Genomic DNA, 72,089 nt, shown 5'->3' with positions numbered 1-72,089 from the left:
GATAGGTTATCAGCATTTATTGAGCATGACACGTGTCAATCTCTAAGTGGCCGTTGTATAGGATCGAAGCGTCGCTTCGTCTTCCGTGCATCTCCTATATATATATAAGGCGCCTTACTACCATTTTCACAATTTTTACCCTGAAAACGACTGTCAAAGCGAAACCGTCAACCTTGTCAGAGCACCCCGTCGTGGTCGAGAATCTACCGATTATAACAACCGTCACCCCTAATCCGCCAAGTGTGGTAAGTACTTCAATACATTATCAAGTACATTTCCGTCCATGCATTGTTGTTAGGCTTATTATACCCGTCAGTGATTACAAACCCGTCAGTCTTAGGTTTTATCGTCAATTGTAGGAAATGTCTAGTGCGTCAAGTAACCAGTCGGTGGTTCGTGACGGGACGGAATACGAGAGTGTATACCCGTCTGGTCATAAGGACCAAGAGAGTCCCGGCGAAGATAGGAGTCCGTCCGCCTCCTCTTCGTCCTCTACAGATGAGGATGTGGAGATAGTTGAAGTAGATGGTTCTGATGACGACGGGAATCAGGCACTGGAGTCCGTTGTAGGTGCTGATGGACTGAGGAAGTTCATCATGTTGCCAGAGTGGACAGTGCATAAGTTCACATCCGTCATCAGGGAGAAACATTTCAGCACTTTTAGAATTAACTTCCAAATACCGGACTACGTTTCCATCCGTCTGCCCCATGTGTCGGAGAAGTGTTACTATGAAGGGGTAGAGAGTGTCGGGATATACGAGCAGGCGTTGAAGGCAGGACTTCGGTTCCCGCTCTCTACACTTCATAGGGAACTTTTACATTACCTAGGGCTGTCCGTCACACAGATATCCCCTAACGCCTGGAGAGTCTTCATAGCCATGGAGATTCTCTATGGTGCATGGTCGAACGGAGAGAGGAGACTGACGGTACGTGAATTTCTTCACAACTACCGTCCAGATGAGATCTCTGGGTCAAGGAGGATGTATAGCTTTGCTAGTCGGAGCCCCTTGTTGAAGGTGATCTTTGAGACCCCAGACTCAAATAGAGACTGGAAGAGTCGTTACTTCTTCCTGGAGGGTAGCAGATGGATGAACCATCCAGGGGAGACGGAGTACCTGCCCGTTGACACAACCTGGGCAGTGATAAACCAATTGCGTATGCACCCGTCTTAGTTTTGTTCTGCTTTTCATATCCGTCCATTTTTATGTGTATATTCTGATCGTCTTTCTTTGTAGGTAGACGGCGCCCGCAAGTTAGCCTTGAGGAGTTCAGTTTCCTTGAAGAGATTTGCAGAAAAACTAAGCCGGAAGAAAGGACCTGGGCCAAGTTAGTGAATCCAAAAACAATACATTGGTATTGTGACGGTCCAGAACCTACTCGCGAGGCCATTGCATACGACGAAAGAATACACAAACGTGAGTCTGTCAACTTTCACTCTTGAACTTAGCTTTTAATGAGTAAAAATCTTAATCCGTCCTGTATTTGCAGAAATGGACGACGCCAAGAGAAGGGCGATGATAAAATCACTAGCCGTCGAGCAAAAGAAGACGGGTGAAGTTGTTGTTCCTAAGATGCCGGGGTCGTCGGCTAAGAGGAAGCAGCCGCCAAAGTCTGACCGTCCATACAAGCAGCCAAAGGTTTCCTTGGAACCTGTTGTGGGCTTGATGGCTGAAGGTGTTAAGACCGTCACCCAAGCCAAACATGGAACCGGTAAGGGCTTAATGCATGCCCCACCCGTCAACGAGGAGAAGCCCCCTTCCCTTCTCCGTGACGACTCGAAATATGCCTTGGAGAAACTTTCGTCGATAATTTCCGCAGAGGATTATGAGGATCTGGGGAATCATTCGACGGAGGCAATGGGGGAGACGGGTTTATTCGCTGTTGGACAGGTAACTGTTTTTTCTTACCAGTTTACATCCGTCATTGTATGCCCGTCCACTCTTTGCTCTCAATCTAACACTTTGACTTTGCCTATTTCAGTCCTTAGTTATGATGAAGGGTTTGATGGATCGCTGCCTCAACCGTGAAGCGGCTCTGGAGCGTGTACGGACAAAGGCTGGGCAGACGGAGGAGGAGCTTAGCCAACTGTACAAGTGGAAGTCCAAAATGGAGCAGAAGTTTGAACTGTCTGAGAAGACCAGGCAAGAGTTCGAACAGAGGACGGAAGAAGCTGAGAAGGCCTTGAGGGGAAAGGAAGATGAAGTGAAGGACCTGAAGAAGAAGCTCTGTCAGGCCAAGGAAGATGCCGTCAACGAGTATCGCGACTCAGAGGCATTGTTGAAGGAGCTTGGGGGATCATTCCTTCAAGACTTCGACGATGCACTCCGTCAGATAAAGAAGGCCTACCCAGAGCTGGACGTCTCCATGATATCCGTCAGCGACCAAGATCAGACATCTGCTTTGCTCGTCGCTTCAGACAACACGGAGGACCTCTTTGGAGACGAAGCAGCTCAGGGTGACGGAGAGTCCGCTATGCCGAAGGAGGTTCCTGTTGCCGACGCCAAGAAAGTTGATTAAACCCTTGTAACTGTTGAGGAGGATCCGTCCCCTTTTTAAATATTTTTAGTACTTTGTAAACGGTTTGTTTTAAGTTTGCTATTGTATTGAACAATGTTTTTCTTTCATAATATGCTTCTTCATTATTTGTATCCGTTTAGGGATTTTCTCTCCGTCTCCTTGCATATTAAGGGTTAATTTGGACAAACTGTTCTGTTTATCCGTCCACTCAAAAAGTTTTCCTCAACTTTAATCGGACCCGTCTATGACGTATACGATATACTATCCGTCCATTTTTATGGATAGTTTTTTATCAAGTCGATGGTCCGTTCACCTTGTGGTGGTTATACCGTCCACTTTATGGACTTATTAAATTATTCACCGTTTAGGTGATCCGTCCACTTTGTGGAGGCTATACCGTCCACCTTATGGACTTGTATAATTCTCTCCGTTTTGGTGATCCGTCCACTTTGTGGAGGCAATACCGTCCACATTATGAACTTGTAGAATTACTCACCGTTTTGGTGATCCGTCCACTTTGTGGAGGCTATACCGTCCACTTTATGAACTTGTAGAATTACTCACCGTTTTGGTGATCCGTACACTTTGTGGAGGCTATACCTTCCACTTTATGGACTTGTATAATTCTCACCGTTTTGGTGATCCGTCCACTTTGTGGAGGCTATACCGTCCACTTTATGAACTTGTAGAATTACTCACCGTTTTGGTGATCCGTCCACTTTGTGGAGGCTATACCGTCCACTTTATGAACTTGTAGAATTACTCACCGTTTTGGTGATCCGTTCACTTTGTGGAGGCTATACCGTCCACTTTATGGACTTGTATAATTCTCACCGTTTTGGTGATCCGTCGGACATTCATCTTTTGAATTTCAAGTTATTATCTATGTAGGATGGCGACATCCGTGTAAGGTGGTCCGTCCATCTTGTGGGCTTTATTTTGTGTCCGTCCATCTTGTGGACTTTTAACTAGCATTCGTTAACTTTGAGGACAATTGTAATGACATCCAAATAGAAGAAGATCATAATTATATCTAATTATAGAGATGCGTAAAGGAAAAGTGCCTGCCCCCTTGGGCTTAAAAAAGGCACGACAAGATTGTAGCAAGAGAAGCACAGTTTAAAGAAAAAAAAAACTTATAAATAGTTAATAAAGGCCAAATGGAAAATTGGTTGTCGTTCGCCGTGTTACTGTCACTGGTAGTATCTCCTCAAATGCTCAGCATTCCATGGATGCGGTAGCTTCTCCCCCTCTGTAGTCTCCAGGTGGTATGTTCCTTTCCTTTTCCATGCCGTGACTCTGTAAGGTCCTTCCCAGTTGGGGCCGAGTTTTCCCTGTACAAGGTCTCTAGCTGCACCCATGACCCTCCTGAGTACCAGGTCTCCTACTTGGAAGTCTCTGTGTCGGACCCGGGAGTTGTAATGTCTGGCCATGCGATCCTGGTATCTTGCGATCCTTTGCTCCGCCGCCGACCTTACCTCATCTATCAGGTCCAGCTGTAGCCTCATAGATTCGTCATTCCTGCCTTCGTCATGGTTGTGAACCCTGTAACTTGTGAGGCCAACCTCTGCGGGGATGACCGCCTCACTCCCGTATGTCAGTCTGAATGGCGTCTCTCCTGTCGGAGTCCTCGCCGTTGTCCTGTATGCCCATAGTATGCTCGGTAATTCTTCGGGCCATATTCCTTTTGCCCCCTCGAGCCGAGTCTTGATAATCTTTAGCAGGGATCGGTTCGTGACTTCAACCTGGCCATTGGCCTGAGGATGGGCGGGCGATGAGTAGTGGTTTTTTATTCCTAGTTGTGTGCAGAAATCCCGGAAGTGGCCGTTGTCGAACTGCCTCCCGTTATCCAAGACAAGGACTCTAGGAATACCAAACCTGCATACGATGCACCGCCAAACAAAACTTCTAATGTTCTTTTCTGTAATGGTGGCCAAGGCTTCCGCTTCTACCCATTTTGTGAAGTAGTCAATACCCACTACCAAAAACTTTAGCTGCCTTACCGCCGTTGGGAAAGGTCCCATGATATCCAGTCCCCACTGAGCGAACGGCCATGGAGCCGTCATAGGGGTCAGCTCCTCGGCTGGCTGTTCGATAAAATTGCTGAACCTCTGGCATTTGTCGCAGCTTTTAACGTAAGACTCGGCATCCTTCTGCATGGTTGGCCAGTAATACCCAGCCCGTACCAGTTTGTGCACCAACGATTGCGATCCAGAGTGGTTCCCGCATATTCCTTCGTGTACTTCCCTCATTACGTAGTCTGCCTCCTCAACCCCGAGGCACCTTAGGTAAGGGCGGGAGAAACCTCTCTTGTAAAGAATGTCTTTTATCAGGACGAATCTTGCCGCTTGGACTTTCAGCTTCCTCGCTGCCTCCTTCTCTTGTGGCAGTAACCCGTCCCTCAAGTATGAAGTTATCTGGGTGGTCCAGTTTCTTTCAGAGCGAATCTCCTGCACATCATCGGGGTCTATTAGTGGAGAGAGTTGAACAAAAGAAAGTACATTACCCGGTGTCGTCACATGTTCTGCTGAGGCGGCTTTGGCTAGCCGGTCGGCGAGCTCATTTTCTCCCCTGGGGATTTAGACGACCGTCGCTTTTAGCCCGTTGACTCTTGTCCTCACTTGATCAAGATATCTCTTCAACCTTTCCCCCTTGCATTCGTAGTCTCCGTTTACTTGATTGGTCACGACCTAAGAGTCGCAATGGACGGCCACACTTTCCGCTCCGGCAGCCTTGGCTAGGTCTAGTCCTGCCGCCACTGCTTCGTATTCTGCTTCATTGTTGGTGATGGGGAAGTCTAGACGGACCATACATTCGATCTTGTCTCCTTCGGGTGACCGCAACACTATGCTGGCCCCTTCAATTCGCCGATTGGATGACCCGTCGGTGTAGATGCTCCACTTGGGGGGTTCTTCTGCCCCATTGTTCTCGTCACGCGTAAACTCTGCTATGAAGTCGGCTACAGCTTGTCCTTTAATGGCCACACGCGGACGGTACTTGATATCAAACTCACTCAATTCTATTGCCCACAGCGTCAGTCGACCTGCGGCTTCAGGATTACTCAGTGCCCTTCGCAAGGGCTTGTCGGTCATTACGTTCACGGTATGGGCTTGAAAGTAAAGTTTGAGCTTGCGAGCCGCCATGACCAATGCGAAAGCGAGTTTCTCCATAGGTTGGTATCTTTCTTCGGCACCGCGGAGTGCCCGGCTGGTGTAGTATATAGGCTTCTGTGCATTACCCTCTTCTCTAATCAAGGCCGCGCTGACGGCGACAGGGGAGACAGCCAAGTAGAGGAAAAGTTCTTCACCGGGTTGCGAGGGGCTCAATAGTGGTGGTGAAGATAGGTATGTCTTTAATTCCTCGAACGCTCGCTGACACTCCTCCGTCCACTCGAAGGATTTCTTTAATGTGCGAAAGAATGGCAAGCACTTGTTCGTGGCTCTCGACACGAATCTATTTAACGCCGCTATCTTGCCATTAAGGCTTTGTATCTCCTTCACATTTCTCGGGGGGGCCATCTCTACTATGGCTCGGATTTTGTCCGGGTTAGCCTCAATCCCTCTTTGGGATACCATGAACCCTAGGAATTTACCTGCCGTTACGCTGAATGCGCACTTTCCCGGATTGAGTTTCATGTTGTAGGATCGAAGCGTACCGAACGTTTCCTTTAGATCTTCCAGGTGGTCTTCCTCCTTCCGGCTCTTTACCAGCATATCGTCGACATAGACTTGAACATTCCTCCCGATTTGCTGCGCGAACATCTTGTTCATTAGCCTTTGGTATGTTGCCCCTGCATTCTTCAGGCCGAATGGCATTACTTTGTAACAGAATAGTCCTTGGCTGGTCACAAACGAAGTCTTTTCCTGATCGGCCTCGTGTATGCGGATCTGGTTATAACCCGAGTAAGCGTCCATGAAGCTTAATAATTGGTGTTGAGCCGTCGAGTCTACCAGGACGTCGACTTTTGGAAGGGGATAGCTGTCTTTAGGGCACGCTTTGTTGAGATCGGTGAAATCCACGCACATCCGCCACTTGCCGCTCGCTTTCTTCACCATTACCACATTCGCCAGCCAATCGGGATAGTAGACTTCCCTGATGAAGCTTGCCTCTTGGAGTTTGCGGACCTCTTCCGCTATTGCTTGGTCCCGTTCCGGTGCGAACACTCTCTTCTTTTGTCGGACGGGTGGAAATGTGGGCAATACATTTAATTTGTGTACCATGACCGAGGGATCGATTCCTGGCATATCGTCATGGCTCCAGGCGAACACATCCTTATTGCTCCTCAAGAAAGCTACGAGTTCTTGACGAATTGCGGGTTTGGCATGCATTCCGATCTTGGTTGTTCTGTCCGGATTGGAACTGTCAAGAGTTATCTCCTCCAGCTTCTCTGTGGGTTCCGCCACCGTTCGGTGCTCTTCTATGTTCAAAGCCTGGATTTGGTCTTGCATCTCCATCATAGCTACGTAGCATTCTCGTGCGGCAACTTGACTTCCGCGTAGCTCTCCTACCCCATATTCCGTTGGGAACCTGATCATTAGGTGGTAAGTTGACGTTGCCGCCTTCCACGAGTTGAGCGTAGGCCGTCCAAGAATAGCATTGTAAGCGGACGAGCAATCGACCACCAAGAATGTCACGTTCCTGGTTATCTGTTGGGGGTAATCTCCTACTGTCAGCGGTAATGTTACCGAGCCCAAAGGGAATACCCTACTCCCTCCAAAACCAACGAGCGGGGCGTCTGTCGGTATTAGCAGCTCCCTGTCAATCCTCATTTGCTGGAATGCTGGATAGTACAAGATGTCGGCCGAGCTTCCGTTGTCGATCAGCACTCGGTGCACGTTGTAGTCTCCTGTCCGCATGCTGACGACGAGGGCATCGTCGTGTGGATGATGTAGGCGCCGTGCATCATCTTCCGTGAACCCGACAATAGGGACTTCTCTGTCTGCTATCCTTGGCACTCTGCCCGTCAACTGGATATTTTGTACCATCCGAAGGTATGTTTTGCGAGCCTTCTTTGACGATCCGATTGCAGTAGTCCCTCCGATTATCATTCTTATGTCTCCTATTGGGGGTCTTGGTCGCTCGTTTTCTCGGCGGAGTTGTTGTTCCTGCGGGGGTTGATCCGTTCTTCGCTTGTTGACGAACTTCTGTAGCTTTCCTTGTCGGATAAGGGCTTCGATTTGTTGCTTCAAGTCGTAGCAATCGGCCGTGTTGTGGCTGTGGTCACGATGAAAGCGGCAATATTTGTCTCTGGACCTTTTGCTGGGGTCACTCTTCAGCTTTCCTGGGAACGTCAGGGACCCTTCGTCCTTAATCTGCATTAGGACTTGGTCAATCGGTGCGTTTAGCGGACGAGCAATCGACCACCAAGAATGTCACGTTCCTGGTTATCTGTTGGGGGTAATCTCCTACTGTCAGCGGTAATGTTACCGAGCCCAAAGGGAATACCCTACTCCCTCCAAAACCAACGAGCGGGGCGTCTGTCGGTATTAGCAGCTCCCTGTCAATCCTCATTTGCTGGAATGCTGGATAGTACAAGATGTCGGCCGAGCTTCCGTTGTCGATCAGCACTCGGTGCACGTTGTAGTCTCCTGTCCGCATGCTGACGACGAGGGCATCGTCGTGTGGATGATGTAGGCGCCGTGCATCATCTTCCGTGAACCCGACAATAGGGACTTCTCTGTCTGCTATCCTTGGCACTCTGCTCGTCAACTGGATATTTTGTACCATCCGAAGGTATGTTTTGCGAGCCTTCTTTGACGATCCGGTTGCAGTAGTCCCTCCGATTATCATTCTTATGTCTCCTATTGGGGGTCTTGGTCGCTCGTTTTCTCGGCGGAGTTGTTGTTCCTGCGGGGGTTGATCCGTTCTTCGCTTGTTGACGAACTTCTGTAGCTTTCCTTGTCGGATAAGGGCTTCGATTTGTTGCTTCAAGTCGTAGCAATCGGCCGTGTTGTGGCTGTGGTCACGATGAAAGCGGTAATATTTGTCTCTGGACCTTTTGCTGGGGTCACTCTTCAGCTTTCCTGGGAACGTCAGGGACCCTTCGTCCTTAATCTGCATTAGGACTTGGTCAATCGGTGCGTTTAGCGGGGTGAAACTTGCGAACCTTCCGCCCATGGGTTTTGGACGTCTGTCCTCCCTTCGGTCTCCCATCCTTCCTTTCTTCCGCCCCTGGTCCTGTTGAGAATCCTCCTGTCTGTCTCTTTTCTTGGGTCTATCTTCTATCGATAATAGTGCGTCCTCAGCGTTCATATATTTGGTGGCCCGGTAAAGCACCTCCGACATGGTCTTGGGGTCGTTTTTGTATAGGGAGAACAAAAACTTACCCCCTTTCAGCCCATTCGTGAATGCTGCTACCAATATCTTGTCGTCGGCTTCGTCGATCGAGAGCGCTTCCTTATTGAAGCGTGATATGTAGGCCCGCAGCGTCTCCTCCTCTCGCTGCTTTTGATGTTCATTAAACAAGCCGTGGATTTTCTATACCGATGTCCTCCGATGAAGTGCGTAGTAAATTGAGCACTTAGTTCCTTGAAGGTGCTGATGGTGTTGGGTGCTAGTCGGCTGAACCAAATCCTTGCTGCGCCCTTTAGGGTTGTAGGGAAGGCCCTGCACATAATCGCGTCTGCCACTCCCTGAAGGTGCATCAGGGTCTTGAAGGTCTCTAGGTGATCTAGGGGGTCCTTGACTCCGTCATAACTGTCCATACTCGGCATGCGGAACTTATTCGGCAGGGGGAAGGAGTTGACGGCTGTAGTGAAGGGCGAGTCAGTCCTGTTGACAAGGTCGTCAAGATCACTTGACACTCGACCCTTGAGAGCGTTCATCATTACATCCATCTGTTTCTTAATCGCCTGCATCTCCACGATGATGGATTGGGGAGTCGTATCCGTCGGGGTAGGGATGTTAACGTCCCGTCGCACTGGTCTGCTCGGGGCGTTACTCTCCTGTTGTCCGTCCTGATCTCTCCTTTCAGCGCTGGTCCCCTCCTGATCCGCTCCTTGGTTATTGACCGCCGCAGTCTTTTGGTTCAGTTGCTCTTCTAGGTCGTGGTTTTGTTTGGTTAGGCGCTCCACTGCTGCGGCGAGCGTCCTGACTTGTTTCTCAAGGGCAGTCGTAGGGGTTTCTTCTTGGACGTCATGCGTGGTTGCCATTGAGCGCGTGAGTACCATGTAACTCTTTTGTCTAGGAAGCGATGAAGTGCCACACCGATTTCCCACAGACGGCGCCAACTGATGATGTTGAAAATTTGTCACCAATGGGTCACACCGTGCTCGCGACTCAAAATCGAACCTGCACGACAAAAGCGATCGAGAGAAAACCTTTAGAGAGCACCGGTATGGGGCCGGCCTAACACTCTCCGAAGGTCAAGTCAGAATTCGTCCTTCCACTTTCTAAAGCGTTAGGGAGGGGTCAATTCATCTTACCTCGATTTGTGAGAATGTCGGCCCTTTTATAGTGGTGGAGAGGTGGCTCTTTACCTCCAGATCTTTCCAATGTGGGACTATAGTGGTGGAGAGTAGGCTTTTCTTCTAGAACTCCATATCTTTCCAATGTGGGACTCTGATACCAATCTTTTCAGGGCTTTACTTGGTCATTTCGGATTATGGGCCCTCAGCGATGGGCCTCCAAGGCGCGCAGGATCACCTCTACATAGGCCCAACAGTTTATATCCATCAGGCCCATTAAGGTAGGCCCGTCAGGACTCATATTTCATCATCTTCAATAATATAATTAAAGGAAATGTCAAAGAATGTCCTATGCATATTAGTTTAATGAACTACTTTTATTATAAAAATATTATGAGATTTTATTAACTTCGTAAAAGAACTCAATTCTAATTCCATACTTAAAAATGTATTGGGAAATGAAAAATTAAATTGGACGGCAGAATTCACCCGAGAGGATGCATCCTGCATGTGTCCAAGTTAGTCAGTTATGCCGCCAAATATCCATAACAACTGGTTTGACATAAACAAATGAAACATCCCCTTTGTTTCTAATACTTTTCGGAACAATAAATTTGCTGTTGCCTGCTGAGCTGGCTAAAAATGTTAAACATGTTCAAATCGACAGGCCTATTTCACAGTAAAATCATGGGTCCCCATAGTTTTGGAAACAAGAGCGAAATTGCGTTCCTTTCATGTCAACGAAGTAAAAAACATTATTTCACCCTCTCTTTTCCCTCTGACCATTCTTTTGTTTTTAATAGAAAAGGCAATTTTTTTGAAGATAAAGAACAAGACAAGATTACAGAACGTGTAAGTTAGAGCTTAGGGGCCACCAACGATCTCAAAAGCTGAAGATGCTCCTCAAACCAAACATTTTGTAAAATACTTACTGGTTTATTTGAACAATTCAGTCCAAGATTAACACTCCAGCCACTGAAGCCCACCAACGCTACCTTTATATATATAGCGTCAATCAAGTGACCCCCAAGAAGAGAGTAAAGGCCGGGGTTGGAGAAAGAAATTACTTCAAAGGGCAATGGTCTCAGAGACAATGGCTCCAAACCCTTGAGAGCCAGCTCACAACCAAAGAGAGCTACACAGGGTACCAACTCTATGGCTTCTCTCTGCTCATCACTATCATCAGATATGTTCTTTTGCTTTGACCAACACTGCATAACTCGCTTCAACTGAACTATTATGTTACACTTTTATTAGGCATCTCTGGTTCCAAGTAGCACGGGTTGTTACAAAGTATGCTCTGTTTGCTATTTCATTTAATTACTTCTTTTTTTGTTGTGCATCATTATTTTCATTGCACAAGGTAATAATTAAAGAATCGCTTTGGTTGGTTCTCGAATCTGCTTCAGAATACAAAAGTAATTCTGGTGATTTGTGGAATTCTTGAAAAGCTCTAGGACTTTACTCTTTAGGAATTGTGAATTTTCTTTTCAGTGACACTCGGCTTTTGTGAGATGTCAACTAACCAACTTCATCTTCATTTTATTTACTGCCACCCGTTCATCATCTCCGGTGAATTTTCAACAGCTAACATAGCGGCACAGCCACTTGTGAATTACAAATTATATACGCAAACACATGGCCTCTTAATTTGTAGTTCTCATATTTTTCTTAAATTCTTTAAACTGTTATAGTGTATGGACATTTGTAAAAATATCCGCTAGTTGTTCATTTACATTGAAGAATTCCAATTGTATTTCACCTTCTTACACCAATTTTCCGATGAATGATGATGAAGTTTAATTTGCTTTGTTCTACTGTGAAATACTGAATTTTTAGTTATGGCAAGGTCTGACGCATTATCATAGTATATTATAACTAAAAATAACTTGAGCTTTCTCAACATACTTTTAATCTACGGTCACTAAAAGCCATTGGTAGAAGCCCTAATTTTCTGCGGTTGTACTCAACCGTGGAGTAAAAGCAAGGAAAATAGTATACTTAAACGGTTGGGATAATTGTTAAGATAAGTGTTAAAAATAAAGGTGCCCTCCATTTCCGGGTGTTTTTCCCTGCTAAGATTTTGGTTTTAACTTTGGCTTGATCACCATTAGATGGACCAAAAGTTTGGTGGGCCGAGGCCTTAGTGTTGGGATTGATGATTTGGTTGTTCCAATCAATGCCTTTGTAAGGTTGATATAAAGCCATGGTTGTTCTCTAAGGGTCCATTTGGTTGGGAGGATGGAAAAGTGGGAGGATAGAAAATTGTGGGAGGATGGAAAAGTGGAAGGATAGAAAATATTTAGTTTTCTCTCATTTGTGTTTGGTTGGAAGGGTGAAAAAGTGGAGGGATAGAAAACTTTTTTATTTAGTTGAGATAAAAAATGAGAGGATGAAAAATGAAGTTGATATAAATTTACCATTATATCCTTACTAAATATATAAACAAAAAGTAACACATTTATTATTAAAAAAAAATTGTATGGACACTTTAATTTTATTTATTTATTTATAAAATAAGCAAATGCTAAAAGGATATTTAAAAAAAAAAAGATAAAAACAAACAAAAAGAACCAACGTCTATTGTGCAAAATTTTATCCACCAAAAAAAAAAAACCAAAACCAAAACCAAAACCAACGTGAACGTACTGTGCAAACCTGAAGAGATTTTATCTAGGCCAAAAAAAAAAAAAAACGATGGAAAGACAAAAAGTTGGCATGGGATAGAGAAAGGCAATTTTGTCCAATACACTCTTCCTCCTTTTCTCCCCCATTTTCTCTCCATTTTGGAGAGATTGAATTGTGGTGGGCCCAGAGAGAAAATAGCTAGGCCCCACCACTTTTCTCTCCCCCTCCCCCTCTCATCCAAACACCATTCCCACCCATTTTCTCTCCTATTTTTCACTCTTTTTTTTCCATCCTCCCTAAAATCCATCCATCCAAACATAGTGTAAAAGTAAAGGGTCTAAGAATTTAAAAGTGGATTCTAGTAAAATTGAGATTTACTGGACTTAACTAATGCTAAATTTGGTTCTGGGCTAGAGCCAGTGGAGGGATTATTTAGCTGTTGCATTTTATCAAGAAATAGTTTTACTTCTAAGAGGGAACATATGTTTGGGAGGAGGTTTTATAGGGCAAAAACTAAATTTTGTGATAAGGGGCAAATGCATTATGTCACAATTGAGCGCGACATACTGACACTGTTGGGCTTAGTGATCCGCAGATAGTGATGCCAGGTCAAGAGGTTGAAGTGGAAGTTTAGGGGCAACCACGCCATTGTAGTGGATGGTCTTCCAGTTGAAGTGCTTTGGGATGTTCACTATGGGCAATGCAGTTTTCATGTTCCAAACTTGCCTCTCAGCTGAGAAGTTATGGTCCAGCCATTCTATTTTTGATCCTTCGGTATTAACTTGGTCATACTATTAGCAATTTAGAGATTCCCAATCACAAGGTCTTGGTTTCTCACTGATTTTGTTTACTTGGAAGAATGAATAGAAATGTATTTTTCACTTTTGAGTGTGAACAAATACTTTTAGCTGCGGTTTGATTATAAAAAAAAAAAAAATGTGAATTATGGTTCTCCATTATTCCTTCTCATTTTACTTCTCAAGTAATTCATAAGTTAAATAGCATAGAACTGTTAATGGTACTCTTGCTTGCTTTTAATAGTTCAACTAAGAATTCTTGTTTTGAACTAGAATTTGAGGCTCCTCTTAAGAATTTGTGGTAATTGTTGGAAAATTTCAACTCAGAAATAACCTTTAGGTGTTCATTGGAAATATTGTTTTAATGGATATTCAAAATGTTAATGTTGAACTATGATTAATGCCATACATTTATGTCTCCTAAATTCTTTGTGTACTATATTACCCATTAGATAGCCTACAATCTAATTAATATATGTACTATTATATATCTATAGGTATTAAGTCACAAATTGAACTTGATATTGAATCAGTGTGATCTCTCCACACTTCAAAATCCAAATGAACCAGAATTGTTCTTTTTCTTGTGATTTCTTTGCATCTATTGCAGGCTACATATAACCAGAATTCTTTAATTTACTGTGAAACAAAGAGCGGTGGAACTAGTTTCCTAAGCCACATGTTACGTTAAAGCTTGACTTGTTCGTTCAATAGTTGCGAATTGGTGCAAACTTGCTGGCCTTGTTCTACATAGGTAAGGAATTATATCTCTCTGACCCTTGTTAAAGTATTTGGTCAAAAAGGAATTTAATTAATTTGTCTTGACAATTTGAAATTTGTGAAACGTTCTTTGTCTTGCTGCACACAGTAGTTGGTATCTTAAATACTACATTTTTTCTTTAAAATTTATTATAAATAGATTGTCTAATTATAGATTCTTTCCTTTTTTTATTGCAGGCATACAAGTATTCACCTGTATCTGCTATGGATTCAGCTTCTATTGATAATAATGTCATAGCTCTTTGTTTCTTTGATGAACAAGAAAATGGTTTTGTGTTGGAAAATATGGCTAAATAAACAAGATTTGATTTAACAATATAAACCCTAAAAAATTAGCAATACCAAAAAATAAATAGATAGAGTTAGAAAGATTTCACAAATTAACTATAGAATTACACAAATTACGTTGTTCTTAAAGGTTGATTCGTACCACTCAGAGTAAAACTCGGTACGAATGGCTTTCTTGGCCGAACAATCCCCTAGGATTAGAGTATAGCAATTTCTTCAAGTTGGACGCACACCCAAGCAAGAAGAACCAAGAACAACCTTATTTGCCTTTTCTTAAAACCAAAATTAGATGCTGAAATTTCTATGGTGAAGAGCAGAACAGAGGGAGAGAAGCTGTGGAGTGCGGCTAGAAAAAGAAAAGGATGATTAAAAGAAAATGAGGGCTAAAGGGTTTTATAAGCCAAAGGTAAAGAAGGAATAGTGGGCTGGCTCCAATGGTCATTGTGCATGCCCAATGGGCAACTTATTAAATGTCTAACAGGCTTCTTAGGTAGAGACCAATGGGCTAAGCTAAAATGGCTAGAAGGAAAAGAAATTTCAATGGTGAAGAGTGGAGAAATAAGAGCAAAACAGAGGGAGAGAAGCTGTGGAATGCAGCTAGAAAAAGAAAAGGATGATTAAAAGAAAATGAGGGCTGAAGGGTTTTATAAGCTAAAGGAAAAGAAAGAATAGTGGGTTGACTCTAAAGGTCACTGTGCATGCCCAACAGGTAGCTTATTAAATGCCCAACGAGTTGCTTGGGTAGAGACCAACGGGGCTGAAGGGTTTTATAAGCCAAAAGTAAAAAAGGAATAGTGGACTAGCTCCAACGGTCACTATGCATGCCCAATGGGCTAAGCCTAAATGGCTAGAAGGAAAAGAAAGGAGAAAGGATATAGCCCAAGGGTTTTATAAGCCAAAAGTAAAGAAGGAATAATGGGCTGCTCCAATGGTCACTGTGCATGCCCAATGAAGAAATAGAAACAAGCCCAAACCCAACTCTAACATCTAAGGTGGATGATGGCTTATAAACACATAACATGGTTCACTTCTAACTAATGTGGGACACAAAGCACAATGCTAAGTGTTTGAAACACAACCCACTCCAACATTTTGTACCTAGATCAAAAAAGTAGTTAAAAGTACTCTTACAATCAACAATTGAGCCTGCCCAATCATTATCTGTATATCCCACAAGCTTGGTGTCTTTTTCTTTCACATACCTGATATCAAATTTCTTTGTACGTTGTAGACACTGTAGAGTTTGTTTTGCTATTGTGAAGTGGAACTTGCTTGATTCATTCATAAATCTGGAGATGAGATTGACTGGATATACAATATCTAGACTTGCACTTTTCAATTAAATTAATTAAACTTCCAATCAAACTTCGATAGTTTCTTGCATCCACTTTTTCTATGCCATCATTTGAGTGTAGCTTCTCGTTCAATGCCATTAGGGTGGACACAGACAGTGGTTTACTATCGTTCATATGGAACCTTTTGAGTAGGTCTTCTAGAGCTCCAATGTGTTGTTCCTCCCAATGGATGCGAATATGTGATTTCTTCATTCATGACTTTAATCCAAATTGCTTCTTTTGCAACTTCTTCAAAATAAAAAACGTTGCTTGTTTTTACTTTTTCAAGCTATTTTCATATGCACTTCTTGCATGTTAAAAAGGCCATTTTCGTGCTCTCATTAACCGCTTATGTTTCACTATTACCTTTTCTTACATAATCTCAATCAACATTTACTTTCTACACATGCCGGACCTAGCATTTTGGGACCTTTGACGAGAATTAAAATGGGGCATTCTCCAACTCCACTTAAAATGAATAGTGCAATATCCTACTAATCCATTTCTTGAATAGTGCACTTTTATGACACTAGACTAAAATAAAGGGAAAAAAAAAACCTCATTGCACATGCAAAGTGCAAATGATGAGGCTAGTATATATATGTTAGAGAAATTAATATAACTTTTTACTATAATAGATAAATTATATAGATTAATGAATATAATATTTTAATTGTATATTAAAAAAATAGCGTTTTAAAATAAGTGGTCAGATTTTTTTTTTTTTTTTAAAGAACAAATTTGGTTATTAAGTAAATAAAACTGCCTTCCTAGTTCCTAGAACCTTCCTTTCAAATAATTTTTTCCATTCCCAAGCTCCCATCCACGTGGCCACCTTTGCTTCTCAAATTTCCCATTGTATCTATTCTCTCATATATTTATTTATTACTTCTTTACCATTTAGTATGTTTATAATACATACTTCTTTCTTCTCAGTTCTTCAGACTCTCAACTTTTTCTTCGTCCTCTTTCTTCTCAATTCTTCTTTCTTTAGGGGTTAAGGATGATATTTTTGGGACAACTGATTTTATTTAGACCAAAGAATTTTTTAGGTACCAATATTTACGAGGATGTTCCAGATTTTTTGTTCTTTAATCACAAGAATGTATTAGATTTTTTGGAGTTTCATCTGAAATTATATTTTCACGGAAAAAAAAAGTTTCACTTGATGAGGAAAGAGTATATTTTGCTCTCAATAAGTTCATCTGTAGCTTGAGTTCCTGATAACTTGTGTGAAATGCTGAAGCAAGGATGGGTGGTTCCAAAGCTCCCTAAAAAGTCCAAGGTTATGATTGAGGTCAAATGCAATGTTTGCTATTGACTGTGAGAAGCTTCTCTGTGAAAATAACACTGAGCTTTTTGTTGTAGTTCGCAATTTACAGGTACTCATTAATTTGGCTTGAGTTCAGTCTCTTCTTCGTAGTTCATACAATAGTAATTCCATTGTTCCACCTCTCTATTCCCTGAGTAATGCTAGGATCACAAAAAGTTGTATAACTTAATGTGGTCCTAGCATTTCTCCTATTCCCTGGGGAAGAGAATGCTTCTCTCTTTGGTCAGCTGCATTTGTCAAGATAATGTAGCAGCAAGATCAACAAGATCAGAAGATCAAAACGACCTGTAACTTAGGGCACGTTTGGTAGACTGTAATAGACACTGTAATGTAACAGTTATTCCTATGATTTAGCTATTCAATAGTTTGGTTATGTTTTTATTACAGGGAATGGTAATTCCTTATGAATAGCTATTCTTTAAAATGAGGAATAACTATTCTTCTCTAAAATGGTTGTAATAGCTATTCCTTAGTAAATATAATAATTTATAACATTAATATATTTCCAAATAAATAAACTTTCTATATCCACCTAACAATTATGGAAATAAAAAATCATCAAAAAATAACTCATCTCTCTAAAATTTAAAAAATATATATATATATATATATATTTTCTAGGAAATATAATTCTATGAATGAGATATTTCCTAAAATAGATCATAAGTTTTATTCTAATGTTACAACTCACAACCAAACTAATGAATATGTTTAGTTATTCAATTACAACATATTTTATTCCCGGTAATAAAGATTACCATTCCTGTTGTAATCCACATTTAATGTACCAAACTTACCCTTAGTGTTGAGACCTGACACGACTTGTAGCTCAAAATATCAATTGGTGATAGAGTTCGTAATTCATTAGCCTAGGGGGACACGCGTAACTAACCTATTGGACCATTGGAAATTCTGTTATAGGCAGAGAGGATTGGCACCATTCTGTTGGAGTTTGTTATAGCCTAATCTTGTATAAATATCCTAAATCCCTTGTAATCTATTCAGTTAGTAAATACACAGCAATTCTTCTACTAGATTCTCATATATTCTCTCTAGAACTTTCTCTAGAAATTCCTTTCTTTTCATTATGTACTTGTGAAATGTCAAAGAGACGGATATAAATTTATACAAAATTTAAGATCCTGATTCTTAATATCTATTCTTGGCCCCCTTCACAAAAGTTTTACAAATTGACCCATGAAAACCAAAAAAAAAATCTGACCATTCCTCATGCCTAGTTGCTCCAAGAACACCAAGATAAACCTTTAGATAAACCAAAATACCTGCGAACAATTTACAAATCTAGATAATAACGAAAACTTTTAGACAAACCCAAATTACCAACAAACGAATAACTTATATGGTCTATAACAACAACAAAAAATACTAATAAAACAATTACAAATCACAAATTCCTAACCAAATAAATCACAAAACCCCAAAATTTTTTACCTAAAACTCAAGTCATGAGCACTTTGTCTCTCCCAACACTCCACAGTCTCCACCCTTCTTCCTCAGTTCCTTGGGTCCATTGGTGACTCCACAATTGACTAGGGTATGGTTTCTTGATCTTTGTGTTCTCCAATATGATCTCACTGTTTTTTCTAGGTAATTACAGAGATAGAACCCCCGAGCTCATAGATACACATGATACTAGGTACCACCAGGCAATAAGGCCGGTGGCATCCTTTTCCCTTATTCGATGCTCTACTTCTACCATAATATAATCTAGGGTTTTATCAATGTGGGCCCGTAAGGCATACTTGGTAAACCATTTTACTGAGTGGGGTCATTGGTAGGGTCATTGAGATTGTCAGGCCAATCCTTCAACAACCCTTCAAGTTCTTCCAACGTAAGCCAATCCAAAAACTCATTCTCTTCGTCATTGCTATTTGCCACTTCCAAAGTCTGTGTCTCGCTCTCTGTCATTGTCTCCGCATTAACATTTGGATTAACTTCGAGATTGTGGTCTTGTTCGGCAACCTGATCTTCTTCTATGTCGCTTGGCTTTTCCCCATAGTCTGAGAAAGGGAAATTAAGCTTGGCTCTGGGTCCACGGAACTTGATGGCAGCCTTATCGTAAGCCCAGGCAGCCTCCTCCACCGTCTGGAACGTGCCTAGCCACTTTCGCTTCGCTTCCCTTGGGTCTCGAATCTCAGAAGCCCATTTCCCCCAAGGCCTCTGCCTCACTCCCCTGTATCTCTTCTCATTATCATTCTTCTTCTTCTTCTTCTTCGAGCTCCTCTTGCTGGTTGATGATAATGAGAAAGTGGCAGCACTAGCCGGGACTGGTTGTTGTTCTAGTAGTTAAAAGTGTTGTGGGGTGAGACCATGGATGCCGCCAGTGATAACGTGCTTGAGAGCTGAGACCATAATGTCGTGTTCCTGTTCCTCTGTTATTATTGTCTTCCAAGGACACCACATGCTGCTTGCATAAAAACCACCCATGTCTCATGTAGTAGTAGTGGCTCTCGGAATTCGGAAAAAATGACAAATTTTTTTTCTTTTTTTGGAATGAGAGAGAGAGAGAGAGAGAGAGAGAGAAGAGTGAGGGGTAAGAGTAAGAGAGTTCCTTGAGTTTCGACTTTTGATTCGAAGCCATTGAAGGCAGTGAGGGTGAGCAAAAGATTTATATAAGTAAGGGGTTGCGAGGGGATAGCTGAGTCCAATGTCCATGTGGCTGCCAACCTGTCCGCTGAGCTTACGCGGTCTCTACACTTTTTGCTTGCAGAGAGAACTTAGGTGCTCGAGGAGCAATACTTCTTTCTCTCACATGAGAGTGGTGGGCTCATTGTAAAACCCACCATGAGACCCACCAAAAGGTGGGAGTATTGCTCCCAAAGCATGTAAGAATTACCCTTTGCTTGCTGGATTTCAACTGAGACAACGCAGGTGTCACGTCATGTCACATGGTGCTTTTAATTTAGATGGTGTGCTGGGGATCCAAACTCAAATAATTTATCTCCTTATCCGTTTGGATACCATTTATTTTGCTAAAAATTAAAAACTAAAAATTGAAAATATTGTAGCAAAATAATTTTTAAATGTGTGAATAGTATCGTAGAACCCATTTTTAATGAAAGTTTTGTTGAAAAAAGAGATTTGTAGGTCCCATGAACAGTGCACGGGACCGACCGGAACTCAGTTAACATTTTTATAACACTCTTAGAGTGCGTTTGGATTGGGCGTTTTCTGCCCAATCCTGCGTTTGCGTTTTTTTTTTTTTTCACACGTTTTGGGGCGTTTTGGGTGTTGCGGCTACTGTTCATGCACTGTTCAATGAACAGTAGCCGCAAACTTTGACTTTTCAAATTTTTTTGGACCAATCACAGCACATCGTGTACTGTTCACGGACCCACAAATTTCACTTTTCAGCAACTTTTTCATTAAAAATGGGTCCCACAATACTATTCACACATTTAAAAATTATTTCGCTACAATGTTTTTCAGTTTTCAGTTTCAGTTTTCAGCTGTATCCAAACGGACTCTTAATATAATCTTACAACATGTTTATAACACTCTTATTTTAAGCTGTGGTGAGTTTTAATAAAATTTTTAATTTAATTTATTTTCTATTATAAAAATATTATGAGATTTTATTAACTTCGTAAAAGAACTCAATTCTAATTCCATACTTAAAAATGTATTGGGAAATGAAAAATTAAATTGGACGGCAGAATTCACCCGAGAGGATGCATCCTGCATGTGTCCAAGTTAGTCAGTTATGCCGCCAAATATCCATAACAACTGGTTTGACATAAACAAATGAAACATCCCCTTTGTTTCTAATACTTTTCGGAACAATAAATTGGCTGTTGCCTGCTGAGCTGGCTAAAAATGTTAAACATGTTCAAATCGACAGGCCTATTTCACAGTAAAATCATGGGTCCCCATAGTTTTGGAAACAAGAGCGAAATTGCGTTCCTTTCATGTCAACGAAGTAAAAAACATTATTTCACCCTCTCTTTTCCCTCTGACCATTCTTTTGTTTTTAATAGAAAAGGCAATTTTTTTGAAGATAAAGAACAAGACAAGATTACAGAACATGTAAGTTAGAGCTTAGAGGCCACCAACGATCTCAAAAGCTGAAGACGCTCCTCAAACCAAACATTTTGTAAAATACTTACTGGTTTATTTGAACAATACAGTCCAACATTAACACTCCAGCCACTGAAGCCCACCAACGCTACCTTTATATATATAGCGTCAATCAAGTGACCCCCAAGAAGAGAGTGAAGGCCGGGGTTGGAGAAAGAAATTACTTCAAAGGGCAATGGTCTCAGAGACAATGGCTCCAAACCCTTGAGACCCAGCTCACAACCAAAGAGAGCTACAGAGGGTACCAACTCTATGGCTTCTCTCTGCTCATCACTATCATCAGATATGTTCTTTTACTTTGACCAACACTGCATAACTCGCTTCAACTGAACTATTATGTTACACTTTTATTAGGCATCTCTGGTTCCAAGTAGTTGTTACAAAGTATGCTCTATTTGCTATTTCATTTCATTACTTTTTTTTTTTTTTTTTTTTTTGTGCATCATTATTTTCATTGCACAAGGCAATAATTAAAGAATCGCTTTGGTTGGTTCTCGAATCTGCTTCAGAATACAAAAGTAATTCTGGTGATTTTTGGAATTCTTGAAAAGCTCTAGGACTTTACTGTTTAGGAATTGTGAATTTTCTTTTCAGTGACACCCGGCTTTTGTGAGATGTCAACTAACCAACTTCATCTTCATTTTATTTACTGCCACCCGTTCATCATCTCCGGTGAATTTTCAACAGCTAACACAGCGGCACAGCCACTTGTGAATTACAAATTATATACGCAAACGCATGGCCTCTTAATTTGTAGTTCTCATATTTTTCTTAAATTTTTTAAACTGTTATAGTGTATGGACATTTGTAAAAATATCCGCTAGTTGTTCATTTACATTGAAGAATTCCAATTGTATTTCACCTTCTTACACCAATTTTCCGATGAATGATGATGAAGTTTAATTTGCTTTGTTCTACTGTGAAATACTGAATTTTTAGTTATAGCAAGGTCTGACGCATTATCATAGTATATTATAACTAAAAATAACTTGAGCTTTCTCAACACACTTTTAATCTACGGTCAGTAAAAGCCATTGGTAGAAGCCTTAATTTTCTGCGGTTGTACTCAACCGTGGAGTAAAAGCAAGGAAATTAGTATACTTAAACGGTTGGGATAATTGTTGAGATAAGTGTTAAAAATAAAGGGCCTCCCCATTTCCGGGTGTTTTTCCCTGCTAAGATTTTGGTGTTAACTTTGGCTTGATCACCATTACGTGGACCAAAAGTTTGATGGGTCGAGGCCTTAGTGTTGGGATTGATGATTTGGTTGTTCCAATCAATGCCTTTGTAAGGTTGATATAAAGCCATGGTTGTTCTCTAAAGGTAAAGGGTCTAAGAATTTAAAAGTGGATTTTTACTGGACTTAACTAATGCTAAATTTGGTTCTGGGCTAGAGCCAGTGGAGGGATTATTTAGCTGTTGTATTTCATCAAAAACTAGTTTTACTTCTAAGAGGGAACATATGTTTGGGAGGAGGTTTTATGGGGCAAAAACTAAATTTTGTGATAAGGGGCAAATGCATGATGTCACAATTGAGTGTGACATACTGACACTGTTGGGCTTAGTGATCCGCAGATAGTGATGCCAGGTCAAGAGGTTGAAGTGGAAGTTTAGGGGCAACCACGCCATTGTAATGGATGGTCTTCCAGTTGAAGTGCTTTGGGATATTCACTATGGGCAACGCAGTTTTCATGTTCCAAACTTGCCTCTCAGCTGAGAAGTTATGGTCCAGCCATTCTATTTTTGATCCTTCGGTATTAACTTGGTCATACTATTAGCAATTTAGAGATTCCCAATCACAAGGTCTTGGTTTCTCACTGAATTTTTTTACTTGGAAGAATGAATAGAAATGTATTTTTCACTTTTGAGTGTGAACAAATACTTGTAGCTGCGGTTTGATTATAAAAAAAAAATGTGAATTATGGTTCTCCATTATTCCTTCTCATTTTACTTCTCAAGTAATTCATAAGTTAAATAGCATAGAACTGTTACTGGTACTCTTGCTTGCTCTTAATAGTTCAACTAAGAATTCTTGTTTTGAACTAGAATTTGAGGCTCCTCTTAAGAATTTGTGGTAATTGTTGGAAAATTTCAACTCAGAAATAACCTTTAGGTGTTCATTGGAAATATTGTTTTAATGGATATTCAAAATGTTAATGTTGAACTATGATTAATGCCATACATTTATGTCTCCTAAATTCTTTGTGTACTATATTACCCATTAGATAGCCTACAATCTAATTAATATATGTACTATTATATATCTATAGGTATTAAGTCACAAATTGAACTTGATATTGAATCAGTGTGATCTCTCCACACTTCAAAATCCAAATGAACCAGAATTGTTCTTTTTCTTGTGATTTCTTTGCATCTATTGCAGGCTACATATAACCAGAATTCTTTAATTTACTGTGAAACAAAGAGCGGTGGAACTAGTTTCCTAAGCCACATGTTACGTTAAAGCTTGACTTGTTCGTTCAATAGTTGGGAATTGGTGCAAACTTGCTGGCCTTGTTCTACATAGGTAAGGAATTATATCTCTCTGACCCTTGTTAAAGTATTTGGTCAAAAAGGAATTTAATTAATTTGTCTTGACAATTTGAAATTTGTGAAACGTTCTTTGTCTTGCTGCACACAGTAGTTGGTATCTTAAATACTACATTTTTTCTTTAAAATTTATTATAAATAGATTGTCTAATTATAGATTCTTTCCTTTTTTTATTGCAGGCATACAAGTATTCACCTGTATCTGCTATGGATTCAGCTTCTATTGATAATAATGTCATAGCTCTTTGTTTCTTTGATGAACAAGAAAATGGTTTTGTGTTGGAAAATATGGCTAAATAAACAAGATTTGATTTAACAATATAAACCCTAAAAAATTAGCAATACCAAAAAATAAATAGATAGAGTTAGAAAGATTTCACAAATTAACTATAGAATTACACAAATTACGTTGTTCTTAAAGGTTGATTCGTACCACTCAGAGTAAAACTCGGTACGAATGGCTTTCTTGGCCGAACAATCCCCTAGGATTAGAGTATAGCAATTTCTTCAAGTTGGACGCACACCCAAGCAAGAAGAACCAAGAACAACCTTATTTGCCTTTTCTTAAAACCAAAATTAGATGCTGAAATTTCTATGGTGAAGAGCAGAACAGAGGGAGAGAAGCTGTGGAGTGCGGCTAGAAAAAGAAAAGGATGATTAAAAGAAAATGAGGGCTAAAGGGTTTTATAAGCCAAAGGTAAAGAAGGAATAGTGGGCTGGCTCCAATGGTCATTGTGCATGCCCAATGGGCAACTTATTAAATGTCTAACAGGCTTCTTAGGTAGAGACCAATGGGCTAAGCTAAAATGGCTAGAAGGAAAAGAAATTTCAATGGTGAAGAGTGGAAAAATAAGAGCAAAACAGAGGGAGAGAAGTTGTGGAATGCAGCTAGAAAAAGAAAAGGATGATTAAAAGAAAATGAGGGCTGAAGGGTTTTATAAGCTAAAGGAAAAGAAAGAATAGTGGGTTGACTCTAAAGGTCACTGTGCATGCCCAACAGGTAGCTTATTAAATGCCCAACGAGTTGCTTGGGTAGAGACCAACGGGGCTGAAGGGTTTTATAAGCCAAAAGTAAAAAAGGAATAGTGGACTAGCTCCAACGGTCACTATGCATGCCCAATGGGCTAAGCCTAAATGGCTAGAAGGAAAAGAAAGGAGAAAGGATATAGCCCAAGGGTTTTATAAGCCAAAAGTAAAGAAGGAATAATGGGCTGCTCCAATGGTCACTGTGCATGCCCAATGAAGAAATAGAAACAAGCCCAAACCCAACTCTAACATCTAAGGTGGATGATGGCTTATAAACACATAACATGGTTCACTTCTAACTAATGTGGGACACAAAGCACAATGCTAAGTGTTTGAAACACAACCCACTCCAACATTTTGTACCTAGATCAAAAAAGTAGTTAAAAGTACTCTTACAATCAACAATTGAGCCTGCCCAATCATTATCTGTATATCCCACAAGCTTGGTGTCTTTTTCTTTCACATACCTGATATCAAATTTCTTTGTACGTTGTAGACACTGTAGAGTTTGTTTTGCTATTGTGAAGTGGAACTTGCTTGATTCATTCATAAATCTGGAGATGAGATTGACTGGATATACAATATCTAGACTTGCACTTTTCAATTAAATTAATTAAACTTCCAATCAAACTTCGATAGTTTCTTGCATCCACTTTTTCTATGCCATCATTTGAGTGTAGCTTCTCGTTCAATGCCATTAGGGTGGACACAGACAGTGGTTTACTATCGTTCATATGGAACCTTTTGAGTAGGTCTTCTAGAGCTCCAATGTGTTGTTCCTCCCAATGGATGCGAATATGTGATTTCTTCATTCATGACTTTAATCCAAATTGCTTCTTTTGCAACTTCTTCAAAATAAAAAACGTTGCTTGTTTTTACTTTTTCAAGCTATTTTCATATGCACTTCTTGCATGTTAAAAAGGCCATTTTCGTGCTCTCATTAACCGCTTATGTTTCACTATTACCTTTTCTTACATAATCTCAATCAACATTTACTTTCTACACATGCCGGACCTAGCATTTTGGGACCTTTGACGAGAATTAAAATGGGGCATTCTCCAACTCCACTTAAAATGAATAGTGCAATATCCTACTAATCCATTTCTTGAATAGTGCACTTTTATGACACTAGACTAAAATAAAGGGAAAAAAAAAACCTCATTGCACATGCAAAGTGCAAATGATGAGGCTAGTATATATATGTTAGAGAAATTAATATAACTTTTTACTATAATAGATAAATTATATAGATTAATGAATATAATATTTTAATTGTATATTAAAAAAATAGCGTTTTAAAATAAGTGGTCAGATTTTTTTTTTTTTTTTAAAGAACAAATTTGGTTATTAAGTAAATAAAACTGCCTTCCTAGTTCCTAGAACCTTCCTTTCAAATAATTTTTTCCATTCCCAAGCTCCCATCCACGTGGCCACCTTTGCTTCTCAAATTTCCCATTGTATCTATTCTCTCATATATTTATTTATTACTTCTTTACCATTTAGTATGTTTATAATACATACTTCTTTCTTCTCAGTTCTTCAGACTCTCAACTTTTTCTTCGTCCTCTTTCTTCTCAATTCTTCTTTCTTTAGGGGTTAAGGATGATATTTTTGGGACAACTGATTTTATTTAGACCAAAGAATTTTTTAGGTACCAATATTTACGAGGATGTTCCAGATTTTTTGTTCTTTAATCACAAGAATGTATTAGATTTTTTGGAGTTTCATCTGAAATTATATTTTCACGGAAAAAAAAAGTTTCACTTGATGAGGAAAGAGTATATTTTGCTCTCAATAAGTTCATCTGTAGCTTGAGTTCCTGATAACTTGTGTGAAATGCTGAAGCAAGGATGGGTGGTTCCAAAGCTCCCTAAAAAGTCCAAGGTTATGATTGAGGTCAAATGCAATGTTTGCTATTGACTGTGAGAAGCTTCTCTGTGAAAATAACACTGAGCTTTTTGTTGTAGTTCGCAATTTACAGGTACTCATTAATTTGGCTTGAGTTCAGTCTCTTCTTCGTAGTTCATACAATAGTAATTCCATTGTTCCACCTCTCTATTCCCTGAGTAATGCTAGGATCACAAAAAGTTGTATAACTTAATGTGGTCCTAGCATTTCTCCTATTCCCTGGGGAAGAGAATGCTTCTCTCTTTGGTCAGCTGCATTTGTCAAGATAATGTAGCAGCAAGATCAACAAGATCAGAAGATCAAAACGACCTGTAACTTAGGGCACGTTTGGTAGACTGTAATAGACACTGTAATGTAACAGTTATTCCTATGATTTAGCTATTCAATAGTTTGGTTATGTTTTTATTACAGGGAATGGTAATTCCTTATGAATAGCTATTCTTTAAAATGAGGAATAACTATTCTTCTCTAAAAGGGTTGTAATAGCTATTCCTTAGTAAATATAATAATTTATAACATTAATATATTTCCAAATAAATAAACTTTCTATATCCACCTAACAATTATGGAAATAAAAAATCATCAAAAAATAACTCATCTCTCTAAAATTTAAAAAATATATATATATATATATATATTTTCTAGGAAATATAATTCTATGAATGAGATATTTCCTAAAATAGATCATAAGTTTTATTCTAATGTTACAACTCACAACCAAACTAATGAATATGTTTAGTTATTCAATTACAACATATTTTATTCCCGGTAATAAAGATTACCATTCCTGTTGTAATCCACATTTAATGTACCAAACTTACCCTTAGTGTTGAGACCTGACACGACTTGTAGCTCAAAATATCAATTGGTGATAGAGTTCGTAATTCATTAGCCTAGGGGGACACGCGTAACTAACCTATTGGACCATTGGAAATTCTGTTATAGGCAGAGAGGATTGGCACCATTCTGTTGGAGTTTGTTATAGCCTAATCTTGTATAAATATCCTAAATCCCTTGTAATCTATTCAGTTAGTAAATACACAGCAATTCTTCTACTAGATTCTCATATATTCTCTCTAGAACTTTCTCTAGAAATTCCTTTCTTTTCATTATGTACTTGTGAAATGTCAAAGAGACGGATATAAATTTATACAAAATTTAAGATCCTGATTCTTAATATCTATTCTTGGCCCCCTTCACAAAAGTTTTACAAATTGACCCATGAAAACCAAAAAAAAAATCTGACCGTTCCTCATGCTTAGTTGCTCCAAGAACACCAAGATAAACCTTTAGATAAACCAAAATACCAGCGACAATTTCCAAATCTAGATAATAACGAAAACTTTTAGACAAACCCAAATTACCAACAAACGAATAACTTATATGGTCTATAACAACGACAAAAAATACTAATAAAACAATTACAAATCACAAATTCCTAACCAAATAAATCACAAAACCCCAAAATTTTTTACCTAAAACTCAAGTCATGAGCTCTTTGTCTCTCCCAACACTCCACAGTCTCCACCCTTCTTCCTTAGTTCCTTGGGTCCATTGGTGACTCCACAATTGGCTAGGGTATGGTTTCTTGATCTTTGTCTTCTCCGATATGATCTCACTGTTTTTTCTAGGTAATTACAAGAGATAGAACCCCCGAGCTCATAGATACACATGATACTAGGTACCACCAGGCAATAAGGCCGGTGGCATCCTTTTCCCTTATTCGATGCTCTACTTCTACCATAATATAATCTAGGGTTTTATCAATGTGGGCCCGTAAGGCATACTTGGTAAACCATTTTACTGAGTGGGGTCATTGGTAGGGTCATTGAGATTGTCAGGCCAATCCTTCAACAACCCTTCAAGTTCTTCCAACGTAAGCCAATCCAAAAACTCATTCTCTTCGTCATTGCTATTTGCCACTTCCAAAGTCTGTGTCTCGCTCTCTGTCATTGTCTCCGCATTAACATTTGGATTAACTTCGAGATTGTGGTCTTGTTCGGCAACCTGATCTTCTTTTATGTCGCTTGGCTTTTCCCCATAGTCTGAGAAAGGGAAATTAAGCTTGGCTCTGGGTCCACGGAACTTGATGGCAGCCTTATCGTAAGCCCGGGCAGCCTCCTCCGCCGTCTGGAACGTGCCTAGCCACTTTCGCTTCACTTCCCTTGGGTCTCGAATCTCAGAAGCCCATTTCCCCCAAGGCCTCTGCCTCACTCCCCTGTATCTCTTCTCATTATCATTCTTCTTCTTCTTCTTCTTCGAGCTCCTCTTGCTGGTTGATGATAATGAGAAAGTGGCAGCACTAGCCGGGACTGGTTGTTGTTCTCGTAGTTGAAAGTGTTGTGGGGTGAGACCATGGATGCCGCCAGTGATAACGTGCTTGAGAGCTGAGACCATAATGTCGTGTTCCTGTTCCTCTGTTATTATTGTCTTCCAAGGACACCACATGCTGCTTGCATAAAAACCACCCATGTCTCATGTAGTAGTAGTGGCTCTCGGAATTCGGAAAAAATGACAAATTTTTTTTCTTTTTTTGGAATGAGAGAGAGAGAGAGAGAGAGAGAGAAAGAGAGAGAGAGAGAGAAGAGTGAGGGGTAAGAGTAAGAGAGTTCCTTGAGTTTCGACTTTTGATTCGAAGCCATTGAAGGCAATGAGGGTGAGCAAAAGATTTATATAAGTAAGGGGTTGCGAGGGGATAGCTGAGTCCAATGTCCATGTGGCTGCCAACCTGTCCGCTGAGCTTACGCGGTCTCTGCACTTTTTGCTTGCAAAGAGAACTTAGGTGCTCTAGGAGCAATACTTCTTTCTCTCACATGAGAGTGGTGGGCTCATTGTAAAACCCACCATGAGACCCACCAAAAGGTGGGAGTATTGCTCCCAAAGCATGTAAGAATTACCCTTTGCTTGCTGGATTTCAACTGAGACAACGCAGGTGTCACGTTATGTCACATGGTGCTTTTAATTTAGATGGTGTGCTGGGGATCCAAACTCAAATAATTTATCTCCTTATCCGTTTGGATACCATTTATTTTGCTAAAAATTAAAAACTAAAAACTGAAAACATTATAGCAAAATAATTTTTAAATGTGTGAATAGTGTCGTAGGACCCATTTTTAATGAAAGTTTTGTTGAAAAAGAGATTTGTAGGTCCCGTGAACAGTGCACGGGACCCACCTGAACTCAATTAACGCTCTTCTAAAAAAAAAAGTGAAACTCTGGACGTGGAACACAGATGTGGGATCCAAACGGGTACTAAATCATTAATGAAGATATTTGCATTGCTGCATTTGTGTGGCGTGGGTTGCTGAATTTATTAGCAGGGGCAGCGGTATGTTATAGTCAGGGGGTTCAAATGAATCCCTTGACCCGAAATTTATATATATATATATATATATATATAATATTTAAAAAAAAAATTTATTTTGAACCCCTGGCAATACAAATTTGCACACCCTCACCATGAACCTGACCCCTTTATTTTTTAAAACCCAACTTAAACTCTGGGAAAAAAAGAAGTCCAAAAGAAAATTTTGGTCTTTAATCTCAGAAATAAAAAACCCATAAATCAAAATTTGAAAAATCATAAATAAAAAAAAGGTCAAATAAAACTTAAGAATTTGTATCTGCCTAACCTCTAGAATCTCTCTTTATCTTTCTTCACTCTCCAAATTCAAAGGAAAAAGGATGCCTTTGCTTCGCACATAGTCACACACAAAATCTGCCACCGCCTAACTGTCCTTAGTCCACCATCGCCGCTGTCGCCGCTGCTTGGTCTGCCTTCTGCCACCGCTTGATCTAATTTTTCAGCTCTCTCTTTCTCTCTTTCTTTCACTGTGAGAGTGTGTTTATAGTGTTTTGATATGCTATTTCACTAAATCTGTGTGAGTGAATCACCGTATGTGTGCGTGGGGAGTTATGTTTTGATTTTTTTTGTTGAGTTTTTGATCTTGGACCATGTGTGTGGGAGTTGTGGCATTAAGAACTGTGTTTGTTGTTGAGTAATTCAACTTGAGTTTTGAGCCTCTAAAGTCAAGTATGAACATGTGTGTGACTATGTGTGGGCCTGTGATTGTTTGAATAAATTGTTTGAATGATTGGTTGAATGATTGTTTGACTGGGTGATATTAATATATTCAAGTCTCTTTTGTTTTAGGTTTTATATAATTTATGTTTCTTATTGACCCCAAGACAAAAATCCTAAAGCTGCCCTTGTTTATAATTTACTAGTATTATTTACATTATGTTACGTACGTACATCCGTGACAATGATGACCTGTTTTGGTCCCTAAAATTCAAATGATACTGTGTGCACCCTAAACGAGCTTAAAAGGTTTGGCTTGCTCTTGGGCTCACAATATATTTATAATGTGGGCTTTAGATTTCCTACTTTGGGTGATTCTAACCTAGAGACCCAGCAATATCTCTCTAATCTTTGTGAAAGCTCGAAATGTGTAAAAATACAAGAGTTTGTTTAGACCCCCAATTCAAATTACGGCTTGGTTGATTTTACACTAACTTAATACTAAGTGCGGAATAGTGTAAACACAAGCATACAAGCACGAGAGCTACTCTAATCCATATTTAAAGTAACACAACAGTAAAATGAAATGAACAAGAGTAGGGAAGAGAGATGCAAACACAGATAACACTGAGACGTGTTATCGAAGAGGAAACTAAAGAATCTCGGCGAAAAACCTCTCCACTGCCCTCCAAGCGGTAATTGATCCACTAGACAATTTGTTGGGATACATGGGTTAACAAGAGACCCTCCAAGCCTAATCTATCCATTGTACCTAAGCCCTCCAAACTCCTAATCCAACAAGCCTTCTCAGAACCGTGTCTTGTCTAGCTCTTCGGATCCCACAACAAGCTCCATGTTGCATCTGCCAACCTTGGCATCCTCCAATACTTCCCAGCAACCCCAAAAACACTCACTACACTCTGAAAATGTGTGGATTGTGTTTGGTTACAAATATTCTCTTAAGGTATGATAATGGGAGAGGAAAGGAGAAGAGGCTACAATTAATTCTCACTAAGGATGAGTAGCTCTCTCTTAAAAAGATGGGTGTGTGTGTTGTAGAAAACCTATTTAGGGTTTTTCTCTCTGAATGGCCTTACTTACATTTGTGGGTAATGATGGTATATATAGTATGGATGAAGGGTAAGGAATTCACACAAAAAAATCCTCTAGGTAGAATGTTTCGCGACTGTTTTGCGGGAAGGCCTTACCCGCGAGTCACTCGCGAAAATGACAGCCTAGCACGACTCTTCAGCTTCCAGTCATGTGCTCCTCACATGCTCTTTCGCGGCTTAACTTCTCGTGAGCTTCTCACGAAATCCACTGATTCTTCATTTAAGCTTGAGTCTTCACCAACTTAATACTAAACCCAATACAATAAAATCCCACAAAATACAAGGAACAAAATTAAAGCAATTACAACACTTTTTGTCATGGAATAAAGCCAACATAAAACATAGTTGTAAATCACAACTTTACACTTTGTATTGTTTTCGTCTCACTTTTTATGACTATTATTCTTGGTTCTAAGCTTTCTTCCCAAACTTTCAACAACCCTCTTCCCTTCCTTAGCCTCATATATTTATAGCCCAAAATTAGTGGAAAAATCAAGATTATTCTTATGGCTAGTGGGAATGGAGGTCCAATATTGTTATCACTAAGTGGATGTTTAGTTGGGAGTGGGGTGTAGTGAGAGTGGAATTGGAACTGGTTCCCACTTCAAGGAGGGGTGATGTTTGGCGGCGGAATTTCTCAAGGAGTCGCCAGGCATTCGGGATATGGCCTTCCCGAGCAGTCACACGTGTCGGAGATGGGACGCACCGGACAACTTCCTAACCACGAATTAATAAGCATATATTTCAACGGCCGGCCCAACGGGTTCTGGGCCAAACATGATGCCATAGGATCTGGGCCCATGGCCCTAGTGGGCCTTAAGCCTAGTTTCTGATAGGGGTATTAGGAACCATGGGTCATACTGTAGAGCTTGGGTCTAAGGCCCAAATGGCCCTAGAGGCCTAGTGCCGTACATTAGCCCCCCCTTGATTCGTGCTCAATGCCTGAGGGCAAATCAAGGAGTCCAAGAGACAATAGCGATCCGAGAAGTTTAATCAGTAGGCACTAGGTGGTTGAGAGGTTAATTAATGCGCCCTCAAAAGACACGTTGTATTTGACAGTTGGTTCAGTCGTCATTATTACCTGACGGTTCACGAACTGAGGTGGTGCGCGTTTAGCGGTTGTGATGGGATTCGTAGAGTTTCTCGCTCTTCATTTATTAAGTGGTATTTATTCTATCCCTTTTGGCCTCTATAAATACTCCATTCTAAATCACTCTTCCACTTTTGCATTCTTCGCTCACTAAATTTCCTTTCCATTTATTTTCGGACTTGTTTTCCTATGGTCACTGGGCTGTGGTGATCGAACAATGGTTTTATTAACAGCTTTGTTTGCATTAACAACTTTGTTTCTTGGCTTTGGATACCGAGTATCGTGTATAGTTGTCTTAAGGTTGTTTAGGCTTCGTTTTCGCACGTCCGGGTACCCTTGTACCACTTTAGTGGTTTGGGATGGGCCCAGAATAATTCTCGGACATGAAACCTTTTAATGCTAGAAGTTTTGCTAGAACACTGTTTGGGATACTTAGCATGAGGCCCTCACCTATCCGGTGATGAGGACTGAGCTGGGAACAGGCCTTTAGAGAATTTAGACCAAGGTTTCTGCCTGTCCGGGGACAGGTTTCTGTACTTAGAAATTTTTTGATTAAGGTTTCCACATGTTCGATGATAGGGACCGAACCGGGGACAGGTTTCTATCCTTAGAATTTTTTTTATTAAAGTTTCCACTTGTCCGGTGATAGGAATCGAACCGGGGACAAGTTTTTGTCTTTAGAAATTTTTTTATTAAGGTTTCCACCTGTCCGGTGATAGGAATCGAACCGGGGACAGGTTTCTGTTCTTGGAAATTTTTTATTAAGGTTTCCACCTGTTTGGTGATAGGAATCGAACCGGGGACAGGTTTTTGTCCTTAGAAAATTTTTTTGATTAAGGTTTCCACCTGTCCAGTTGATAGGAATCGAACCGGGGATAGGTTTCTATCCTTAGAAATTTTTGATTAAGGTTTCCACCTGTTTGATGATAGGAATCGAATCGGGGACAGGTTTTTGTCTTTAGAAATTTTTTATTAAGGTTTCCACCTGTCCGGTGATAGGGATCGAACCGAGGACAGGTTTTCATTCTTAGAAATTTTTTGATTAAGGTTTCCACCTGTCTGGTGAAAGGAATTGAACCGGAGACATGTTTCTGTCCTTAGAAATTTTTTTATTAAGGTTTCCATCTGTCCGGTGATAGGGACCAAACCAGGGACAGGTTTCTGTCCTTAGAAATTTTTTGATTAAGGTTTTCACCTGTACGGTGATAGGAATTGAACTGGGGACAGGTTTTGTCCTTAGAAAAAAATTTTGATTAAGGTTTCCACCTGTCCGATGATAGGAATTGAACTGGGGACAGGTTTCTGTCCTTAGAAATTTTTTATTAAGGTTTCCACCTGTTTGGTGATAGGAATCAAACCGGGGATAGGTTTCTGTCCTTAGAAAAAAAATTTGATTAAGGTTTCCATCTGTCTGGTGACAGGAATTGAACCGGGGACAGGTTTCTGTCCTTAGAAATTTTTTATTAAGGTTTCCACCTGTCCGGTGATAGGAATCAAACCAGGGACAGGTTTCTGACCTTAGAAATTTTTTATTAAGGTTTCCACCTGTTCGGTGATAGGGACCGAACTGGGGACATGTTTCTATCCTCAGAAATTTTTTATTAAGGTTTCCACCTGCCCGGTGATGAGAATCGAACCAGGGACAAGTTTCTGTCCTTAGCGTAAAACATGTTGCCTTGGTTTTCTTAACTTTTTCCTTTCCCGTTGGCCGGTGCTAATAGATCAATAACGGAATTTAAACGCACCTGTAGTAATAAACATCATCTTAATATTACTTTATAAAGCATATATACAATGTTTCATTCAATTTATGCCCCCGAGTTTAACTAATCAGTGGTAGAACTTCTTCAAGTTGTGGACATTCCATGGTTGGAAAAACGGTCTTTCATCTAGATCCTCCAAGTAATAAGCTCCCGCTCCTACGATAGTAGTAACCCTGTAAGGCCCTTCTAGGTAGGGGCCAATTTCCCAGCGTTCTTATCCCGCATGTTCCCTACTGCTTTCCATAGTACCAGGTCTTCGGCACTGAATTCCCTTGTCGTTACACATCGGTTGTAGCGTCAGGCGAGTTTCTGCTGATACTCGGCTAGTCGAATGGTAGTCGCTTCTCAGTATGGTGAGAGTGGTATTGGAACTGGTTCCCATTTCAAGGGGGGGTGATGTTTGGCAGCGGAATTTCTCAAGAAGTCGTCGGGCATCCGGGATATGGCCTTCTTGAGCAGTCACACGTGTTGGAGATGGGACGTGTCAGACAACTTCTTGGCCACGAATTAATCAGCATATATTTTAACGACTGGCCCAATGGGTTCTGGGCCAAACATAATGCCATAGGATCTGCGCCCATGGCCTTAGTGGGCCTTAAGCCCAGTTTCTAACAGGGGTGTCAGGAACTGTGGGTCATACTGTCGAGCTTAGGTCTAAGGCCCAAATGGCCCTGAAGGCCCGGTTTCGTATAGATACTATAATGTTTTGATGTTACATTGGAGCCAGGATAGCCAATCCAACTGTCTTATGGAGTTATATGGTCCCCTCTAAATGAGAAAGTATACTATGTTTTAATAATACCAACTCAGCATCTGTTTTGGTATTTTTTATCCAATAAGTGAGTGACACCTATTTCAAAAAACCACATTAGATTACTCCAATATTAATCACAATCTTCTATATTATTGGGAAGATAAATTAATCATTTATTAGAGTAGTCTGATGTGGTTTTTTTGGAATATGTGTTACTCATTTATTGAATAGGAAATACTAAAACAGATACTGAGTTGGCATTACTGAAATATGGTATACGTTCTCCCTCCAAATAGTCTATGAGTCAAATCACGTGCTTCTTTTTTTTTTTTTTTTTTTTTTTTTTGACCTTAAAACATTGTCCTATATTTTAAGATTTTAAGAAAAATCAGATGTTTATGACTATGAGTGTTTAAATTCTAATTAGTCTCATTTTTTTTTGTAAAAATATGGGTTCCCTTAAAAAAAAAAAAAAAAAAAAAGTGGGTATTCACATTCTCACTTTTACACATTCCTCTTTACGGGTCAACCAATAGATATAAAACAAAAATAATTATAATTATAATTATAAATTAACATTTTTTTGGGGGGTATTGTACATGTCATTCAAAAATAACACACGGTAGTTTTAGTGAATTTGCCATTATTTTGTTTCTCATTATTTTTTGGGAGGAAGAAAAAACAAAGACTTGATATATATTGGATTTATAAATCTAAGGATATTTTGAAAAAAAATAAATAATTCATGTAACTCTAAGAGATGAATTGAATATAAGAATATCATATTTTTTGAAAAATTATACTTTATCACCCTAAACTATACCTCATGTTACACTTTACACCTTAAACTTTTTGAGTGCATATTTTGCACCTTAAACTATGACCTCTGTTACACTTTGCATCATGCCATTAGGTTTGTTATTAACTTAGATGAAAATTTAAAATATAGGGTGCAAAGTATAATAAGGAGTATAATTTAGGATAATAAAATGTAATTTATCTTTTGTTTTTAAAGCATTGAGATGATGAGCAATTAGGTCTTTTAACGTGATGTCATATTTTTCCATCTAAGTTTATAGCAAACTTAATGTCGAGGTGCAAAGTGTAACAATGGTCATAGTTTATGGTGCAAAAAATGCATTCGAAAAATTTAGGATGCAAAGTGTAATATAATGTATAGTTTACGGTGGTAAAGTGTAATATTTCCCATATTTTTTTAAAATCTTGTTAGATTTCAAATTAGACCAATTCATTACATCCCTAAACATCCAAATCACCACCATCATATTCTTAGAAATTTGAATGACAGGAATAATGTGAATTCTACCCAATTAAACTCGCATAATTTAAATAGTATTTTTGTCATTTTATGTGTATATATAAAGAAAAACTAAGGTAATTATTTAAAAATAGAAAAAAGAAGAACTGAAGGTGTTTTTTTCTTTGTATGACACGTGGAGCTTTTAGATGGATAAAATCTTTTTGAAGGTGGGATCCAAATGAAATGATTGATCTCCATATCCATCCTCTTCATGAGTTTGTTTAAATTTGCATTTACTGCGTTTGGATGGCAATGTAACGTCACGCGGGGGGAGCTGTTTGATGTTTGACAGCGGAGCGTCCCAATCAACTAAACTGTATTATGGTCCCCTTCTTCCAAAAAGTCTGAAAGAGTCAAACCACATGCATGGTCCTTTTTTTTCTTTTCTTTTTAAAATTTTTATCGTAAGCATACAAAATTACACATTTAAATGAGACATTTTTTTAACATTTAAATATTAATTGAATACTATTTATATTTTGATATTTTTTATTTAACTTTAAAAAAAAATTTTGAGATATAAAATTACTATTAATTATGTTTTTGTATTTAACTTTTGCTGAGAATTTTATTTAATAAAAAAATTGTAATATGAATAATCTATTTATTTATATTTTTTTTGTACTGATCTTAAATAAAGTTTTTTCAATAAAGCGACAGTGAAAATATTATTCAAAAACTTAATATTGTACATTACAAACTATTAAGACAGTAACACATAGAAATGTCTCTTACTCTCTTCTACCTAGCATAAAATATCATCATGATATAGGGACTTAGTTGCTAATTTCTTGTGACCATTTAAATAATTATAAATTTATGATTATAAACTAACAATTTATTTTTGAGAGTTAACAATTTATTTTTATCATACATGTCATTCAAAAATAATATACTATAGTTTTAGTGAATTTGCCATTATTTATAGTTTTTATTTTCTTTCTAATTATATTTTGGAGGAAGATTAAAAAAAATATATATTGAGTTTATAAATCTAAGGATATTTTGAAAAAAAAAATCATATAACTCTATGAGATGAACCAAATATAAGAATCTCATATTTTTTAGAACCTTATTAGATTTCAAATCAGACCAATACATTACATTTTTGATTCATAGATATTTAAATGACTAGTATCACATTTTCAAGAATCTAGATGCCAAGAATAATCTGAATTCCACCGAATCAAATGTGCTTAATTTAAATAGTATGTTTGCCACTATATATATATGTAGGGACGGAACTTATAGGTAGGGGCCAAGGGGGCTTGGGTCCCTTGGCCTACATTTTTTTTTTACTTATTATATATTTTATTTTTGTCATTGGGCCCATTTTCCAAGACCTTAAGCCCCTTTCTCCTCAATCAATCTAGCTAGTTTAGCCCAACTAGTAACTATCCAACTCAAAAACTTAATAAAAATAATAAAAATATTCACAATGACGTTTGTATTTTGGTATAAAAAAACTATTTTACCACCAAAGAACCAAAAAACCATGTGTTATTGAAGAAATTAAAACTAAATTTTTTGTAACTATAGTAAATTGGTATAAATACCAATTGACTATAGCAAGTTGTTAAAAATAAAATAAAATATTTTATTAAGATTATCTCTTTTTCTTCAATTAAAAAACTCAAAATTTCTCTATTTCTTTATTATTTTAATGAGTTTTTTATATTATTTTATATAAAGTGGTAAAAAAAAATAGAACATTTGATGTTAGGTTTATTGTAAAGTGAGGTGGTAAAATAGATAAAGTAGTTTTTTGAGGTGCTAAAAATAAATTTTTTTTAGCGCCACTACTGTGAATAGGCCTGTTCATGGGTTGGTTCGGATCGGGTTTGTGCCCAACCCGAAATCGACCCGTCAGAATCGGGTGGCAAAAAAATGCACCCGCCGCCGACCGCCGGAGTAATTGGATTGGGCGGATCAGACCATTAACGGGTAGCGGGCAGGTCGGTCAGGGTCGAAAATCCAGAAAACGGCGAAAACTGGTGTGAAAATGGCGAAAATCCGACATGAAAACGGCCAAAATCTTTGAGGTTTCTCCAGATCTGGCCTAGTCAAGGCCATTTTTGGCAAGATCTTGGCTAGATCCGACGAAATCTCGCCGAGATCTTGACGAAAATGGTCTAGATCTCACCGATTCTACCAAATATCGTCGGAAATCTTGTGGGTCGGTTGGATCAGTTTGATCGGATTCTAGAGAAGGAAAACCGACATCCAACCCACCAAACTCGGGTTTTGGAGGAACAAACCCGGTGCCAACCGCCGGAGAAGTTAGATCGGTCGGCGGCGGGTGGGTTGGGTCTCTAGACAGCCATAACTATGAATACTTTAACTTCAAAAAATAAAATAAAAAATAAATAAAAAAACCTAGCTAGCTTAGTATTAAAAAAAAAAAACATTATTTTGTTTTTTTTTTTTTTTGTTATTATTGGTAGATAATTGCATCTTAATGTATTAAGAAATAACGATTTTATGTATTTATAATTTGTTAATACTGTATGAATGCTTATTTGGAGTTTTTTTTTTTTTTTTTTTTATACTCCGTTCCCTTAAAGTATTTTTTCCTATGTATGACACGTGGAGCTTTCGGATGAATAAAAACTTTTCCAAGGTGGGATCCAAATGAAATGATTGATCTTTATCCTCTTCAATGAGTTTGTTTAAATTTGCATTGCTATGTTTGGACGGCATGTGATGTTTGACAGTAGAGCATCCTAACCAACCAAACAGTATTATGGTTTTATATATGGTCCCCTTCTTCCAAACAGTCTGAAACAGTTATACCACATGCATGGTCTCTTTCATTTTCATTTTACCGTAAGCATACGTCATATCTTTCATTTTCATTTTACCCTAAGCATACGTCATTTAAATGAGACATTTTTATTTTATTTTATATATTTATATATAAATTGAATAATATTTATATTTTGATATTTTTATTTAAAAAAAATATATGTTTTGCTTTTTAAGATATAAAATTATTATTGATTAAGTTTTTGTATTCAAGTTCTACTATTTTGTTTTTAATTTTAAAAATTGTAATATAATTAAAGGAAATGTTAAAGAATATTCTAAGTGCATTGGTTTAGGAACTATTTTTAAAAATATTTTATGGAAAAATGATAAAAATAATTAAAAACTATTAAGACAGTGACACAAAGAAATGTCTACCTAGCATACAATATCATCATGATATAGGGACTTAGTGGCTAATTTCTTGACAACATTGTTACACTTGCTTGTGATCATTTAAATCTTGTAATAGCAAAATCTACTAACCGAAGCCCTGACATCTTGTGATGTTTGACAACAACGCATCCTAACCAACCAAACAGTATTATGGATTTATATATGGTCCCCTTCTTCCAAACAGTTTGAAACAGTGAAACCACATGCATGGTCTTTTTCATTTTCATTTTACCGTAAGCATACATCATCTCTTTCATTTTCATTTTACTGTAAGCATACGTCATTTAAATGAGACATTTTTTATTATTATATATATTTATATATTAATTGAATAATATTTATATTTTGATATTTTTTATTTAAAAAAATATATGTTTTGCTTTTTAAGATATAAAATTACTAATGATTAAGTTTTTGTATTCAAGTTCTACTATTTTTTAAAATTTTTTAAAAAAATTGTAATATAATTAAAGGAAATGTTAAAGAATATTCTAAGTACATTGGTTGAGGAACTATTTTTAAAAATATTTTATAGAAAAATGATAAAAATAATTAAAAACTATTAAGACAGTGACACAAAGAAGTGTCTACCTAGCATAAAATATCATCATGATATAGGGACTTAAGGGTCTGTTTGGATAGAACTTATTTTGCTGAAACTGAAAACTTATTGCTGAAAATACTGTAGCAATTAAGTGGAAAAAACGCAGATGAAAAAAACCAAACGCGGTACTGTAGCGGAACTGAAAATACTGTAGCATATAAATACCAAAATTAAAAACCCTTTTCCCCTTTCCTTCATTCACTCTTCTCCGGACCCTAGCTAACGCCTCAGGAGAGTTCCACGCCTCAGGAGAGTTCCACGCCTCAGGAGAGTTCCAAGCCCATCAGAACTTCCGAATGTCCCTTCTTACGCTGCTATTCGTAATTTCTCATCATCCGAAACCAAACCTCCTTGATCTCCCAATTTCAATTTCAACATTCTAAACCAAAACTCTCTTTCTCAAACACTTCCACTTTCAAACCACCTCATAACCCTTTCCTCTCTTTCAAAACCACCTGGGTTTAGGTTCTTCTGTCAACAATAGATCTTCGCCAGAAAGGTCTTCGACAAGCCCGCCACAGCTCTCTCTTCCGCTTTCTCTCGCTACCGCCAGGCCATTGGTTTGCAATTTCAGGCTTTCTTTAAGATAAACTCTCTCTTTCTCTTTCGGGCCACTGCCGTTTTACTCTGTGCTTTGATCTGGAGGTTTATGTTCGGCATAGCTAATACCTTCGTTGGCCTCTCCGAAGGCATGGCCAAGTATGGCTTTCTCGCCCTCTCTTCCGCTATCGTCGCTTTTGCTGTAAGTTCCTTTTTCTTTTTCTTTTAAATCTGTACCTCTACAGTAGACTCTAGAAACTTGTGAGGTAATGAATTACACAATCCCATTAGGTGAGTTATTATTTGTTGGGTATGTGTTTTTGTAATTTACACAATCTCAGCTGTCAAGAAGTGCATAGCACCTACAAGTTTGTTAGCTGATTATTTTTTTTTTCGTAACATCCAGAGGAAATTTTTGGTCAGATTGAAAAAGGCCTAATCTGGGTCAGATGACACTTTTTTTTTTAATTTTTTTTTCCTTTATTGCTGTCCTTCGGATTGTGATCCATGGATTCCTTGAGTGCCTAATTTTATTATTTTGTTTCCAAGAAGCAGCCCTATGTAGAAAATTTTACTCTCATACAGATTTGGCAGTTGCAATTCAGTCGTGCTTTTAACAATTTCGCAACTGTCAACTGGCATGACTGAATTTTTCTTTGTTTTTTACTACAAGAAATTAGCATTCTTCCTTTCCCTTTTGATTGCAAATGGCATCATAACTGAGCTGAATTGTCAGCTGGGAGTTTGCATGTCCAAAATGGCTTGCCAGCAAAATTATGAACTTGTTTGATATCAGTAGTTGATAATGAAATCTGTATATTCTTTTCTAAATCTCGAACATGGACCTTCAAGTTGTGACACAAATAGTTATGGTTACTAATGAAAGCTCTGTTTTAATTTCTGATTGTATATGTTTGGATGCAAGGGATTTATGGTTGACAGTTTAAACCTTTTGCTGTTGATGTATAATTATACCAAGCACAGGGTTTGGGTTTTTGGGTCTTCATTGTTTTTAATTTTTATTTTTTTTAATTCTGTTTTAATTATTTGTTGTAAATTTGTTGGTTTTGGTTTTGCTCTTGAAAGCTGGGTTCATGAGAGTACCCCTGTGAAAATGGAAATCATATCTGTTGTATGAATATGATTTGAAGGAAGTGAAGGGATTAGTCTGTAGCTTGATTAGTCTGTGCTGAGATGGAATGGTTGTTGTCTGCTGCTGCTACTGCTGCTGCTGTTGCTGCTGCTGTTGCTGTTGCTGTTGCTGCTGCTGTTGCTGTTGCTGTTGCTGTTGCTGTTGTTGTTGCTTGATGTTGTTGTTTCTGTTGTTGCTGCTGCTGCTTACCTTTATAGTTCTGTTGTTGTTGTTGTTGATGTTGTTGTTGCTGTTGTTGCTGCTGCTGCTTACCTTTATAGTTCTGTTGTTGTTGTTGTTGATGTTGTTGTTGCTGTTGTTGCTGCTGCTGCTTACCTTTATAGTTCTAGAAGTATTCTGTTTGGTTCTAGTTATTATCCATAGGTAGGTGTTTTGGTAGAAACATCTTTGCTGAAATGATTACTTTCCTGCTGTTGTGTCAACGAATTGTTTATGCTGCAAGCAAAAATGCTGTATTGTATTAATTTTTTTCATATGGTGCGGGAACTTGGTGCTTTGTCTTATGGTTTTTCTGATGCTTTTTCTAATGTCATCCCTGCCCGTTTTAACTTTCTTGTGCAGTTAATTCATTGACATGAGTCCTCCACATGGCTTACCCCATCCCTTCTTCCGTTTTGGAAATCCTTCCTGGATGATATCACCCAAGGGTTGCAATTTGTGTGAAAGGCTTCTTTTACTGTTGAAGAATTTTGAGGAAACCTTGGGTGGGAGGCTGAGAAAGCTTAACCCAACGGACCAGGTTACGAACACAGCCAAAGGGAAGGTTTTAATGCGTGCTATGTATGGGGTTTTTTTTTTATGGTATTTATCTACAGTGTCTTTTCTTCACCCTTCTCTAGTTCTGCAATAGAGTTGTTTGATTTGAATGTTGATGACAAAGGGTTTTGTGGGCTGAAGCTTTTACTAGTTTGCAAACTAGCATTAATAGTGAAATTAGAAATTTATATTCAAGTGGAAGATTTACAGTTTTGAAAGAGCTCGAAGCAGTTGATACAAGTGTAAATAAATTGTATCCCATGATCCAAGGTGGTGTGGACCCTATTAAAGCGGAAGCATTCCTTGTCATCCGTTTCAGATTTGGCAAGGAAAGCAGAGGGACTTCCTTCCATAGGGACTATAGATCTTCTTACAAAGGAAGTTGATGGCTTTTTTCATGTAGTTTTAACTAGGCGTGATGCTTTGCTATGTAATGGTACTCTGTGACCCAAAGCTAGGTTGCTACATATATAGAAAGAGTACAATCTTAATGATATTGAAGCTATACTCTTTCTTGTATAGAAACAAGTTTTATATTTTCTAGTATTGTTTATCTCTTGTTCAAATAAGATTGGGGTTTATTTATAAGTTTCCTATAATCTTGACATCTACTGTTGCAATACCCATGAGTTTCACGTGTAACAATTATATACAAATGCATACTGCAATGGTATTACAATCAAGTTTTGTGAGCCCAGTTGTGCTTACCAACAATATAACAAAAAATGGTAATACAATATTGAAGTTTGTGAACTGTCCACTTTGGTCCCCACAAAACAAAATTTCCATAATATCAATGGTATTTTCAACCATACTAAATTTCCATTGTGACAAAAATAATAGTCACCATACTCAGTTATGGTCTACACATATCGATGCTGTGATATTGTCACGAACTTGTTTCATCTGAGGTTCGTCCAAGATTGAGATTGCATGTGCCTCGGCATCGTAATGACCTCTTTCACTATGTCCAGATGTGCCCCTTGTATATCTGGAACTGTTAACATTATCATTTATCTCATGTGCTCTAACGAAATTGTGAAGAACCATTGTAGCAACAATGATTTTCGATTGACTTTGTATACTCTTCCCTGGCATATTTCTCAAAATTTTCCATTTATTCTTCCAAACTCCAAAAGTTCGTTCTATGACCGAACGGAGTGACGAATGGAGATAATTATATCTCTCCTCTAGACGATGCAACACTTCATTAGGCTGAAATTCGGGGATGTGGTACCTCTCCCCCTTATATGGTGCAAGGAACCCTTTCCTCATAGGGTACCCTGAATCAACAAGATAATACTTTCCTATAGATGAAAACATTTATTACATTAGCATTTTCACTACATTAATACATACGTTAATACTGTAATTAAACTACATATTTACTAACCAGCTGGAGCTTTTGGAAAGTTGTCGCTCTCATTATTGAGACAGCTTAAAAAAATCCTCGTGTCATGCGCTGACCCTTCCCACCCTACACATGCGAATGTGAACTTCATGTCAAAGTCACACGCACACATGCAATTTGTTGTGATGATCCCCTTCCTGTTATAGTACGGGTGTTGCTCTTCATCTGGTATGATCACGGGGATGTGGACCCCATCAATTGCACCAATGCAACCCTAACAAGTGCAACAACAATCAAATGTGAAATTAAATACATGGTATAACCATGAAGATAATTTGAATAAAATCAAGTGAAGATACCAAATTCAGAAAGTACCTTAAAGTGTGGCCAATATCGACTTGAATGCTGAATATGTTCTGGCACGTCCTGAAATGTACGATCAGCAGGCTTGATAATGTCTGGTGCCATTACGGTGGCTAACAATTTAACTACCGTCTTCACGTGTCGATGCACTGTCTCACCCGAGTGCTGAAATCTTTCTTGTACCCATCTATTACCCTCGGCATGACCAAGTACCACCAATGTCATTGCCAAAGACTCTTCCAAGCAAATTCTTCTGGTACCGTTATATCCATACTGGCGCAATGTATTACATAGTTGTCCAAAAACATGGCTTGACATTCTAAAATTTCTTCGACATTTCTCCTCATTTCCAGTTAATGTATACTGTACCCAGTCGTACCCACTTTGTATATTCGTATGCAATGGTATTTTAGTCATATAGGTCTCCACGTAAAATGCACATGAACACCCTGCCATATATGCCGCAAGTACAATGTCGTCGCTCAGGTCGAACTCATTGTCCCTGCATATATACAAATACTAATGTGATACTATAATACAATGGTTAGTAAAAAAATGAAAAATGTAGGCTAAATTAACAATCCTAAGCACATGCTTTGATGATTTCATCTAAGATTTCTTCAAATTGTATATTCACATCTAGAGGGGAAAGTATAGAAACTTACTGGTGTTGGGAATCAGATGAGTCGTTTAGCAAATCCATCCTTTTGTATACCTTGAGTCTAGTCTCACCCTATTTCTCCTTGTATATCCCAACACAACCAAAGAAACTCTCAACGTATACCTTGAGAATAAATTTCTTTAAAAAATATATATTTCTACCTAGTTCATGAATAAAATAAAACTTATTCTATTATCTTTTCAAGAATACTGTCTATGGCAAACATAAGGATATTCCAACTTAACTAATAAATCAATCAACATGTTTAGTTTACGTACTTGGCATTTATAGGAAGGCGGATTAGGATTTGATCAGGTTTTTCATGATTTCTTTTCTTTTGTCTAATCTTTTCTTCATTGGTGAGAGGTAGCCTTGACAATAGTTCCCCCTAAGAATTCTTGCTTGGTGTGGTAAGCAAGCCTACGTAACACTTATAATAAACACCATTTTCAGAATTAAATAAAAGAGAACGAGGCTCACAAACATAAATTTCAAATTCAAACTATAACTTATTAATCACCATTGTGATATAAGAGGAAGAAAACTATTTTATCATTGTATTTTTGTGAAAACTAGTACAAATGACAATGACTAAAGTTTAAGTTCAAACAAAAAATGATCTCTTTTGATTTCAGAGCCTTAACAATGGTGTGAGTCATACTATTACTTCCATTACTTGAAGATGTGTGTTTGAATCATTGTATTTTTGTGAAAACAAGTACAAATGACAATGACTACAGTTTAAGTTCAAACAAAAAATGCTCTCTTCTGATTTCACCATCTTAATAATGGTGTGAATGTTTGGTTACTTCCAATACATTTTAGTGTGTATTTGAATGAGGCAAATACATTTTACTTATTTTGATTATTGTGAAAATATAGAATTAAAAAGTGATGTTTTAAAAACATGTGCCTTGCCATTTTAGATGAGGCAAAGGACTCTAAACAATGATGCATAAACTATACATTTCATAGTTTAGATCCAAACAAGGTTTAAGCAAAGTTAAAGCATAAATATATTCTGGTCAAAACTAAGAAAAGAAAGCTTTTTTTTCTTTTTTTTCTCCTTTTCTCATGAATGAAAGGAAGAATAATATAAGGTATTGAGAATAGTTCTTTGACGTATAAAGTTGTTGGGAGGACTCCGAAAATAAAAGCAGCTAGGAGAAAGAAGACCCGTAAAGTGTACTAGTAGGAAAAAAAAAAAAAAAAAAAAAGTCTCTATCCCACTTTGTCCAAAGTCCGAATTGAGATTTTTAGCCATGTAATTGAGTTTTTTATTTTATTTTTTAACCTTTTTTTATAGACGTATTAACTTTTATATGTCACATGAAAGTAGTAATTGTATAATTTCAAATATAAATTTTGTAAATTTTTCGTTACGGTATTCATCCCCGCCCATTGTTACTAAACAGTTTTGAACCTCCAAGGCATATAGATTAGACCCTCATTCTGCTGAAATTTTATGATTATACAGTGGAATTTTATTAATTAGAAATAGCTATAACATACAGAAATTTACTTGTTTAGTAGTATAATATTGGAACTGTTTTTTAAGATATATTCATTTGCACTATTTGCTGGGCTCAACCCCTTATCCATATTCAGCTCACATGAAACAAAGAAACACAATTTTGGTTAATCTGTTACTCCATATCCAGATTTCTGTAAATACAAATGGACCCCACAGATCGAGGATTGAAGCCAAATACATAATCTACTCATGACATATAAAATTTGAGGAACAAATACTTCAATGTCAAGAAGAAAGTAAAGGCTCAAGTTATATTTTTTAATTTTTTATTTATTTTTGTGCAGGTAGAGTTGTCCAAGGCTGTAGGTAGTTGGCAGTGATCTTGGGTCCTTGACATTAGTCATGTAAGATAAGTGTAGATACATAACTAGAAGTCTAAGGTAGTGTATTTAATACAACATATGCAGAAGCGTATGTGTTCATGACTTTTGTTGGATGTTGAAGAAGCCACCAGATTTTCTGATGGTAGTTATTCAAGGTAAGAACTAGCATTAACAGTTGGTCATTATTTTGCAAGAAGTAGAACCCAACATAAATAATGTTATAGTTGGTCTTAAGTAAAAAAAAAAATTCATCTCTTAGCCAAATTTCTGGAGCCCTTCGGCATAAGGAAAAAAAATTCCTTTTGTTTATGCCTTTTATCTATTTTTTACTGCCTATTCTCTTCCCCACTCAAAATTTTCATATGTTTTATGGTTGCCTTAGAAATGTTCATAATTTTTTGTTCTAGGTGTGTTAGAGCTTGCCAAATGCATACTAAAGAATCCATTACAGGACCTCTCTCTTACTCCCCCTAAAACACACAAATACAAATCTCAAAGTTCAATATGAATACTAATATGTTACTCAAGACAAAGGACAACAATTATTTTTCAAATTAGACACATCCATTTTAGAAGCAGTTAAAGAGCACAAAAGCATGAATATCTGAAATAATCATACCAATAACTGATGTAGTAACTGATGCAGCGACTGATGCAGCGACTGATGCAGCACTGATGTAGCACCCGATGCACTCTGATGCAACACCTGATGCAGCAACTAATGTAGCACTGATGCACCCCCTGATGCAGCAGCTGATGCACCCTGATGCAGCACCTGATGCCGCGCCTAATGCAGCCCTGATGCAGAAGCAGAAAAACAACCACAAGACATAGAACTTGCTTCAATGATATATATATATATATATATATATATGCCATGACTTCTTCTTGCCAAACATGAACAACCATCATCAAAGTTTACCACAAATAACAATGCATAACCATCAAAAATACAAAAAAGATATCTAAAAGAGGCATTGGGAAAACATATATAAATATACCCAAAAGTTGACATAGAAATGATAAATTTTGTCTTACATACACAGCCATGGTAAGCTTTAGTTCTACGCCTAAAAAAAAAAAAAAAAAAAACAATAGTCCAACAAGTACAACGCTGAAAATACAATTGCTACACCAAGCCCGTGTTCCTATCGAGACAATTTTCTTTCCTTCAGTCAATATGGAATTCAGGGTGCCTTTGGTACTCTTTTTCTAGCCACTTCAGTTTGATATCCTTGTCATCGCCAAGGGCAAGAAACATGTGCCTACCCCACTCTTTTTCCATGAAGTAGATGGTGCTAAACAGATGAAGGTAATGCCCCGAGTACACCCCTGGAAGACTCAACACCATGTCCAAAATGGTTTTAACTTGAGTAGTTGCTGTGGAAGCAATATCCTTATGTGTACTTCCACTTCTACTCTGAACAATCACATTTGAGATGCTCTTCAAAGATTCGGACATCTCTTGCGCAACTGAAGGCTTTTTTTTTTTATTTCTTGTACATTGGCTTGAAAAGGTGGACACTGGTTGCCAAGCCTTTCCCCTTACTCACTGCTGGTTCTACCCTCGACAATGATGGACCTTCAACCTCCATTGTGTCAACATTCACAAACGGTTCACATTGGGGGTCAACAAATTCTGTGCTATCAGCAGAGTCCCCAGAACCTTCGGTGGTTTCCTTTGGTAATTGACCGCTCGTGCAAAACGCATTTTTTCCTGTTGCAACCGTGCCTCCATACATGATGTTTTTGAAGTCACGATTCGGCAAACCTTTATTTTTAAAGGTTTTTGCAAGGGGACATTCCTACATGTGGACAACCAATAATTAGAACACAATAATATAGTTTTAGACAATAAAGAATTTCATAATTATGTAACGTGAACTAACCGCAATCTTTCGAGTCCACCACTCATCAGGGGCATGAAGCATCCCAGTTCCCGGGTCATAACCCAACCCAGTCTCATTGTCAAAACACTGGTTATAATCCCTCCACCCTTTTTTCAGATGATCCCATTTGTTCTTAACTTGAAGTGGAGTCACTACTTTCCCCATGTTACCCAACTGTTCAATCACGTTGTCAACCCCAACTTTGGTTAGAAACCCTCCTTTCCTCTGGCCGGCTAGGACTTGAGCAGCACATAATTGACAAAAGGCTTGTGTTCCTTAGGGTCTTTCCAGTCAGCTCTCTGATCAGTACTACCACCATCCTTCAATTTCTCCTTAACCATTTTTCCTAGAACTTCCTTCTACACTCATTGACACATTTCAACAAGCAGTCCATGTGCATAATCATAACCAGTTAGGCAAAATGATAACTAAACTCACACATGTATCGAAATACAACAAAGGTTTACATGGAGGATGAAAGAACCTACTTTCATACTGTCTTGGAAAACACATAAAAAAAAAAAAAAAACGCACAGACTCATGAACACAAACAGATCAGATAAAAGTCTTTGATCGAGGTGTTTTTACTTTTTATCATTGAGAAGTAAATGCCAAAGCTAGCCCACTGGCCAAGTAGTCAATCTAGCTATTCACGGAGACAAAAAGATTGCTACCAAACCATTAAATTCTACACGTTTTTGTTATTAGCAGTACTTTGGGAGCAACTTGAGTACTTGACAACGAAATGATCAGAGTCTAGCTTCTTTATGCAATGTATGGGTCAATGAAAGCAGCAGGTCTTCCTATATATTCAGTATTGTCCTACGCCTTTTTTTACAAAACCACAGATTGATGAAATGGCTCATTGACACATTTCAACAAGCAGCTCATGTGCATAATCTTACATAGTTAGGCAAAATGAAAACTAAACTCACACATACATCCAAATACAACAAATGCTTACAGGGAGGATCAAAGAACCTACTTTCATACTGTCTTGGAAAACACATAAAAAAAAAAAAAAAAAACCCGACGAACATTGAACACAAACAGATCAGAGAATCACACAGATCAGAGAAAACAATATAACTACACCAGCAAATCAGAGAGCATTTTAATTTTTATGACTCTTACCGGTGAATGCGGAGACCCACAGCGGCGGCAACGGTGTCCACAGCGGCGGCAAAGGTGTCCACAGTGGAGAGGAGATTCACTCAAGTGAAGGAAGAACAGGGGGGAGTGGTTTAGAGAGGTTCGGCTAATGGGTTTCTGAGTTCCTTTCCTTCTCTGTTTTGATGGTTTTGTGGTTTGTGGGTAGCTGAAAAGCATTGAAGACGACTTGGACGGAGCAACAACCAGCATTGAAGGCATTGAACCAAGGTAGTTGAGAGAGAAAAGAAAAGAAAGCTGGTCCGGTTTGTGAGAGAGAAGAAAATAGCCGTTGCGTACCGTTTTCCTTATACTTCAGAACAGATACATTTCGCTCAACAGTACGCTCACAACAGGACGCGCAAGACCAGTTTTACAAGTTAAACGGTGCGTTTTTTCAGCGTGAATGAAGAGAGCTGGTCCATGAACAGTACTGATTAATGAAACGGTGCGTTGTAGGCTTATTTTTTGCGTTTCCAGAATCCCTTTGCGCATCCATGAACAGTAATGATAAATGAAACGGTGCGTTGTGACTCATTTTTTGCGTTTCCAGAATCCCTTTGCGCGTTTCTCCTTCAGCCTGCGTTTCCCGTTTCCACGTTTTGGAGCGTGGGTCCCAGCAATTCAACAAACGCAGACGCAAACGTGGAAAGAAACGTGAATCCAAACATTGCCTTAGTTGCTAGTTTCTTGACAACATTGTTACCCTTGCTTGTGACCATTTAATTACAAAAAAGATTGCTATTAGCGACGGCCAAAGTTCATCGCAACAACACAAAAAGCCGTCGCAGATTAGTAGTGTCGACGGCAAAAGGCCGTCGACGTCCATCGGTAAAAGCCTCGTCGATAATACTATATTACCGACAAGGCCATCGCTAACACTCATTTTCAACTATAAAAAGCTGTTGTAAGCAATTTTTTTTTTTTTTTTTCCGTCGAAAATACTTCTTCATAAGAGGAAGTTCGACGACCAAATACATTTTGTGATGAACTAAGGCTGTCATTAATGTATTTTTTTTGACGCTAAAAGTTATCATAAATACTTGTTTTGCCGTTGAAAATACAACTTCATACGAGGAAGTTGGACAACCAAATATATTTTGCGACGAACTAAGGCCATCGTTAATGTATTTTTTCGATGACAAAAAGTCATCATAAATACTTGATTTGCCGTCAAAAATACAATTTCAAATGATAAAGTCAAATGACCAAATACATTTTGCGACGAACTATAGCCATCGTTAATATATTTTTTTCAACGACCAAAAGCCATCATAAATACTTAGCTTTTTGTCAAAAATACAAAATCTTAGTGACCATTTATGTCTTTTCAACGAACTTTGACCGATACTAAAAATTGGTTACCACGTCACTAATACATTATTTGCAACAAAATAGCTTCGTCGAAAAAAAAAGAAGGCCATTTCTAGTATTTTAATTGCAACAAAACAATTTTGTTGAAAAAGAAATACATGAATTATATGAAAATAAATAAAATAATATATAAATTACAAACATATATCTCATAAAAAAATTTCCATTCAAATAACAAGTACAAATCCATAATTGTTCAAAACTAATAAGTGAATAATGCAATAAAAATGAAAATATTAAAAGGTCTACAAAATAGCATGATGTTCAATAATACATGAAAGCTATATTATATCCTTCACTAAACTTGAAAGCATAAGTATTGGAAGATCGGTCATCATCCAAGCTAATTTCCTCTAGTTGAGAGTCACCTTCCTCCTCAAAGTCATCTTGTGTAATTATTCACACTACGATCTCCTCCCTAACATTGGTCTGCAATATTTTAGATTAAACTGAATAAATATACAAAAATTATAACTACACAAATTTTTATGTTTACAGTAAATAATAAAGAATTAACTAAAATATATTCATTTAAAAAAATTAACACAATCACCACGATAAAATGACAAAACATCAAAAATAAATCCTTACTACCGACACAAATATTGCATCTATCATAAATTCTTACTACTGTCAAGAATCTTGTAGTTCTCCTGTGAATGAGAACTTCCAAGAATAAATCCATCACCAATAACCACATTAATAGTACATCCCCATCACTCTTAACAATATATCCATCATCACAACAAGTCACATAAAATTATATATGAATTAAGAATAGCAATTAATTGAAAACAGTAATGAGCAAATTTATCATTGATTTTAACAACCTCAATAAAATAGGGAAAAAAAATTTATGTTGGTTATACTGGAAAAAATTATGTGTAATAGGTGCTTGCATATAATTAAAAGTAATCAACAAATTGGTTGGGGCCACCAATACACACAAACATTACACTATGGTCTAGTACCAAACTATCAAGAACTTTACCTACAATATGAGATTGTATATTACGAAAGAGATATATCTAAACCAAACCCAAAATTTAGATAAAATGAATCAACCAACAAATCCATTTAGTAATCCACTACATCAACAAAATATATAAATCAAGATATAAGGATTTAAGAAAACTAACCTGGGTTATAGAGGTGAGAGCTTTTTCTTCTTTATTTTCTTAGTGAGTGAAAAGGGTGTTAGTATTACTAAGTAAAAAGGGAGGCGTGGGATTGAAAAAATAAAAAGGTAGGCGCTTGTTTTTTAGTGATAGGGAGAGGTAGGGTTTTGTCTTCTTCTTATTTTTTTTTTAATTTAATTTAATTTAAAATGATATTGCCGTGTGTGTTTTTTTAACAATGTGGGGCTGGGTTTATTTTACTGCAATGTGACTTCTCTTTTTGTTTTGTTTATTAAAATTACGTTTTTTTTTTTTTAATGACAACCACGTCACTTTCTTTTTTTGGTCACTTTGAAATATCATTATTTTTAATTATTATTATTATTATTATTAATAAAAGATAGAAACACTAAGAAATCTTACTTTTTGTAATTATTTTTTAGCAAGTGTTCTTTTAAAAAATGTCAGGGAAATATAACCTCAATATTGTTTAGGTGGATTTATTTTACAGAAATATAACCTCAATATTTAAAAAATAAATAAAAATAAACTTTGTGTATTTTATTTGGCAAAACCACTCCATTTGAAGGAAAAACCATTTTCCACTTGACATCTCATTAACCGAATTTTGTTAAATTAATATTAAGAATGTTGTGTACAAACCTGCCCGCAAATTTCCAAAATCATCTTATTTCATAATTAAAATACATTGATTTCAAATTTTAATTAAAAATTATTTTAAAATATTTAGTATGATATTTTTTTTTAAAGTTTTTCAAAGGGTTGTGGAGGGAATTTCCGTTGCAAGTATTTTGGTGCTTAATAAAATTTGTATTATTATTCTAAAATTTCCAGTATTGTATGTACTATTTATTGTTAAACTTTGACAAAGAAAATTTTATAGAAAAGCATGAACGTCAAGAAAACCCAAAAATACAAACCAATACCCAAAATCCACTCAAAACCTCCTTATTCAACCTAATTTGATCTTATCGAGCGGTTATAGACCCAACTTCGGTGGTTGACCATGTTTGACCAAATATTAACCAAGTTTTGCAAACTTTGACTACTCATTTCTCACAATCTAACCGTCTAATTGTTGTCATACTTTGCCAACACCAATATCTCACCACATTCTTCCAATCCAACGGTCAGATTTTGGATTTGAGTCTAGAGCATTATGAATGTGTTGTTGTACCAAGACACTAAGAAATTTTGATTGGTCACATTCTCCTAATCCAACTTTTTGATTGAGCTCAAAATCTATCAAAACCAATATTTATCACACTCTTTCAAACTAATGATCAAAGTTTTAATCTAACTCTGGCACAAGATGGATGCGTGTCATTGTATCCATCTATCATGAAACTTCAATCAATAAAAATATACAATTCTCTTCCAAGTGAGTTATAAACTATATAAATATCACTAAGAATCGAGAAAATGATCTACAAAATACAACCAAAAACCTGCAAAATTACCCCAATGGATTTGCATATGACCTTTGACTTTGCCATTTTTAAACTTGAAACTGATAAAGGCGTAAAAACCCAAAAAACCTTAAAACACTAACCAATATCCAAAACCTACTTAAAACCTCCTGATCTACCTAATTTGAATTTTCTGTTATCACAATTTGATCGTCCGATTGTCATTGTTGTTAGGACATATGTGTTTCACTTGTTAAGAACATATGTCATGATTTTATGTAATTGGCTTATCCTTTGACAAAATGCACTTTACTTGTATTTGGGTAGATTTATGATATTTTAAATACTTCAAGAAACCTTGTTTCAAGATCAAGTATTGAAACCTTCAAGTCTGTTCAAGAAAACAAGTTCAGAGTGCAAAATCGTTAAAGCTCGACAGCTGGCTCGACGGCTGCATCTATCGAGCTTAAGGAAGCTGTTCTTCATTCGGTGTGCTCGACAGCTTCTCGACACCTGCTATCTGTCGAGGTTTAAGATTTTCAGAATTTCAATATGATTTTCTTGGGATCCGTGAATGTGTCTTTGGGCTTTCTTTTCTCCTAACCCTAGACATAAAAAAGGATCAGTTTAAGGGCCGTCAAAGTGTTCACAAGTTGTGCAAATTTTGAGCAAACTTTGTTCAAGAAAATTGTGACCGGAGACGAAGTTCTTGCCCTAGTTCATCTCTTTCTCTTGAAGAAGTTGTTATGTATGTGCACCGTAGAGTTTTGTGACCAAGCATCTTCTTGATCTTCATCGCTTGGATGAACTGAAGAACTTTGCAACCAACAACCTTCTTAGTTGGTGATTGAAGTCGCGTACTGGGATCCGCGCAATTAGTTAGTCACGTACTGGGAGTTGTGCATCTGAAAGGGGAATTGTTACTACAGAACAAGTCCAATTGGGTATTGGGGTAAAAGTTCAACTGTAGGTTGGTAAGGTACTTGGATTCCTTTACTTGTAACCGCTTGTTGTGATAATAGTGGAGTTTCGGGAGTGGTGACCTGAAAATCACCTAGTGGGGTTTTTGCCGTTAGGTTTTCCCCATTTGTAAATAAATCACCGTATTATTTATTTTCCGCTGCATTGTTAGTTATTGGTGATTTGTTTGTACTACCACGCGTTTGTATGATAAATTGATTAATTAATAACTTGGGTAATTAATTAATTAATTACTATTACAAGGGTCATTCAGTTTGTGGCCTATCAGGTGGTATCAGAGCGGGCACACTCTGATTAGGGTTTAATCTTTGCTATGTTGATCCATTGACCCCTGTTTGTCATGGATAGAGGACAGTCATTAATCATACCTCCTTTATTTGATGGCACTAACTATGCATATTGGAAACCATGCATGAGAGCTTTCTTGCAGTCTTTAGATGAGAAAGTGTGGCAAGCTGTGGAGATAGGTTGGACTAAGCCTACAGAAGCGCCAGCCGACTGGGATGATACCAAGATTAAGGCGGCAAACTTCAACAGCAGAGTTTTGAATGCATTGTTTAGTGTTGTCACCAATGAGGAGTTCAAGAAGATATCCTCCACTGAAACTGCCAAGGAGGCTTGGACCATTCTCTAGACAACCAATGAGGGTACTAAGGCTGTCAAGGACTCAAAGTATCAGAGGCTCACTACAAGCTTTGAAGAGATAAAGATGGAGGAAGATGAGTCTTTCGATGAGTTTTATGCCAAGCTAAAGGATATAGTGAACTCAGTCTTCAATCTTGGGGAAACCATTCCTGAACCCAAGATTGTGAGGAAAGTGCACAGATTTCTACCCAAGAGATTTCATGCCAAGATTACGTCAATAGAGGAATCAAAGGATATTGACAAGATTTCTCTGACTGAGCTGGTTGGAAACTTGCAGACCTACGAGCTAGGGTTGACAAGAATAGGCAAGTCGGGTAAAAGTAAGAGTATGGCACTGAAGGCCAAGAGTAGTGAAACAGATAAATCTTTTGATGATGAAGATTCTAAGATGAAGTCCTACATCACCAGGCAGTTCAAGAAGTTTATGAAGAACGCTAATGGAAAGGGTTTTGACAAGGACCGCAGGCAATCCAGTTCTTCTCAGTTAAAAGGCCAAGACAAAGGGAAGAAGTATGCTAAGGAAGGTGGTCAGTACACTATTCCCTTAGGACCTAAGTGCTTTGGGTGTCAAGGCTTCGGTCAAATGAAGCATGAGTGTCCTACATACCTCAAGAGCATTGGGAAGAGCAAGGCACTTACTGTTACCTTAAGCGACACTGAGCCTAAGGATGATTCCGACGATGAGGATGACGGAATCTTAAATGCCTTCACGACCACTGTTAATCCTACTGATGGGATTGTTGAAGATGTGGTTGAAGAAGATGAATTGGTGGAATCTAAGTTTGAGAAGAAGGATGATCAAGATGACATCCATACAGCCTATGAGAAGCTGAATAAACTTTCTGAGAAGCATGAGAAATTATATAGGCTAACCACCAAGAAGCTTAGTGATGTGGAACTTGACCGTGAGGAGCTTTCCACAAAATTTGATGAGGTTAATCAGACTATTGGAGTACTGAGATTGGAGAACAATTTCTTGGCTGAGAAGACCAAGAAGCTTGAAGTAGAGCTGTTTCAAGTCAGAGATCAATTGGAGAGGACTTCAAGCGCAAAGCTGGATGAGATGCTAAGCATTCACAAATCTGCTTCAGATCGAGCGAGTTTAGGGTATGGATTTTCTTCCTCTAATACTGCTTCTTCTAGTACTACTGTTTTCGTTCCTTCTGCTAATAATGTTAAAACTGAGAACAATGAGATTAAAACTGAATTAGCTAGTGAGAACATAGACAATGGTAAATCTATCTTAGGAGCACCCCATAAGTTTGAGAAGAAAGATGTTAAAAACCCTAAGGCTAAGAAGGCTAACTCTCAAAAGCCTAAACAAAAGAAGCAGCATCTCTGTCATCATTGTGGAGCTACCGATCATACTCGACCAAATTGCTACAAGTAGCTTGCCACTCAACAGAGCAATGGCATGATAGCATCTGGCAACCAAAATCAGCTTCAATCCTCTCTCGCTCCCCTTGGTGATCTTCTCAAAGCGCTCATGTTCCTTTCGAACTTGAACGGTTTCAATTCTTCTCCTTCACCGCCGGTTCAATGGTTTGCTAGATGGAAAGGTTCTTCCAAGGTGTGGAAGGAAAATGGCTCCAAGTGATTCTGTCACTTTTCTCTCTCTCTCTCTCTTCTTGTTTTTGTGTGTGCATTACTTATGTGTTTTTGCTTTCATGTTTTGAGTCAGTTTAGTTTTTATGCTTTGATTGTTTAACATGTTTTTGTTTGGTTATTTTTTTTTAGTTTTTGCTTGTTTTGTTTTGTTTTTTTGTTTTTTGTTTTTTTTTTTTAAATTTTATTTAAAAATAAAAAAATAAAAAAATTTGAAAAATCAGAAAATACAAAAACAGTGTGTGTTTTGTGTACTTTGGTAATTGTGTACCTTGGATGGCCATTGAAACAAAGTCTTCTAAACTTTGTATCATTTGTAACTTAGATAAGCATCTCTATGCACAACTAAGCAAGTGAGTTTTGTGGCTTGTGTTTGTGATGAGTACGATTAAGTTGTCTCTTAAACTTAACACGCATATTACTCTTTTTGACGGGAAGGACTAAAAAATCCTGAGAGAAAGGCATAAATAACTATCTCACCACTGTTGCCCGCCAATCATAATTTGACACATGTATGTTTCGGCATAGCAAAAGTGTAGTGTCAATGACATTTGTGTGCTTAGGCATAGCAAAATTAGAATGTCAAATATCATTGGGTATTTCTTTTCTTTCTCTAATATGCCCATGCATAATATACTTAAAAGAAAAATATGCAAAGAATCAAAAGCAAAAAGATCAAAATGCTTTAAACATAATTGCAAGCGTGTATTCTAGGAGATGTGGGAGTTATAAGATGTACCTCAAAGGTGATAGTCTCCATCAAGCAGTTATGATTGTGTGTGAGTTAAAGTGATTTTCTCATATCTTAAATCGTCATAACATGTATACACCTATACAATCTTGTGATGTTTTTCACACACAACATGCAATATTCTTTGCTATTCTTGATACATGTGCAGGTACAATGTGATTTGGCTGTCACAAGGTTTTACATGTATTAATGTATGCTCACTAAATTGTCTAAGACTTGTTTTTGAAATATAAAATTGGTTAGACTTGTTTAGTGTGTGTGTGTTTTTGAAGATCCATGTGCTTAAATTTTCATTTGAGAGAAGTTTTTTAGAGCTTAATATGTTGATTGAATCGTTGGTTGAGTTGCATGTTGGATTGCATTCATGTATGTGTTTTTCACATCTTGAAAAACTGTTTTTAAAAGCTGGCTCGACACTTTCTCGATACCTCCTCGATAGCTGGCTATCTGTCGAGCTTCCTAAAGCTTTTTCTTATCGCAATCTCGCCTGCACCTCGATACCTGGTGGACCTATCAAGATTGGGTTTGTATGCTCGACAACTTCTCAATACCTGGTGGATCGATCGAGCTTCTGTTCTTAATTTTAGTGTGTTGATCCTCGACACCTCCTCGACAGATCGCTCGATACCTGCATTTGTCGAGATTTATTGGCTTTCCTATATAAAGCTTCTGTGTGATCTGCTTCTCATTTCCATCGATCTCTCTCTTGATACTTCTCTATTTCTCTCCCCAAAACACTCTAATCTCACTCCTATCTTGGTTCTCAAGGATTTTACAAGGTTTTTCAAGTTTTTCTTCACTTGATAAGCTTCTAATCCTTTCTCATTCATGCATTTCATGTTTTGAAACCTAGGATTTGGGGGTTTTGAAAATTTTTGGGGTTTTTCAAAATTGATGAGATTTCATTGAAATTTTGGGTTGGGTTTTCACTTAAATGTGTTTAAAACCTCATACATTGCATCACATTAGCATTATAATGATATTGCCATGCATTTAGATATGTTCTATATGTTTGTGTGCTGATAGGTTTGGATTGGGTTGAGCCCATGATGCAATTTTCTTTGCATGTCACATGTTCATGCATTTCCCATGCATACGTACTTCTTTTTAAATATATTTGATATATTTAAAAATGTTTGGGACTTTTCTGATTGTCATTCTTTCTCTCCCTCTTTGTTAGTTTACGTTAGTTGTGTCTATGACACCTAAGCGTAAATCCACTCCAGCCCGGAACCCTCTTCGTTCCGGTGCTTCTTCTTCGTCTGATCCTACCCTATCTCATATCCGGTTCCATGATGATGATGCCTTTAAAGCATTTTCAGAGAACTTTTCTAGACGAGATATTCATTCGGAACACCAAGTCATCTTGACAGATTTTGCAGACACCGATCTTCTCTCTGTCATTCACAGTAGGGGATGGGAGTCACTGTGTGACGTCCCGGTCACCTGTCCTCTCGTGCTTATCCAGGAGTTCTACTCCAACATGCACGGGATTGATCGGTCTGTACCTCTTTTCTTCATTTGTGTTCGGGGTACGTGCATTCCTATCACACTGCAGTTGGTTGTGGATGCGCTTCAGGTCCCTAGGATAGAGTTTCCTGACTATCCTAGTCGTGAGCGTTTGAGGACTGTGTCCAGGGATGAGTTTATGTCTGCTTTTTGTGAGCGCCCCTCTTCTTGGGGTGAGCGTTCTTTTACACCATGTCGACCTTTTGCTAAAGGTCCTGGATTCATGAACATGGTGATGACTTTTGTTTTGCATCCCCTCTCTCACTAAAACTCCATCACAGAGCCTTGTGCTCGATTTTTATTGTCTCTTCTTGAGCATCTTACCATAGACTTCCCTTCTCATTTCATTCTGTCTATTATAGATGTTCATCTAGATTCGGCGTCTCGTGATAAGCTCATCTTTCCTTCCACTATCACGAGGATTCTACGCCATTTTTCTGTTCCTTTTCCCTCTACCGACCACTTTACAGTCATGTGTGCCATAGATTATGCTATTGTTAAACGTAGTGAGGCCCAACTTCGGTCGCGATAGTCAGATTCAGCAGCTCCTTCCTCCCGTTCTGCTTCATCCCGTTCGGCTCCATCCACATCGGCTCCTCCTTCTTCTTCGGGTAGGAGATATCATGGCGCAGCTGCAGCGCATGGATGCTCGCCTTGATACACTCTCTACAGAGTTGTATCAGGTGAACGTTCGTATCGGTCGTATTGCATGACGACAGGCGTCTATGGGTAGCTTTGCTCCCAAGGCTACTCCTTCACCACCTTCTCTCGTGGCTTCTGCTTCTAAGGATGAGGATGATGATGATGGTGATGACGATGATGCTTCCGATGATGCTGATGGAGATGCTAACTCTACCGATGAGATGTTTACTTGACACTCTTACCCTTTGCCATAAACTCTCTTCTTGCAAAGTTTTTCAAGAGTTTGTGTTAGGATAGATTTTATTGTATTCAACAATGAATATGAGTTGAGTGATTTATAACTTCTCTCATATGTTCATTTGTTTGTTGTGGTTTTGTCACGGATTGCCAAAGGGGGAGATTGTTAGGACATATGTGTTTCACTTTTTAAGAACATATGTCATGATTTTATGTAATTGACTTATCCTTTAACAAAACGCACTTTACTTGTATTTGAGTAGATTTAGGATGTTTTAAATACTTCAAGAAACCTTATTTCAAGATCAAGTATTGAAACCTTCAAGTCTGTTAAAGAAAACAAGTTCAGAGTGCAAAATCATTAAAGCTCGACAGCTGCATCTATCGAGCTTAAGGAAGCTGTTCTTCATTCGGTGTGCTCGACACCTGCTCGACAGCTTCTCGACACCTGCTATCTGTCGAGGTTTAAGATTTTCAGAATTTCAATATGATTTTCTTGGGATCCGTGAATGTGTCTTTGGGCTTTCTTTTCTCTTAACCCTAGACATATAAAAGGATCAATTTAAGGGCTGTCAATGTGTTCACAAGTTGTGCAAGCTTTGAGCAAACTTTGTTCAAGCAAATTGTGACTGAAGACGAAGTTCTTGCCGAAGTTCTTGCCCTAGTTCATCTCTTTCTCTTGAAGACGTTGCTGTATATGTGCACCATAGGGTTTTGTGACCAAGCATCTTCTTGATCTTTATCACTTAGATGAATTGAAGAACTTTGCAATCAACAACCTTCTTAGTTGGTGATTGAAGTCGCGTACTGGGATCCGCACAATTGGTTAGTCATGTACTGGGAGTTGTGCATTTGAAAAGGGAATTGTCACTACAGAACAAGTCCAATTAGGTATTGGGGTAAGGGTTCAACTGTAGGTTAGTAAAGTACTTGGATTCCTTTACTTGTAACCGTTTGTTGTGATAATAGTGGAGTTTCGGGAGTGGTGACCTAAAAATCACCCGGTGGGGTTTTTACCGTTAGGTTTTCCCAATTTCTAAACAAATCACCGTGTTATTTATTTTCCGCTGCATTGTTAGTTTATTGGTGATTTGTTTGTGCTATCACGCGTTTGTATGATAAATTGATTAATTAATAACTTGGCTAATTAATTAATTAATTACTATCACAAGGGGTCATTCAGTTTGTGGCCTATCAATTATAATTTACAAATACAAATATTTCACCATATTCTACCAATCCAACAGTCAGATTTTGGATCTCCATCTGGTTGCATGATGGACATGTGTTGTTATACCCACCCACTGGGAAACTTTGATTAACCCTGTTGACACATTCCGACCATCCAAAATGGCTAAAATACACCATCAAAGCTAGGAAATAACCAAAATACCCATAAACTTCTAAAGTGACGAAAGTTCCCCTAAAAGCTTCAAAATAATAAAAATACCTTTTACTTGGAGGGTCTTGAAAGTTTTTTTTTTTTTTTGTAATTTTTAAAATTAAGAAAAAATTCTACATTTTTAAGACAAAATTGAGGAAAATTTACCATTCAAATAAAATAATAAATTTTTATGGCCATATATATGTTGGAAATCACCTTTATTGTGACAGATTTACCTTACCGACACTAACACCTTCTTTTCTTAAGAAAATTTTAACTATTAACGACGACCAAAATGTCTGTCACAAATAACAATGCAATATATAGTGATGGAAAACAATCGTCAAACACATAAAAATAAGGGCATGAATTCCCCCCCTTAAAAAAAAATTACCATTGTCGACAGCTTAGGTCCATCGCAAATATTATTTATTGGGAGGGATCCAATTCTATCACTAATACGTTCTTTCTTTTAAAGCAAATTAACTATTTATGACGGTCAGTATGTTTGTCACAAATACGAACTCAATTAGAAAAATAAAAAAAAAATAATTACGATGGATAAATTTCGTCACAAATATTGTGAAAAGTAAGGGGGAAATTTTCCCTCCAAAATATTTCACCATTTTCGATGGCTTCATGGCTATCACTAATACCCTCTTTTATATTTATGATGGAAGAATTTTTGTTGCAAATAATAAACACCATAAAAATATATTTTTTGTATTTTCGACGTACAAAGGTCGTCACAAGTGTTAATAGTTCTGACGGTTTTTCTTCGGTCATCGTAAATAATACCCTCTTTTATATTTATGATGGAAGAATGTTTGTCGCAAATAATAACACCATAAAAAATATATATTTTGTATTTTTGACACACAAAAGCCGTCATAGGTGTTACTAGTTTTGACGGTTTTTATTCAGTCGTCGTAAATAATACTTTATTAGCGATGAACATTTTTATGCCGTCGTAAAAAGTAAGGCGGGAAAACTTCCCTCCAAAACAAATCATATTTTTGACAAAAATAATAGGCATCCTCGACGAACTCATTTTGCCGTCACAAATATTTTAATATTTGACGAGAAATTGTTGACGAAAAAGACTTGCCGTCGAAAAAGCTAGTTTTTCCAACGGCTTTTTGTAGTCATCGAAAAAGTTTCGTCGCAAATAACAATTTTTTTTGTAGTATATATATCTTGTAATAGAAAAATCTACTAACCGAAGCCTTGACATCTTGTAATAGTTATCCAACACATGCATTACAAGAAAGAATCTAGCATTTTTATAAAATTCGATACGGAGTATTTTCATTTATGTAAAAACTATTGGTATTAGAAAAAATATTATGTTAGAGATAGTCATTATCTCTGTTGACAATGTTAGAGTTTAAGTATTGGACATTGAATTTTAGTAATGAATCTGTCTGGATAATTATTAATTTTAATAGGGAAAAAAGAGAAGAGTCTATTCACCATTCATATATGTTTGGGAGATTGAAATTTTTTGTACTCTTAAAAATTACTATCACAAACAAATTAAAATGTATTAGCATAGTGTATAACATTCAAAAATAGAATAATTTTGTAAGATTTTAGGTCTTTGTTACACTTTAAGACATAAACAATGCATTTTACCCGTTATTTTATTTATTTATTTATTTATTTTTAACTAGGTGATGAGCCTTCATTTTCTTTTTTTTTATACAATAAGATAAATAGATATAATATGTTCTAATGTATTTGGGGGCTTTGGGCCATTGCCTAAATGGCCTAAGGGTTGAGTTGCCCTTACCTCTAACTTTATTAAGAAAAATTAAAGGTATTTATCTCAAAGATTATAAAATGGAAGATTCATTTTATTATGAACTTAATATTCAAAATAATTACAAAGATATTGTTGATGATGAAATAGCGTTACATTAACCATAATTTCAACATGTGGTTGTTATTTTATGCTAAAGAGAGTCTAGAGCATGATATAATCTTACAACATTTTTATAATACTCTTAATATAATCTTACAACATGTTTATAACATTCTTGTTTTAAGCTATGGTGGGTCTAAATTTTTTAGTTTATTTTATTTTCTTATTGTGAAAATATTATGAGATTTTATTAAGTTGGTAAAAGAACTCAATTCTGAATCCATACTTAAAAATGTATTGGGAGATGAAAAATTAAATTGGACGGCAGAATTCACCTGAGAGGATGCATCCTGCATGTGTTCAAGTTAGACAGGTTATGCCCCACATATCCATAACAACTGGTTTGACATAAACAAATGAAACATCCCCTTTGTTTCTAATACTTTTCGAAACGATAAATTGGTTGCTGCCGGCTGAGCTGGCTAAAGATGTTAAACATGTTCAAATCCACAAATCTATTTCACAGTAAAATCATGGGTCAGTTCTGGAAACAAGAGCGAAATTGCGTTCCTTTAATGTGAACGAAGAAAAAAACATTATTTCACCCTCTCTTGTCCCTCTGACCATTCTTTTGTTTTTAATAGAAAAGGCAATTTTTTTGAAGATAATGAACAAGACAAGATTAGAGAATATGTAAGTTAAGGCCACCAACGATCTCAAAAGCTGAAGATACTCCTCTCTGGAGAAATTGTAATACAGTGAAACTTTATGAAAGCTAGTCTCAGAATCAAGTAAAACCAGAGAAAGAGTTCTTGAGAAAACAGACAGTGGCGGCACCACATGGTGTTTAGGGGGTTCACCTGTGATTTTTTTTTTTTTTTTTTTTTTTTTTTTTTTTTTTACATATAACATTTTAAAATATTTTTGTTTTGAATACCTTAAAATAAAATTTTGAACCCCCTAAAATCAGTCCAAAGAACAAATCAATTCAATACTAAAATTTATCTTGACCTTCTTAAACGAAAAGAAAAAACCCAACATCAAACCAATTTGATCTAAAATGTAAGGGAAAAAAAATAGCAAGTCCAACAACAAAAATTAGTAATTTGTTAATCTTAAATCTTAGAAAAAGACAATTAAATGAGCTGCAAAGTGTAAACACTAAAAAAAATTAAGTGTGAGGCAGTGGAAGTGGGACGTGAGACAGTGGAGAATGAAGACATTTTTTTTTTAATGATTGTATTGTTGCATTGAATTCTTAATAGAGTAATGTAAAAAACACAACAAAATTCTTCTTAATGAATTACAAAGACCTGTAAGTTGTCACAATTGAGTTGAATTGTTTATTAAAAGAATTGAAAAGAGTAAAAACAAAAACTAATAAATAATGAATTAGAGTATTCTAAGTAATAATAATTGAAATTCACTTAACAACAATAATTAATAACTTTATTATAGTAATAGAGAATAGATAATTTACAAGATTTAATCTAAGCAATAATAATTAATATTTTCATTATACTAAGAAAACATATGCCCAATGAACTTATAATTTATCTTTATTTCTCTTACTAATACTATGAATAAAATTTTTGATAAGGAAGTAACATATACCGCAAGATTTATCTCCTACCTAAGATTTACTATCCAAAAGATCTCGTGTTGACTTAAAAAAATCTTCCTTTGGATCATAGGTTTTGAAAGACCTCATCAATATTATCATAATGATCAAGATGAAAAAAATATATATATTTACAAAAAGGTCCTTGTCAACGTCTTCAACATGAATTTGAATGACCCCCCTAAAAAATATTCTTAGAGCCGCCACTGAAAACAGATCAAGAAGAAGAACACAGTGAGAGAGAATGAGATAAAGAGAGAAGATTTTATTGAAGAAAAAAACTGTTTTCAATAGCATAATTACATCTGAACCATAGCTCTCTATTTATAGGTACACATCATTCCCAATAACAGAATAGATTACGATCCAAACTATGCGCCGTGATTCAAGGAATTAACTATGGAATTATAACTAATCTTCGCGCCATTAGTAACTAACATTTACTCTTGCTTCAAACAACACCATTCAAGGCTTAAAGAAGAAACACCAGAACATCAATCAAAACGGTGCACATCACTTAAGTGATTAATGAAATGGTGCGCATCATTGGCTGTGCACAACACATGCTAGATAAATGAAACAATTTGCTACTGCTGAACCAAGGAGAATTTGAGCTTCTTCATAGCTTGAGCACCAGGTTCTTCAACATCCCCCCTCAAACGACAGGAGGAAGAATCCACTAGGAGTTTGGAATGAAAGAAAAGAAAAGGAGGAGCAGATAAAGGCTTGGTAAAGATATCAGCCAAGTTATCTTTACCAGAGACAAAACCAATGTGAAGATCCTTGCGAAGAACCTTTTCACGAATATAATGGTAATCAAACTTCCAAATGCTTAGTCTTGGAATGAAAAACAGGATTGGCAGAAGGAGCAAGAGCAGAGACATCATCACACCAGATTACAGGAACATAAGGATGGAAGATCTTAAGCTTTTTGAATAGAATGTGCAGTCGAGACAATTCAGTAGCTGAAGTAGCGAGAGCTCTATACTTAGCTTCTGTGGAGGAGTGTGAGACATTCTATTGCTTCTTAGCAAACCAAGATATAGGATTAGGACCAAGAAACACCAATAAACCTATGGTGGAATGCCTGTCTAGTGTCCCTTGCCCAATCTGCATCAGAAGAGGCAGTAAGGGTCAAGGGACCAGGTGAGAAGCAAATTTCATGATGCAATGTACCCTTGAGATATTTGAGGACTCGTTTAGCAGCCTCCAAATGATCAGATGTAGGCTTGCTCATGAATTGACAAAGTTGATGAACATTGAAGGCTAGATTAGGTCTGGTGAAAGTTAGATATTGAAGGGCACCAACCATACTCCGATAGACAGATGGATCAGATAAAGACACACCAGAATGAGGCACCAAATGAGAAGAGGAACAAGAAAGGGTCTTCATAGGTTTAGAATTCTCAATATTGAACCTATGTAAAACATCAGAGGCATACTTAGACTGAGTAAGAGTGATGCCATACTTAGTATGAGAAATCTAAATGCCCAAGAAATGGTTCAAGGGGCCCAAGTCCTTCAATTCAAACACCTAACTAAGAACAGTGATGAGAGTAGCAATCTGATAGGAATTATTGCCTGTAACAATGATATCATCAACATATAACAATAGGTAGATGATGGTGCTTGAAGACTGAAAAATGAAGAGAGAGTTGTCAGCTAGAGAAGCAATGAATCCCAAATGAAGAAGATGGAAAGTGAACCTTACAAGCCAGGCTCTAGGAGTCTGTTTGAGGCCATATAAAGACCTATGGAGCTTGCACACATATGAGGGATGGAGAGAATCCATATATCCTGGAGGCTGGTGCATGTAAACATCTTCTTTAAGGATGCCATGTAGGAAGGCATTAGACACATCAAGCTGCCTTAAATTCCAATTGCAACTGACTGCAACGGCTAAAACAAGTCTCACAGTGGCAGGCTTGATAACGGGACTAAAATTCTCATGATTATCAATGCCTGTTTGTTGATGGAAGCCTTTAGCCACCAATCTGGCCTTGTTCCTTGAAATAGAGCTATCACTGTTCAACTTCAACTTAAAAACCCATTTGCAGCCAACTAGATTCACATTGGGAGGTGCAGGAGCCAAAGACCATGTCTGTTGTCTCTGCAAGGCTTGAAACTCATCATCCATAGCCTTACACCACTCAGGGTACTTAGCAGCAACTTTATAAGATGGAGGTTCAGTAAATGTGTAATCCAAAACTGCCTTGTAACATAACTTGGGGTTAGGCTTAGAGATACCACTCTTGGACTTGGTTTGCATAGGATGATGATTGGTAGATAAGGAATGAGAAGAGGGCAAATCAAGTTTAGGAGTAGATGAAGAGATAGGCAAAGATGAAACCAATGAAGGTAAAGTATCAGATGAAATATCAGAAACAGAAGGAACTGAAGAAATAATAGGCTGAGACTCAAGAGAAGGAATAGGGGATTGTGAAATAATGGTGGGAAGTTCAGAAAGAGACAATGTGGGAGTAGACATGTGTGTGGTAGAAGATTGAGAGGTAGAATAAGGACCCAAGACAGAAGGTAGATTAGCAGAATGAAGGAAATATTGATTGGAAAACCAATAGAGATTAGGGGATAAGGAAGAGGAAGGAGAGGAAGATTGTGTGGAAGTGATGTATGTGAAGGGAAATCTGGTTTCATTGAAGACCACATGTCTGGAAGTATATAAGTGTTTAGTGGCATAGTCTAGACATAGGTAACCTTTAGTGCCCATAGGGTAACCTAGAAAGATACATTCAGTGGTTCTTGGAGCAAGTTTATGAGGAGTGTAAGACTTGAGATTAGGATAACAGGCACAACTAAATACTTTAAGTTGAGAGATGTCAGGGGGTGAAGAATACCCAGATTGATCAAAGTCACTGCAGTGTGGACTGCATAAGACCAATAAGAGGAAGGCATTGAAGCCTATGACAGAAGTGTTATGGTGGTCTCAATAAGATGTCTGTGCTTCCTCTCAACTAGACCATTTTGTTGGGGAGTATATGGACATGAAATTTGGTGAATGATGCCTCATTGGGAAAGATAAGTCTTGAATTCAGTAGAGGTATACTCACCCCCACCATTTGATCAAAAAGTCTTAATTTGAGCAGAGAACTGATTTTCAATCATGGCTTTGAATTGAACAAATTTAGTAAAAACTTCTGATTTAGATTTGAGCAAATAAATCCAGGTAAAACTAGTGAAATGATCAATGAACAAAACATCGTATTTAAAGCCATAAATGGAGTTCATAGGTGTAGGACCCCACAGATCTGAATGAACAAGCTCAAAAGGAGTAAATGCAGTAAATTGAGATTTAGGAAAAGGTAAATTGTGCATTTTTCCATACAAACAATGTGTACAAGAATTATCAACAAAAGTACACTTATTGAAATCAACTCTGACATTAGGAAACAACTGTTTGAGAACTTGGTCAAAGGGATGTCCAAGTCTCAAATGCCAAAGAGTTTTATTAAAACCAGAACGACTAGTAACACTATTACATGATTTAGAAGACAAAGAGAGCTGAGAAGCCTTTTAAGGGTAGATGGGGTAAACTCCATCTTCACTCTTGCCTTGGTAAATAATTTTCCCCGTGGCTAAGGCCTGAATGGAAATGACATGTTCATCAAAATAACACCAACATTGTTTATCATGACAAATTTTATGTACTGAGGCAAGATTAGATGCAATAGAAGGTACTTTGAGAACATCATTTAGATGAAGTGTGGAGTGAGGAAGAGAAATAGAAGCATTACCAAAATAAATAATAGGAAAGTTTGTCCATTGCCTACAGTAATCTGATCTTGCCCTTGATAAGGCTTAGGAAAGCTAAGATGGTTGAGATTGGATGTAACATGGTCTGTTGCAGCATTATCTGCAAGCCAAGGTTGATCTTGAGTGAAGCAAGCATTTGATGCAGTGGCCATAGCTACAAGCTTAGTAGGAGGATGCTTTCCTTGATAAGCATAATCCATCCTGTGGTAGCAATCTAGTGCTAAGTGACCAACCTTTCCACAAATCTGACAGATAGGTCTCTTTGACCTAATGCCATTAAAGTTAGATTGAGCTTGCTGAAATTGAAATTGATTGAAATGAGGGAATTGAGATTGAAATTGAGAGGATTTAACACTGGATCCTCTACCACCTCTATTATTTGAGTTACCTCTATCCCTTCCTCTGTTGTAAGACTGATTCAAGCCATTGTTATTAGGCTTTTAACTAGCTGTTGCTACCATAGCAAAGATGGTATCTTTGACTTCAAATCCATCACACAAGGACTCTTCTTCTGCATTAAGCATGGTTGAAAGCTCATCAAAACTCAAATGAGTACTCCTGGTCCTGATAGTTGACCTAAAAGCATTGTACTCCTTGGGGAGTCCCTTGAGAGTAATGTGAAGTAGCTTCTTATCATCCACAATTACTCCTACAGCTAGCAATTTGTCTCTAACCACTTTAATCTTCTGCAAGTACGAATCTATAGTATCAGCCCCTTTCTTGATATTATGAAGCTCACCCTTAAGGCTCATAACATGTGACCTTGAAATGGAGGAGAATATGTTCTCCAAAACCTTCCAGACTTCTAATTCTGATGAGCACCCCATAGTAAGTGCTAGAATTGAAGGAGACAAGGTAGAGCTCATAAAGGTCAGTAAAGCCTTCTCTTTAGACTTCCAAACCAAGAAATCAGGATTCACAACAACTGTGTATTCTCCTGAGAGATCTTTGAGATATTTATCAGGGATTAGTTGTGGTTCTTCAATCAATTCAAACAGTGAATAAATCTCTAGCACCATTGTAATTTGATGCCTCCAAACTATGTAGTTTGTATTGTCTAGCTTTATGGTCATCATGTTGGCCATATTAGAGAGAAGAAGGAGCGGTTGATTAAGTACATTCACTGAAGAACTTGAAGAGGACAATGATGATGTAGAAGAAGCAATTGTTGAACCTGTAGTTCCCATTGAAGAAGAAGCCATGGTTGAACTTGTAGTTGCCAATGGCTCTGATACCATGAAGAAATTGTAATACAATGAAACTTTATGAATGCTAGTCTCAGAATCAAGTAAAACCAAAGAAAGAGTTCTTGAGAAAATAGATCAAGAAGAAGAACAAAGAGAGAGAGAGAGAGAGAGAAAAGATTTTATTGAAGAAGAAAACTGTTTTCACTAGCATAATTACATCTGAACCATAGCTCTCTATTTATAGGTACACATCATTCCCAATAACAGAATAGATTATGATCCAAACTATGTGTCGTGATTCAAGGAATTAACTGTGGAATTATAACTAATCTTCGCGCCATTAGTAACTAACATTTACTCTTGCTTCAGACGACATCGTTTAAGGCTTAAAGAAGAAACACAAGAACATCAATCAAAACGGTGCGCATCACTTAAGTGATTAATGAAACAGTGCGCACCATGGGCTGTGCACAGCACATGCTAGATAAATGAAACAATTTGCTACCGCTGAACCAAGGACAGTTTGAGCTTCTTCGTAGCTTGAGAATTAGGTTCTTCAACACTCTCAAACCAAACATTTTGTAAAATACTTACTGGTTTATTTGAACAATACAGTCCACGATTAACACTCCAGCCACTGAAGCCCACCAACGCTACCTTTATATATATATAGCGTCAATCAAGTGACCCCCGAGAAGAGAGTGAAGGGGTTGGAGAAAGAAATTGCTTCCAAGGGCAATGGTCTCAGAGACAATGGCTCCAAACCCTTTAGACTCGGCTCACTACCAAAGAGAGCTACAGAGGATACCAACTCTATGGCTTTTCTCTGCTCGTCATTGTCATCAGATATGTTCTTTTGCTTTGACCAACACTGTATAACTCGCTTCAACTGAGCTAGTAAGAAACACTTTTATTAGGCTCTGGTTCCAAGTAGCACGGGTTGTTACAAAGTATGCTCTGTTTGCCTTTTCATTTCATTACTTTTTTTTTTTTGTTGTGCATCATTATTTTCATTGCACAAGGTGATAATTAAAGAATCGCTTCGGTTGGTTCTCGAATCTAACACAGAATACAAAAGTAATTCTGGTGATTTTTGGAATTCTTGAAAAGCTCTAGGACTTCAGGAATTGTGAATTTTCTTTTCAAATGACACCCGGCTTCGTGAGATGTCAACTAACCAACTTCATCTTCATTTTATTTACTGCCACCCGTTCATCATATCCGGTGAATTTTCAACAGCTAACACAGCGGCACAGCCACTTGTGAATTACAAATTATATACGCATACACATGGCCTCTTAATTTGTAGTTCTCATATTTTTCTTAAATTCTTTTAACTTTTATAGTATATGGACATTTGTAGAAATATCCGCTAGTTATTCATTTACATTGATGAATTCCAATTGTATTTCGCCTTCTTACACCAATTTTCTGATGAAATGATGAAGTTTAATATGCTTTTTTTTTTTGAGAACCATGAAGTTTAATATGCTTTGTTCTACTGTGAAATACTGAATTTTTAGTTATGGCAAAGTCTGACGCATTATCAAGTATATGATCGCTACAAATAATTTGAGCTTTTTCAACATACTTTTAATCTACGGTCACTAAAAGCCATTGGTAGAAGCCTTAATTTTCTGCGGTTGTACTCAACCGTGGAGTAAAAGCAAGGAAATTAACATACTTAAACGGTTGGGATAATTGTTGAGATAAGTGTTAA

The 72,089-nt window shown here is 37.6% G+C and overlaps 4 protein-coding genes and 1 long non-coding RNA gene across 9 annotated transcripts; 1 reads left to right on the top strand and 4 right to left on the bottom strand.

Annotated features, from left to right (window-relative positions):
• Positions 1-18,859: 18,859 nt before the first annotated feature.
• Positions 18,860-19,531, bottom strand: LOC115950305 (ethylene-responsive transcription factor RAP2-2-like). The gene is made up of 2 exons (XM_031067526.1): positions 19,414-19,531; positions 18,860-19,371 (listed from the first exon to the last, which is right to left on the bottom strand). The coding sequence occupies exons 1-2, from the start codon at positions 19,529-19,531 to the stop codon at positions 18,860-18,862; spliced, it is 630 nt and encodes a 209-aa protein (XP_030923386.1).
• An 8,934-nt stretch (positions 19,532-28,465) lies between these two features.
• On the bottom strand, positions 28,466-29,137 carry LOC115950304 (ethylene-responsive transcription factor ERF095-like). The gene has a single exon (XM_031067525.1). It carries the CDS (start codon positions 29,135-29,137, stop codon positions 28,466-28,468), a length of 672 nt encoding a protein of 223 aa, XP_030923385.1.
• Positions 29,138-40,781: 11,644 nt separating this feature from the next.
• LOC115950561 lies at positions 40,782-43,175 on the top strand. Its single transcript, XR_004083074.1, has 2 exons — positions 40,782-41,273; positions 42,786-43,175. It is a non-coding gene; the product is annotated as an uncharacterized LOC115950561 (long non-coding RNA).
• Positions 43,176-43,659: 484 nt separating this feature from the next.
• Positions 43,660-50,597, bottom strand: LOC115993895. Of its 5 annotated transcripts, XM_031117880.1 has the most exons (7): positions 50,236-50,597; positions 47,832-48,010; positions 45,634-45,775; positions 45,360-45,436; positions 44,707-45,196; positions 44,374-44,605; positions 43,660-44,287 (listed from the first exon to the last, which is right to left on the bottom strand). In XM_031117880.1, exons 4-7 carry the CDS (start codon positions 45,395-45,397, stop codon positions 43,833-43,835), a joined length of 1,215 nt encoding a protein of 404 aa, XP_030973740.1. In that variant the 5' UTR covers positions 45,398-45,436; positions 45,634-45,775; positions 47,832-48,010; positions 50,236-50,597; the 3' UTR covers positions 43,660-43,832. The 5 variants fall into 5 exon arrangements, 4 of the variants coding, with proteins under 4 accessions (XP_030973740.1, XP_030973739.1, XP_030973738.1 ...); XM_031117879.1 differs by lacking the exon at positions 45,634-45,775; XM_031117878.1 differs by lacking the exons at positions 45,360-45,436; positions 45,634-45,775.
• Positions 48,201-49,366, bottom strand: LOC115993896. Its single transcript, XM_031117882.1, has 2 exons — positions 49,102-49,366; positions 48,201-49,017 (listed from the first exon to the last, which is right to left on the bottom strand). The coding sequence occupies exons 1-2, from the start codon at positions 49,264-49,266 to the stop codon at positions 48,703-48,705; spliced, it is 480 nt and encodes a 159-aa protein (XP_030973742.1). The 5' UTR covers positions 49,267-49,366; the 3' UTR covers positions 48,201-48,702.
• Positions 50,598-72,089: the final 21,492 nt, after the last annotated feature.

This window comes from Quercus lobata, chromosome 6 (genome assembly GCF_001633185.2).
Source record: "Quercus lobata isolate SW786 chromosome 6, ValleyOak3.0 Primary Assembly, whole genome shotgun sequence".
Lineage (NCBI taxonomy): Eukaryota > Viridiplantae > Streptophyta > Magnoliopsida > Fagales > Fagaceae > Quercus > Quercus lobata.
Note: the sequence above shows the minus strand (reverse complement) of the source record. Positions and strands in the feature narration are given on the sequence as shown.

Bases quoted from the DNA above. Each gene is read 5' to 3' on its own strand.
- LOC115950304 (XM_031067525.1), bottom strand. From the start codon at position 29,137: ATGGGTGGTTTTTATGCAAGCAGCATGTGGTGTCCTTGGAAGACAATA.
- LOC115993896 (XM_031117882.1), bottom strand. From the start codon at position 49,266: ATGGGGAAAGTAGTGACTCCACTTCAAGTTAAGAACAAATGGGATCAT. The intron at 49,018-49,101 runs GTTAGTTCACGT...GTCCACATGTAG, and splicing joins GGTGGACTCGAAAGATTGCG to GAATGTCCCCTTGCAAAAAC.
- LOC115950305 (XM_031067526.1), bottom strand. From the start codon at position 19,531: ATGGGTGGTTTTTATGCAAGCAGCATGTGGTGTCCTTGGAAGACAATA. The intron at 19,372-19,413 runs GTCTCACCCCAC...AACAACAACCAG, and splicing joins TATCACTGGCGGCATCCATG to TCCCGGCTAGTGCTGCCACT.
- LOC115993895 (XM_031117878.1), bottom strand. From the start codon at position 50,472: ATGCCTTCAATGCTGGTTGTTGCTCCGTCCAAGTCGTCTTCAATGCTT. The intron at 48,011-50,235 runs GTAAGAGTCATA...CTTCTGCATCAG, and splicing joins GTGGGTCTCCGCATTCACCG to GGCTGCATTAGGCGCGGCAT. The intron at 45,197-47,831 runs GTATGATTATTT...GTATATATGCAG, and splicing joins AGTTACTACATCAGTTATTG to GGACAATGAGTTCGACCTGA.